This window comes from Cherax quadricarinatus, chromosome 44 (assembly GCF_038502225.1).
Source record: "Cherax quadricarinatus isolate ZL_2023a chromosome 44, ASM3850222v1, whole genome shotgun sequence".
In the NCBI taxonomy this organism is placed as follows: domain Eukaryota; kingdom Metazoa; phylum Arthropoda; class Malacostraca; order Decapoda; family Parastacidae; genus Cherax; species Cherax quadricarinatus.
Window position 1 is genome coordinate 17,461,699 of NC_091335.1, and position 72,089 is coordinate 17,533,787.

Here is a 72,089-nt window from a genome sequence, read left to right on the forward strand (position 1 = left end):
AAAATTAAAGGTGAATACAGGAAAGAGTAAGGTTATGAGGATAACAAAAAGATTAGGTGATGAAAGATTGAATATCAGATTGGAGGGAGAGAGTATGGAGGAGGTGAACGTATTCAGATATTTGGGAGTGGACGTGTCAGCGGATGTGTCTATGAAAGATGAGGTGAATCATAGAATTGATGAGGGAAAAAGAGTGAGTGGTGCACTTAGGAGTCTGTGGAAACAAAGAACTTTGTCCTTGGAGGCATAGAGGGGAATGTATGAGAGTATAGTTTTACCAACGCTCTTATATGGGTGTGAAGCGTGGGTGATGAATGTTGCAGCGAGGAGAAGGCTGGAGGCAGTGGAGATGTCATGTCTGCAAAAATCAAACATTTCCCCTACTTTGAGCTCTATTTCCAGGTTCTTTTTATAGTAAAATCAATCAAAATCACCTCTATTTCTATAAGATGTTTTCCATTCTATCAAATGAGACCAAGAAAACGAGAATACAACCATAAATACTATACGAAAATAGACCACAAAGTCGGCATTTTAATTAAAAAAAAAAACGGTCGGAGTTTTTTTTTCTTATTATGCACTGCGTGCTCCAGGATTTTTTTTATATGGTGCACACTGACCACACAGACCCATTCTCTCACATGTGGGCCTACCAGCTTTCTCCTGCTTGGTTTGAAGCCGCTAGAATTTATGAGTATATATACGTCAAACACGGTACCTCGTAAGACGTATATATACGGCCACAACAGTCAAAGGGTTAAGGGTCTGAAATGGACTAATCTAATTTACATTATTCCTGATGGGAATAAATTCATTCGGTAAAGGCAATCGAACAGACTTCTGGACCGAAGAAAGTTCGATTTTTGAGGTTCCACTGTACTGTGGACCCTCGGTTATCGGCCAACTCGGTGATCGGCTGGTTTTCCGGCTTCCAGTGATCAGCCGTTATTTCAGTGATCGGCCGTTTGGGGTGCATCCATCCACCAGCTGGGGCAGCTTGCTCATCAGTTTAGCTGTCTCTCTCGGTGGGTGAGGAAGCTTCTGCTTGTTATCCACTGTTTTTGGTAGTTTTTTTGAAGTGCAACTGTGAAATAAGTAACCATGGCTCCAAAGAAAGTTCCTGTGGCAAAGAAAGTGAAAAGCACCATGGAATTTAAGTGTGAAGTGACTGAAAAATATGAGAGTGGTGTGCGAGTGCTGGAACTTCCATCTTGGCAAAAAAAGAACAAATCAAGGACGCTAATGTTGCAAAAGGAGCAACTTTTCTAACGAAACAAAGGTCACCAATAATGGAAGAGATGAAAAAGTTGTTATTATTGTGGATTAAGGAAAAAGAATTAGTGGGAGACAGTGTTATGGAATCTATTATGTGAGAAGGCAAGGCAGTTACATAAGGATCTTCTACAGAAAACCCCTGGAACAAAGTGCTGCTGGTAGTGAATTTAGGGCCAGCAAAGGCTGGTTTGACAGATGTAAGAAACATAGTGGCATACACAGTGTTGTAAGGCATGGAGAGGCTGCAAGTTCTGACAAATGTGCGGCTGAAAAGTATGTGCAGGAATTCTAGGGGTACATAAAGGCTGAAGGATTCAAACCCCAACATGTGTTCAATTGTGACGAAACAGGCCTGTTTTGGAAGAAAATGCCAAACAGGACCTACATCACGCAGGAGCAAAAGGCACTGCCAGGGCATAAGCCTATGAAAGACAGGCTTATTCTTTTGTTGTGTGGTAATGCTAGTGGGGATTTTAAAGTGAAGCCTTTATTGGTGTATCACTCAGAGAATCCCAGAGTGTTCAAGAAAAGCAATGTCGTCAAGAATAGTTTGTGTGTGATGTGGAAAGCTAATCATAAGGCATGGGTCAGAAGGCAAATTTTCAAAGAGTGGGTTAATGATGTGTTTGGCCCAAGTGTGAAAAAGTACCTCTTGGAAAAGAAATTGCCACTCAAGTGCCTCCTGGTATTAGACAATGCTCCTGCACATCCTCCAGACTTAGAAGACCAGGTGTTTAGGGACTTCAGTTTCATCACATTGAAGTTCTTGCTTCCTAACACCACTCCTCTCCTCCAGCCCATAGACCAGCAAGTCATTTCTAACTTCAAAAAACTCTACACAAAAGCAATGTTTCAAAAGTATTTTGAAATGACCTTGGACACTCAGTTGACCTGGGAGGGAGTGACTTTCAGGACTTTGAACTCTGCTTGGAGAAAATTGTGGCCAGGTTGTGTCCAAAAAATGGATTTTAAAGGGTATGAAGCTGACCCTGTGGACTCTATTGTGGGGATGGAGGTGAGTAGCGAGGATGTGGAAGGGTTGGTGGAGGACCACAGGGAAGAGCTAACCACTGAAGAGCTGCAAGACCTTCAACTCAAACAGCAACAGACTGCAGCTGAGGAACCTGCTTCAGAGGAGGAAGAGGGAGTGAAGGAGGTGCCTTCTTCAGAGATTAAAGAAATGTGTGCAATGTGGACTAGGGTGCAAGCTTTTGTGGAGAAATACCACCTTGACCAAGAGGAAACAAGCCATATCTGCAACATGTTCAGTGACAAAACCCTGTCCCACTTCAGGGAAATCTTGGAGAGACACCAGAAACAGACCTCTATAGACAGATTTGTTGTGTGACAGGGGTCCAGTGACTCTCAAGCTGGTCCTAGTGGCATTAAAAGACAAAGAAGGGAAGTAACCCTGGAAAAGGACTTGTTACCTGAAGTCCATATGGAGGGGGATTCTCCTTCCAAACACAAACTCCTCCCTCTTTCCTCCTCCCTATCTTCCAGAAGCCAGAATTAGTCTTCAATAAAAGTATGTAATACATGTACTTATATAATTGTCATAATTTTTTTTTTTTGTGAAGATTTTTGTCTGGAACAGATTAACTGTATTTCCATTAATTTTTATGGGAAATATTATTTCGGTTCTCGGCCATTTTGGTTTTGGCCAAGCTTCTGGAACAGATTATGGCCAATAACCGAGGGTCCACTGTATCGCTGACGAAGTAAAATTCGCAATAGTGTAATTTCATCAATTTTTCCATCAAATTTCGTACTTTTTGTTTTATTACCTTCATAAAAGGATTCTCTACAATTTCATTAGAAAACACAGGAATTTTTTTTTTTTGAGAAAATTCTTGGACCCTCAAAGCGTTAACCCTATCACTGTCAGTCCCGTAATATTATGGCTTGCAAGCCAGTGTCGGTCCCGTAATATTATGCCAAAATTCTAGTGGCTTCAAATCTTGCAGGAGAAAGCTGGTAGGCCTACATATATAAGAGAATGGGTGTGAGTGGTCAGTGTATGCAATATAAAAAAAAATCCTGCAGCACGCAGTGCATAATGAGGAAAAAACACTCCGACCGTGTTTTTGGTTTAAAACAGCGACTTAATGGTGCATTTTTGTACAGTATTTATGGTTGTATTCTCGTTTTCTTGGTCTCATTTAATAGAATGGAAGATATATTACAGAAATAGAGATAATTTTGAATGGGTTTTCGGACTAAAAGTACCCTGAAATTGAGCTGAAAGTAGCAGAAATGTTCAATTTTTGCCAATGTTCAAGAGTAAACAAATCACACCACACGTCCAATACACATGAACTGGTTGGTCTAATATGCTTTCACAAATGCACTGATAAGTAGTAGGTTGGTAGACAGCAACCACCCAGGGAGATACTACCATCCTACCAAGTGGGTGTAAAAAGGAAGCTTGTATTTGTTTTACATGATGGTAGGGTTGCTGGTGTCTTTTTTCTGTCTCATAAACATGCAAGATTTCAGGTATATCTTGCTACTTCTACTTACACTTAGGTCACACTACACACACATGTATACGTTTATGTATACACACTCATCTGAGTTTTCTTTGATTTTGTCTTAATAGTTCTTGTTCTTATTGCTTTACCTTTTATATCCATGGGGAAGTAGAATAAGAATCTTTCCTCCATAAGCCATGTGTGTTGTAAAAGTCAACTAAAATGCCGGGAACAATGGGCTAGTAATCCTACTAAGAAGAAAAAGAAGAAAACTGTCAAAGTGGAATGTTTGAATGTGCGTGGATGTTGTGTGAATAAGAAAGAGATGATTGGATGTTATGAATGAGGAGAAGCTGGATGTCCTGGCATTAAGTGAAACAAAGTTTAAAAGGGGTTTCAAATAGAGTTAGAGCTAAAGAATGAGTAGCAATAATGTTGTAGGATAAGTTATGGCAGGAAAAGAAGGAATATAAATGTATAAATTCAAGGATTATGTGGAGTAAAATAAGGGTTGGATGTGAAAAGTGGGTTATAGTAAGCGTTTATGCACCTGGAGACAAGAGAAGTGTAGAGGAGAGAGAGAGATTTTGGGAAATGTTGAGTAAGTGTGTTGGGAGTTTTGAATCTAGTGGGCAAAAATATTGTGAAGGAAGAAGGTAAATTTGGGGTTCCAGGGGTAAATGAAAATGGGGAGTCTTTAATTGAGCTATGTGTAGAAAGAGGTTTGGTAATAAGTAATACATATTTTATGAAAAATAGGATAAATAAGTATACAAGGTACAATATAGCACGTAATGAAAGTAGTTTGTTAGATTATGTATTGGTGGACAAAAGGTTGATGGGTAGGCTTCAGGATGTACATGTTTATAGAGGGGCAACTGATATATCATATTATTATTTAGCTGTAGCTACAGTTATAGTAAGAGGTAGATGGGACAAAAGGAAAATGGCAACAGCAAGTAAGAGAGAGGTAAAAGTGTATATACTAAGGGAGGAGGAAGTTGGGGTGAGATATAAGCAACTATTGGCAGAAAGGTGGGCTAGTGCAAAAATGAGTAGTGGGAGGAGGGGGTTTAAGAGCATTAGAATAGTTTTAAAAATGCAGTATTATAATGTGGGGCAGAAGTTTGTGTTATAGGAGGGTGGGTGCAGGAGGAAAGAGGAGTGACTGGTGGAATGAAGTAAAGGGTGTGATAAAAGAGAAAAAAGGAAGCTTATGAGAGGTTTTTACAAAGCAGAAGTGTTATAAGAAGAGCAGAGTATGTGGAGAGTAAAAGAAAGGTGAAGAGAGTGGTGAGAGTGTAAAAGGAGAGCAGATGATAGAATGGGAGAGGCACTGTCAAGAAATTTTGCAGAAAATAAGAAAAAAATTTGGAGATAAACAAGTGAAGAAAACCTAGGGAACGAATGGATCTGTCAGTTATAAACAGAGTAGGGGTGTTAGTAGATGGGGAGATGGAGGTATTGGGTAGATGGCAGGAATATTTTGAGGAACTTTTAAATGTCGATGAAGAAAGGGAGGCAGTAATTTCATACACTGTCCAGGGAGGTATAACATCTTTTAGGAGTGAAGAAAAGCAGGATGTGAGTGTGGGGGAGGTGCATGAGGCATTACATAGAATGAAAGGGGGTAAAGCAGCTGGAACTGATGGGATCATGACAGAAATGTTAAAAGCAGGGAGGGATATAGTGTTGGAGTGGTTGGTATTTCTGTTTAATAAATGTATGAAAGAGGGGAAGGTACCTAGAGATTGGCAGAGAGCGTGTATAGTTCCTTTACATAAAGGGAAGGGGGACAATAGAGATTGTAAAAATAAGTTTACTAAGTATACCAGGAAAAGTGTACGGTAGGGTTATTATTGAGAGAATCAGAGGAAAGACAGAGAGTAGGATCGTAGATGAGCAAGGAGGCTTTAGAGTGGGTAGAGGATGTGTAGATCAAGTGTTTATATTGAAGCATATATGTGAACAGTATTTAGATAAAGGTAGGGAAGTTTTCATTGCATTTATGGATTTAGAAAAGGTGTGTGATAGAGTGGATGGGGGAGCAATGTGGCAGATGTTGCAAGTGTATGGAACAGGTAGTAAGTTACTAAATGCTATAAAGAGTTTTTATGAGGATAGTGAGGCTCAGGTTAGGGTGTGTAGGAGAGAGGGAGATTACTGCCTGGTAAAAGTAGGTCTTAGTCAGGGATGTATAATGTCACCATGGTTATTTAATATACTTACAGATGGGGTTGTGAAAGAGGTAAATGCTAGGATGTTGGGGAGAGGGGTGGGATTAAAATCAAGTACAAAATGTGAGTTGACAGTTACTTTTTGCTGTGCTTATAGGAGATTCTAAAGAAAAGTTGAAAAGGTTAGTGGACAACTTTGGGAGGGTGTGTAAAGGTAGAAAGTTGAAAGTGAACATTGATAAGAGTAAGGCGATGAGGGTATCAAACAATTTAGATAAAGAAAAATTGGATATCACACTGGAGAGACGGAGTATGAAAGAAGTGAATGTTTTCAGATATTTGGGAGTTGACATGTCAGCGGATGGGTTTATAAAGGATGAGGTTAACCATAACATTGATGAAGGAAAAAAGGTGAGTGGTGCATTGAGGATTATGTGGAGACAAAAAACTATCTGTAGAGGCAAAGAGGGGAATGTATGAAAGTATAGTAGTACCAACACTCTTATATGGGTGTGAAGCTTGGGTTGTAAATGCTGCAGCATGGAGGTGGTTGGAGGCAGTGGAGATGTTCTCTCTAAGGGCAATGTGTGGTGTAAATATTATGCAGAGAATTCAGAGTGTGGAAATTAGAAGGTGTGGAGTTAATAAAAGTATTAGTCAAGAGAGCTGAAGAGGGGTTGTTGAGGTGGTTTGGTCATTTAGAGAGAATGGATCATAGCAGAATGACATGGAGAGTGTATAAATCTGTAGGGGAAGGAAAGCACAGTATGGGTTGTCCTGAAAAAGGTTGGAGGGAAGGGGTAAAGGAGGTTTTGTGGGCAAGGGGCTTGGATTTCCAGCAAGCGTGCATGAGCCTGTTAGATAGGAGTGAATGGAGACAAATAATTTTTGGGACCTGATGAGCTGTTGGAGTGTGAGCAGGGTAATATTTAGTGAAAGGATTCAGGGAAACCAGTTATTTTTATATAGCTGGACTTGAGTACTGGAAATGGGAAGTACAATGCCTGCACTTTAAAGGAGGGGTTTAGGATACTGGCAGCTTGGAGGGATATGTTATACATCTTCACATATGTGTCTAAACTGTTGTATCTGGGCACCTCTCCAAAGACAGTTATCATGTATGAGTGAGGTGAAAGTGTTGAATGATGATGAAAGTACGTATTTTCTTTTTGGGAATTTTCTTTCTTTTTCAGTCACCCTGCCTCAGTGGGAGACGGCCAACTTGTTGAAAAGAAAAAAAAAGTGCTGATATTATCTATGCCATTTTTACAATAATGCAAGTCTGCATAACAGTAAATCTTCTATTTTTTGTGTGAATAAAAATTCAAAATGGAAAGCAAGCTAAATATAAGAGGGGCCTGGAGATGTAACTAATGAACTGAGAAAATGTTATTCTAATGCTAGGAATGTCTGCATTGTTTATTCTGGGCCCTATTTTGAAATTGGCCTTACTTGAATTGCTTATGAAATTGGCCAAATTACCAATTTTTGATCACTTTACCGGGTAGTTGAAATCAGTAAATGGGCGGTTTCTTGTACTCAATCGATAGAACAAATGGAGTTCTAGCGAAATAGCTATGAGTGTGGTCGACCGGAACAATGTAATTGGCTGAAAATAGGGCTCAAAGTGGGCAAAATTGGAGATGTGTAAATATCACCGAGACTACTAAGTTCGCGAGAGTGTAATTACATAAGTTTTCCATTAAATTTCGTACTTTGGGTTTCATTACCATCAGGAAAAGATTCGCTATCATTTCATAAGAACTTTTTTTTTAAATTGTTTGACACCGAGAGCACGTTTGCGAGCAGGGGTCTTAACAGTGGAAGGGTTAAGGCATACTATCACCCCCCAGGATGTGACCCACAACAGTTGGCTAGCACCCAGGTACCTACTTACTGTTAGGTGAACAGGGACAGCAGGTGCAAAAAAACGTGCCCGTTTCCACCTGGCTGGGGATCGAACCACGGGCACTCAGTACACAAGCTGGGTGCGCTACCAACCAAGTCATAGGGCACCTCTAGTTAACTGCTTAAGAAATCCTACTTAACTGAAGATCATTAAATCAGTCTGAAGTATTAGTGAATACTTTTAAAATTGTACTATTGCTCATTTAACCACCTTCTTCTGTACATTTAGTAACTCCTATTTAATAAACTGTGTCTAGTTTTTAAGTAGCATTAAGCACTAGGACTAATTTACCTAAAATGCACTGCATGCTAGTACCTTTCTTTTGTGCCCAAAAATATTTTATTACATGTAAACTATATTAATTGTATACTGCATAAAAGAAATAAAGTATTTATATTTGTTTCTTCCTTTACGGACTCGTCGTACCTTGATGGAAGATGGCAGGTGTTAAAAATAATAATAATACTGTAATAATAAAAAAATGCTATAATGACCATTCTCATTATACTAATACCACCATAGATAGAAAAATAAACAAATGCAGTATAACGTGATCTTTTATTTAGAAACTCACAAACTGATCTCTTTGTGACGTGATAAAGCCCACTGTGTGGGCAAAAACATTGTCAATAACGAATCGCATTATACTGCATTTGTGTTTTTTCCATCGTGTCGGTATTTTATACCATTTATCTCCATCACCACAGATCAGAATCATCTCCCCAAATGCACACACAAACTGAATAATGGAAACTTTGTATGAACACAAGAAAGAAGGAGCACTGCAGCAGGCCTACTGGCCCATGTGAGGCAAGTCCAAGTCCCCTACTGGCTCAAGGTACTAACCCAACCTAATCAGGTCCAGGTCACATCCACTTACACATATTTGAGCACCCTTAATTCTTACTTTTAATTAATTTATAATTTCATCTACTGTATTTAATTATTCTTATTATTATAATAAAAATAAAGGTAAACACTAAACCCAAAAAGGTACCTTCGGTTAATTAAACTTTAAAAAATTAATTCTTTCACTATAACTGAAAAATAACATCTATTTTACAGTAATAAAATTTAGAAGTTTCATAAAAGTATTTGCAGAAATTATTGCTCCCTGGGTTATGTAACAGATAAGCAGTCTTCTAGATTTTATCTTTAGTAAGTGCTATAATATACAGAGGATAATATTCTTGCATGTCATACTTAACAAAGATTTTTGGTGAACTCATGCTATCTACTGTTGTATTGAACAACTCACCAGTGACAGGATTTTTGGGTGGGCGAGTCATGGATGCATTTCCTTGTACCACTTCTCCGATGATTACTTCAGCCAGGAACAGATACTGGTAGCCAAAACTGTCAGGTGGTGAATATTTCAGAGAAAAAGCAGCACTGTGGGAGAGAGATTAAGAATTTTGTAATTTCTCTTATTTCAACACTTTTTGATCAATTCAAGTTTCTTCCATTCTCAGGAAATTCTTAGATTAGGTAAATCAATCAAGAAATATTATGTCCCATAAATTTTAGAAAAGTTAGGATATGTTGCTAGGTTATTTTGGGTACAAAATAAAATAGCTGCCTACCCAATATTTGCCAACCTGATAATTGTATTTAACTATTTTACCAGTCATAAAACTTCAGGTGATCTATGCTATAAAACAAGAAGAACCCTAACAGCAGCAGCAGCCATAGGTCCAGCATCATCCACTGAGGCAACAGCCACAGCTGCCACCACCACCACCTCTTCCTCAAGTATACAGTACAAGTGAAAGATAGGCATAAATAAAGGAAATATGAATTGAGAACTGTGGATATGTAATCAAGAAAAAATGCTAAATAAGAGAATTATATTAGATTAACCCTTTCAGGGTCCGTCCCGTAGATCTACGGCTTTACGTTCAGGGTCCAAATCGTAGATCTACGTCATGAGCTCAGCTCACTCTGATAAACTGTGAGTGGTACACTTGGGCCTAGATATGAGAGAATACATCTATGTGGTATGTGTGCACCACATAAAACAAATCCTGCAGCACACTGTGTATAATGAGAGAAAAAAAACTGAAACCAAGATTTTCGATTAAAACTTTGCAGTGTTTTTTCGTATGTTTTTTATAATTGTATTTGCAATTTCTTGGTCTCATTTGATAGAATGAAAGACATATTACAGAAATAGAGATGATTTTGATTTGTTTTAGCACTGGAAATGGCTTGAAACTGAGCTCAAATTAGCGGAAATGTTAAATTTTTGCCGATGTTCAAGAGTAAACAAACGACCTCACATGTCTAATACACGCCAACTGGTGGGTCTAATATACATTCACAAATGTGGTGATGATATTTATACAATTATTACGATATTGCATAACAGTAAATCTTCTATTTTTTGGTGTGAATAAAAATTCCTTATGTGAATAAAAATTAATATGGAATTCATCTGTAAAGCCTCAAAACATAACTAATGAACAGAGGAAATGTTAGTTTAGTTCCAGGAATGCCTACATTGTTTATTCTGGATGCTATTTTGAAATTGGAATATTTTGAACTTTGTGTTAAATTGGCCAAATTACCAATTTCCGATCACTTTATTTTGTAGTTGGAACAGTTGACTTGGCGATTTCTTGTGCTCAGTCGATAGAAGTAATACTAGTGAAATAGCTAAGAATTTGGTCGACTGGAATGATGTAATTGGCCTAAAATGGGAGTCAAAGTCGGCAAAATCGCCGATTCGTAAATATCGCTGACACATCAAAATTCGCGAGAGCATAATTTCGTCAATTTTCCATCAAATTTCGTACTTTTTGTTTTATTACCTTCACAAAAAGATTCTCTACCATTTCATAAGAAAAAATAAAAATTTTTTTTTTTTGGAAAATTCTTGGACACTGGGGCACCACTTCAGATTTTGGCCTTGGACCCTGAAGGGGTTAACTTAGATTACAGAAAAACATTAGTTTGGTAACAGAGTTGTGAATCAGTGGGTAAAGCTGCCAAGTAGTTGCTGTAGCTGAGATTGGATAGCATTAAAAATACATTGGACAAATATATGAGTGAGAAGAGTTGAGTCTGAGAAGGAACTGCCTAGAAGGCCTACTGCTGTGCATCACTCTTCTTATGTTCATAAATAAGCAAATATTTAACAAAAATAATTTTAATAGTTATTTCCTGTTATTTCCTGAGATTTCCCCTGATAATGAAAATCTCTGTTTTACCCACATTTAGTTTGTTTTCTATTTGTCATCAAAGTCTGAATATGCAACAGAAGAGAGCTAAAGCAGTTTTGTCTTCTGCACACAGAACCCAAATGCTTAAAAATAATAATCAACCCCATGAGCATCCAAAAATAAGGCTAAGCTACTAAAATAAAGAGAAAATATGTTGAAAAACAGACCTGAGAAAAGCCATAATAATAGGGCAAAGGAGATGGCTCAGATAGTCACTGCCTACTACTTAATATCACCGACCAGAAAGATACAGCTTTCAGAAGTGACAAAGCAGCATCCCTAAGGCCATAGCCAAAAGATCACTTAGTAATTCTATCAATGGGATCATATGCAGCACAGAGGTCCAACAAAATTAGCAGCAACACATTTCCAAAACAAGAGCTCAGTACCAAATCGTCATGAACTTTACACAAAGCCATCTCCATTGAATGCAATAGTCTATACACAGACTGTACAAATAGTAAAACATTACTCTGCTGCAGAAAGGGAAACATTTGGTTTAAAAAAACACATGTAATGAATTTATAAAGGACCATATTTTCTGAAACAAGATAAGTCTTCTTGAGCAGTGATCAAACCAAAGCTTCCTTCACTGATTGTAAAAAATATCCACTTTCAAAACAATGATTTATCAGCACATTTATAAAAAAATAGGACATTTATAGGATCCAAAGTACAACATGTCTCAAGACCCGTGATATATCCCAGAAACCCCTCCTCACCAACTGGAGCAAACTGAGGAAAGGTAATCTGTGATATATCATTGGCCAGAACATTCACAGAAAACAATGCACCAACTTGGTGTACTGTTCTCTGTGCAAGTCTCTGTGCTTTGTCTCTATAAAGGCTACACAGGTTTTTCTGTACAGCACTGATGATACATAATACACATACTGAACAGAAATAAAATACAATGCAGTATATAAAATAAAACAAAGTCATTACATACAGTTTAGGAAATAAACAAATCACAGTAATTAAATAAATAAATCATACACTAGTAATTAAATTAACCAATCATTACATACTAAATAATAATAAGCTTTATTTTTACAAGTACGTACATGATACCTAGCTGACAACATGGCCCTGGTTATGCAGAGCACTTTAAGCCATTCCCCCAGAATGCCACCCACAACAGTTAGCTAACACCCAGGTGCCTACTTATTGTTAGGTGAACAGGGGCAGCAGGTGTAAGGAGCCATGGCCAGCATTTCACCTGTGCCAGGGATCGATCCCAGACCTTTAGTATGTGAGCTGAAGATGCTACCAACCAAGCCACAAACCCGTAAATAAATCAATCATCACACCATGCAGTATATAGAAAACCATGCATTAATTCTCACCTGTTTGAGAAGTAGGTACCCTTGCCATATGCATGTCCAACATTTGTGCCATGCAACCTATAATCAAAATTTTCTTTACAGATATCATTTACATGCTCAGATCTTGTTCCATGGAACATTTTCTGAACATTTAGTTCTTCTTTAACACCATATTTAAGAGACAATTCTTGTTTCTTGTTTTCGAAAGCCCGCCACAAAAAGGGGTTCTGAATCCTCTTTACTGTTCTTGCTCGAGCAGAAGGGAGAGTGGCCAGCAACCGAGTCATAATATCACGGTATTCTACGCAGGATGTGTCCAATGCTACCTGAATCACAATATCTGTATCCTTCATAACAGACCATGCAGAAGGCAAATTGTCTTTCTTGACAACTGGGTTTGGTTTTGTGCTTTGCTTTTTAACAGGCCGCCGTCGCACTGATTTTTCCTTGCCAGTTTTCAAATTTTTTTGCTTCATTGCTGCAAAATCCAACTGATATGTAAACAATGAGTTACTGAAAATCAATGGGGAAGAGGGATTTGTACAAAAGTTTTGCTCAATTTCATCTGATTTTACCGAGGAAACTAAATGTGTCATCCCCAAGCTGTTAGTTTCACCATATTTAATCCATTTTTTTTGTTCATCTTGAAAGAACCATTCATACAGAGTTGCCTTGCCACTCTTTGATATGGCTGCTGACTGTGTTGATAATCTACGAATATTCATCATGGTATTTGGAGAACCATCAGTTGTGAGACATTTCAGCATCATAGTTTCAAAAACCGCTTCCCATTGTTTAGTTCCAAGAATCTTTATCATTCCAGTACCACTATTTCCCACTTTTTGTGGATTCAAAATAGTTAATTTTACAGAATCTTTTGTCACATCCTCAAAAGCATCCTCAATTTCTTTTGAGTGAAAATTTCGCATATTATACCAATTACCACGATGCATCACCTGCCACTGACTTGTACATTTAGCATGGAGTCTTACGCATCCACTTTTTTCATACATGCAACGCTTGTCAATAGAGTAAACACAGATCTCTGGAATTTTCACATTTCCATCATGATAATAAGACCAATGGGTAACTTCCTGTCCTGAAATTGTTTGATCTTGTCTATCTGCAGAGCGTGGACTGCTATCTCCTTCACTCTGACGCCGTTTCTGGTGTGGCTTAGTGGCTCTATTTGGTGTTCCATTGCCCTCTGAGTTATACGGATTTTGATCTAAGCTACAGCAGGAACCCTAAAAGAAACAATATCAAAATAAGAATCCTGAAGTAAACTTTTTATTCACAAACAAATCCATATACGGTAGGACCCCTGTATCCACGGGGGATAAGTTTCTTAGACACCAAAACCACGTATAGTAGCAAACCCTATATGTAAGTCCTACACATAGCTATTATAAAGTTTAACTGATAAATTATGCACAGTAAGTGGAGAATTATCACTTTTTCACTGATGGGAAGTACTTCATGGCCTCTCTTAGGCTTTGAAGAACTGTCAGCTTCTTTACTCTTGCACATTGGGGCCATTATTATGCAAAATTAAGAGGTATTTTCGGGCCACAGTAAACCGTAGATAACTGAAACCGTGGATACCGAATCAGTGGATACGGGGGTTCTACTCTGTATGGGTAGTGTGAATACTCAAAATTTATGATTAATGATCAATGCATGTATTAATTCCTATGGGAAAACTTCTTTAATTGATGGATGAGGAAACTATCCAGAAGAGTTCTGATAATGTGTATGAGGATTTAAATAGTCACTGGTCACAAGATAAAAAAAATTCACAGTAAGATGTGATGACTTATCAAACTTCCTTTTATAACTTATCATAAGGACTTGGCAGGGCTTTACATGCATTTAAAGACAACCATCCTTAGGGTGGTCAATAATATCAGCAAAAATTATTAATTTTATAGTCATAACTAAGTAAACAATCAAGTATGACTGTCTCTGGAAGCTAAGACTATGTGATAAAATGCAAGGTTAAAATTAAAATGCTAAAATTATAACATTCTCATGTTATAAAGACTTCATTTTTTATTATGTGTTTCCTTCTACAACATCAGCCATCTCTCACCAAAGCAGTCTCCTCCCCCCCTCCCCACATAAAAAAAAAAGAAACATTCACCATCATTCATTTAACCCCTTCAGGGTCCAAGGCCCAAATCTGAAGTGGTGCCCCAGTGTCCAAGAATTTTCAAAAAAAAAATTTGTTATTTTTTCTTATGAAATGGCAGAGATTCTTTTTGTGAAGGTAATAAAACAAAAAGTACGAAATTTAATGGAAAATTGACGAAATTATGCTCTCACGAATTTTGATGTGTCAGCGATATTTACGAATCGGCGATTTTGCCGACTTTGACTCCCATTTTAGGCCAATTACATTATTCCAGTCAATCAAATTCTTAGCTATTTCACTAGTATTACTTCTATTCTATCGATTGAGCACAAGAAATCGCCAAGTCAACTGTTTCAACTACAAAATAAAGTGATAAGAAATTGTTAATTTGGCCAATTTAACACAAAGTTCAAAATATTCCAATTTCAAAATAGGGTCCAGAATAAACAATGTAGGTATTCCTGGAACTAAACTAACATTTTTTCTGTTCATTAGTTATGCTTTGAGGCTTTACAAATAAATTCCATTTTGATTTTTTATTCACATAATGAATTTTATTCACACCAAAAAACAGAAGATTTACTGTTATGCAATACTGTAATAATTGTATAAATATCATCACCATATTTGTGAATACATATTAGACCCACCAGCTGATGTGTATTAGACCGTGTGAGGTCGTTTGTTTACTCTTGAATATCAGCAAAAATTTAACATTTCCGTTACTTTGAGCTCAGTTTCAAGCCATTTCCAGTGCTAAAACCAATCAAAATCATCTCTATTTCTGTAATATGTCTTCCATTCTATCAAATGAGACCAAGAAATCGCAAATAAAACTATAAAAAACATACGAAAAAACACTGCAAAGTCGCTGTTTTAATCGAAAAATCATGATTTCAGTTTTTTTCTCTCATTATACACAGTGTGCTGCAGGATTTGTTTTATGTGGTGCACACATACCACATAGATGTATTCTTTCATATCTAGGCCCAAATGTACCACTCACAGTTTATCAGAGTGAGCTGAGCTCATGACGTAGATCTATGGTTTGGACCCTGAACGTAAAGCCGTAGATCTACAGGATGGACCCTGAAAGGGTTAATAGCCATTGTGCCAGAAGCATGTAGACATAACATTTCAAATGACCCTCTAAACTGCAACATCCACACCCATCCTTCAGGCCTTCAGAATAGACACAGTACTTCCCACCTCCAGGACTCAAATCCAGCTGACTGGTTTTCCTTCATCCCTTCATAAATAGTGTGTTACCTTGCTCATAATTTAATAACATGTCAAACCCTAAAAGACACGTCTCCACTGACTCCAATAGGGCATTATGGGCAGCCTCAAAATTAACTTATTATTACTGGACAGCTTTACAATTAAGTTTACAAAAAACAAACAATATACTGTAACCTCCTTCATCCTTCCAAGATGTGACAAGGATTAACCACAGAATGAGTGGGACTCAAACTCATGGCAAGTGAGTCATAAAACTCCAGGCCAGTGCATAAGGCACTGGGCCAGCTGGCTACAATAAGACGAATCTTTTTGTAGCCAGCTGGCCCCAGTGCCTTACACACTGGTCTGGAGTTTTATGACTCACTTGCCATGAGTTCGAGGAATCTTACTGTAGATGAATCTTATTGTAGCCAGCTGGCCCAGTGGCTTATGCAGTGGCCTGGAGTTTTATGACTCACCTGCCATGAGTTCGATCCTCACCTGTACCAATGTTTGTTTGCAATCGTGTTATCATGATTTTGTGATTCGTGAAAAGGATGTAAAGGAGGTTTTGAGTGGTAGGAGCTTGAGCATCCTGAAGCTTGTTTGACACAAATGGAGACAAGTCCTTTTCAAAGCAGATGTGCTGTTGGAGTGCGAAGAAAGTAACATTTATGAAAGATTCAGAACAACTCAGTCTTACTCAAGTCTTGGGGGCAGGAAGTAGTGGCTGCACTCAGAAATGATCAAATATGAATCCTTTCAGTTTTAGCTCTGGGTTAATAGTACAACAACTACAAAAACATATTCTTGCTCTTTATCTACAAGAAAATAATTACTTAGAGAAGCAAACTGCTTCTCAGTGCATGATGTAGGTAGGTTTACTTCAGGAAACTCACGTTAAGAAAATTTTATTAAAAATTTATACCTTACATAAACAAAGACACATAAAAATGTAATGCACAAATCCCAATTTGAACTGTATATATAAAAGAAGTTTTGTCAATATCAAAGTTAAGAAAAAAGATAAGTAAAGTGATTTGAAATTTTTTTGTGACCCTTATTTTCCTATAAAAATGGAATATGTGCAAGTGTTAACTGTATTAAGAAATTAAGATAAATTCTTACCAGTCCTCTTCTACCACTGTTCTTTCTTCCTCTACCGCTCATTTTCTTTGAAGACCTGTAAATGTGATGAAAATACTTCATTATAAAAATTTTTATTACAATCTGATTAAATGAACAATTAGAGGTACTGTATACTCAGTTTGAGGTTCCTCATGCAATTATTATTACAATAAAAAAGAAGCACTAAACCCACCAGGGTCATACAGCACTGCATTCCTCATTAAAAAAGTTTACAGTTGACAATAAGATACTATAAGGACTCCAATGGAAATAAGTCACTTCGACTTTTTTTTTTTTAAGGGGGGGGTTATCCTAGGTAATTTACACATATGTTGCTATGTATGATAATTTTACTTATACGTATGTACTTGTACCTAAATGAACATATTTACTGGCATGTCCCTCACAGGGTAACTGGATTAAGTAGTTAACACATCCCTTTTCAATATCTGTATTTTTCTTCCAAGGTTTTTGTTTATAACTTGCCAGTGCCTGAGCTAATTAGGTTTAAATTTTTAATATAGGTGTAATCTAACACAGGAAAGCTTTAAGTAACTACAGCATTAACATATGCAGGTGTCTGCTAGTCAAATTTTTAAAAATCAGTGCTGCTAACTTGAGAAACTCTCTCCTGATCAGCTCAAACTTTTAACACTGATTTATCCTACTTAACCCTTTGACTGTCGCGGTCGTATATATACGTCATGGGAGATACCGTGTTTGACGTATCTATACGCATAAATTCTAGTGGCTTCAAATCAAGCAGGAGAGGGCTGGTAGGCCTAAACGAGAGAGAATGGGTCTCAGTGGTCGGTGTGCACCCTGTGAAAAAAATCTGGGACTCAGCGGCGCATTGTGGGAATGCCATCTTGGTAGTCCATTTTCACCATGCCTCGCGGTAAGAAGTTCCTCACTCCTCGGCGGATTGGAGGTCTTTTGTTCCCAAGTGATAGCTCAAACAGTGATGATAGTGTCAGTGAAAGTGAATTCCCTGGTTTTGAAGCGGGTGTGACCGAGAAAATTACCCAGGATAACATAATTAGTGATGAAAACTCAGATAACCCACAACCTTCCACCTCTGGTGTTGGGCCGGCTCGTTCATGTTCACCTGTACCAGGATGAAAGAGGAAACTATTTGCCCGTGTACAAGACTCAGATGTGAGCAGTGCAAGTGATAGTGACAGTGATTTCAAGGTTATTGAAAGCAGTTCTAGTTGCGACAGTGAGGGTGAATATTCCCCAGTGAAGCGGCAGTATATACGACGTCGCATGCGGTCTGGTAGTGTGCCATATGCTTTTCCAAGAGGAAGGAGTACATCTCGGAGCACATCCCGTGGCCCTACACCACGTCCTGATAGTGAAGATGACGATATTGTTACGATGGGTATAAATGATGTGAGTGAGGCAGCAGGCGGTGGTGGTGATAGTGATGGTGGCATGAGTCATGTGACACCAGCAGTGGGCCACATTATTACCCGCTGACTCTGACACAACTACAACCAGTCTCACCCGACCCCACACTCCCACAACCACAACCTGCACAACCACAACCACATTACAATATCCAGAACGCACCAGCTGACCGCATCAGGGATTGGTAGCAAGATGACGAGTTTGTTTCCAATCCCCATGACTTTGATGGAGGACAAAGTGGAATACGGCCATCATGTACACTTGGGAACAATCCCACTGAACTGGAATGCTTTCAGTTGTTCTTCGATGAACCCCTGATGGACATTATTGTTAGGGAAAGCAATACATACCATGCTAATTTTACTGTAAAAAACCTTAAGACGCCTATAACAATCGGTGCCATTTACCGGATACCCCACACAAACATCCCAAATTTCAGTGAGAAACTAAAGGCACTAATAACAAACAGACAAATGAATAAGCACCACCTTCTCTTAGCTGGAGACTTCAACATCAACCTTGGCCTACTAGATGATCAGCCTGTAACTGATTTCATCAACAATATGAACAACACACTTCTCATACCAACAATAACTAAACCAACCAGGCTCACTGAAACAAGTGCAACCATAATAGACCACATATGGACCAATATACTAGCCCCCCTTAAATCAGGGATAATCACAGATAGCACTACAGACCACTACCCTACCTTCCTCTTGACAAACATTAGTAAACCACCACTTGAATACAACAAAGTTTCATTTAGACTCCATGATGAGGCCTCAATAAGGAAGTTCACAGCTGACCTAGAGACTGTTGACTGGCCTACAGAATTCTCCAAGGCCAATGGTATTAATGACTGGACAGACATTTTTCTTAACAAATTACTTAGACTATACAACAAACATTGTCCTATAAAAACGAAACAGATCACAAACAAACGGCTTGGTTGCCCATGGCTAACCAGCACCATTCTGAAATCCATTGATAAGAAACACCAATATGAAAAGCAATATAGACAGGGCTTAATACACAAAGATATTCTTAAACACTATTCATCAGTCCTCACCAAAGTAATAAAGAAAGCCAAACAACTATACTACTCCAGTAGATTCACTGACACAAGAGGAGATATAAAAAAGACCTGGAAAACACTCTCTCAGAATGAGGTGTACTTAGTCCCACCCTTTTCAACATTTTGATTAATGCCTTACTTAATGCCATGCCTAGCCAGCCCCATCATTATATGGTTAGTTTTGCTGATGACATAATGATTCACACTACCAGATTCTCCAACACCCAAAACATTCTTAATCATGTACTAGCCTCGTGTCAGGACCTGGGGTTAATAATCTCATGGGATAAAACAAAGATACTCAACAGGCGTCCTCCTCGGCAGAGAGGCACAGTTCGTCAGATCCAGTTGCATGATGGGTCTCTTCTAGAATATGTAAGCAGATACAGGTATCTAGGCTTTGAGGTTCCACTACTTGGACCTGTTGTAACGAGACTTTGTCGCCAATACAAAGAAAGGCTGAGAGCACTTAGAGTTGTGACAGGTTTTCATCCCAGGTATGGTGCTAATGTTAAAATTGTGAAAATGATGTATCTTGCTTATATTAGATCATTGGTTGATTATGCGGCGCCACTACTTGCACTCGTGTCTGACTGGAAGCTTGGAGGGCTGGAAAAACTGCAAAACGAAGCAATGAGGATCATCCTAGGATGCCCTCGTACTGCCAAAATTTTAAATATGCGGAAAGAACTTAATATTCCAAGCATTAGAGATCGTGTTACTGAAAGAAATATCCTTATTGGGGTCAATATGCTTAGGCTAGCCCATTCAAACCCCTGCACAGAAGCCCTCCAAACTTTCCTCAGCACTGGTGAACATCCTTCCAGATGGATCGAAAAAACTGGAACCGACCTCCACATGAACCCAGCTACATGATCTATATCAAGTTAGACAACAGAGACATTTCCCTGCTCCATGGGATATTACCCCATTCCAAACTACCATTCCTCCATTTCCCCCCAAAACTCTTCTTAAATCACAACCAAAGCTTTGTCTTGAAGCCAAACATGATGCCTTAAGCTGTATTGATAACTTAGTCACACAGAACACTCTTTCACAAATTATTTACGTCGATGGTTCTGTTCACCAGTCCACTGGTGCAGCTGGTAGTGCTGCTGTTGTCACACAGAGTGATGGCTCTCATAAAGAAATTGGAGCACGCATCAATAACTGGGCCTCTACCCTTCAAACAGAACTGTTTGCCATACTCCTTGCACTCAAATGTGGTGTCCATGTATCAAAGGTTGACTCTTTAACTGTAACTGATTCTCTGTCATCCATAAATGCTCTCAACTCATTAAGAATAAATTGTGGCATGCTTGTGTCAGAAGCCAGACATAGATATGGTAAGATTGTGGACAGTGGAGTCAGAGTGCACATGCTGTGGATTCCATCTCACATTGGTCTTCAGATGCATGATAGAACTGATAAATTGGCTAAGCTGTATGCTTTCAAAGAGGGGGTAGATTACAATCTTGGGTTGTCAGTTAGCAGTTTGAGAACAATAATACGAAAAGAACTTCAAATGAACTTTATTGGCCTAAGACTTAGGGAGATTGACACAAGTCAGTTCATCTATCATCATTCCATCATGCAGGAGGAGCCACATGTCTATGGTGCATCCAACAAGATAAGCAGACTCTTGGATGTCACTACTGCCCGGCTCCGGCTGGGTTACAAGTATCTATGGCAGGTTAAATCACCACCACCAGATGTAGACCAAACGAAATGTAAACTTTGCCAGATGGACTACTGTCACACATTGCGTCATTATGTACTGGAGTGTGATCAAATTAATGAATTTAGAAACAACTCACTCAGAAATGTTCAAGAAATGGCAAAGTATTTTATCCACAGTGGTATATTGCAGACCATTCTGGAGAAATACCCTGACTTTGCTAGCTGTAAATAAAGCATTACCACATGTGTGCATGTGTGTGTGTGTGTGTGTGTGTGTGTGTGTGTGTGTGTGTGTGTGTGTGTGTGTGTGTGTGTGTGTGTGTGTGTGTGTGTGTGTGTGTGTGTGTGCGCGCGTGTGGGTGTGTGCGTGTGGGTGTGTGTGTGTGGGTGTGTGTGTGTGCATGTGGGTGTGTGTGCATGTGTGGGTGTGTGTGTGTGTGCATGTGTGGGTGTGTGTGTGCATGTGTGTGTGTGTGTGTGGGTGTGTGTGTGTGTGTGTGTGTGTGTGGGTGTGTGTGTGGGTGTGTGTGGGTGTGTGTGAGGGTGTGTGAGGGTGTGTGTGAGGGTGTGTGTGAGGGTGTGTGTGAGGGTGTGTGTGAGGGTGTGTGTGTGGGTGTGGGTGTGTGTGAGGGTGTGTGTGTGGGTGTTGGTGTGTGTGTGTGGGTGTTGGTGTGTGTGTGTGGGTGTTGGTGTGTGTGTGTGTGGGTGTGTGTGTGTGTGTACTCACCTAGTTGAGGTTGCGGGGGTCGAGTCCGAGCTCCTGGCCCCGCCTCTTCACTGATCGCTACTAGGTCACTCTCCCTGAGCCGTGAGCTTTATCATACCTCTGCTTAAAGCTATGTATGGATCCTGCCTCCACTACATCGCTTCCCAAACTATTCCACTTACTGACTACTCTGTGGCTGAAGAAATACTTCCTAACATCCCTGTGATTCATCTGTGTCTTCAGCTTCCAACTGTGTCCCCTTGTTACTGTGTCCAATCTCTGGAACATCCTGTCTTTGTCCACCTTGTCAATTCCTCTCAGTATTTTGTATGTCGTTATCATGTCCCCCCTATCTCTCCTGTCCTCCAGTGTCGTCAGGTTGATTTCCCTTAACCTCTCCTCGTAGGACATACCTCTTAGCTCTGGGACTAGTCTTGTTGCAAACCTTTGCACTTCCTCTAGTTTCTTCACGTGCTTGGCTAGGTGTGGGTTCCAAACTGGTGCCGCATACTCCAATATGGGCCTAACATACACGGTGTACAGGGTCCTGAATGATTCCTTATTAAGATGTCGGAATGCTGTTCTGAGGTTTGCTAGGCGCCCATATGCTGCAGCAGTTATTTGGTTGATGTGCGCTTCAGGAGATGTGCCTGGTGTTATACTCACCCCAAGATCTTTTTCCTTGAGTGAGGTTTGTAGTCTCTGACCCCCTAGACTGTACTCCGTCTGCGGCCTTCTTTGCCCTTCCCCAATCTTCATGACTTTGCACTTGGTGGGATTGAACTCCAGGAGCCAATTGCTGGACCAGGTCTGCAGCCTGTCCAGATCCCTTTGTAGTTCTGCCTGGTCTTCGATCGAGTGAATTCTTCTCATCAACTTCACGTTATCTGCAAACAGGGACACCTCAGAGTCTATTCCTTCCGTCATGTCGTTCAAAAATACCAGAAACAGCACTGGTCCTAGGACTGACCCCTGCGGGACCCCGCTGGTCACAGGTGCCCACTCTGACACCTCGCCACGTACCATGACTCGCTGCTGTCTTCCTGACAAGTATTCCCTGATCCACTGTAGTGCCTTCTGCACTAATCTCTTGTGAGGAACTGTGTCAAAGGCCTTCTTGCAGTCCAAGAAGATGCAATCAACCCACCCCTCTCTCTCTTGTCTTACTTCTGTTATTTTATCATAAAACTCCAGAAGGTTTGTGACACAGGATTTGCCTTCCGTGAATCCGTGCTGGTTGGCATTTATACTCCTGTTCCGTTCCAGGTGCTCCACCACTCTCCTCCTGATAATCTTCTCCATAATTTTGCATACTATACACATCAATGACACAGGTCTATAGTTTAGTGCCTCTTTTCTGTCTCCTTTTTTGAAAATGGGAACTACATTTGCCGTCTTCCATACCTCAGGTAGTTGCCCAGTTTCCAGGGATGTGTTGAAGATTGTGGTAAGTGGTACGCACAACATATCTGCTCCCTCTCTAAGGACCCACGGAGAGATGTTGTCCGGTCCCATTGCCTTTGAGGTATCGATGTCCCTTAGCAGTTTCTTCACCTCCTCCTCATCTGTATGTATGTCGTCCAACACTTGTTGGTGTATTCCTTGCTGGTGTCCCCATCTGGTCTGTCCCCCCAGAGTCCTTCCTGTGTCTACTGTAAATACTTCCTTAAATCTCGTGTTGAGCTCCTCACATACCTCTTGATCGTTTCTTCTGAGTTCTCCACCTTCTTTCCTCAGCCTTATCACCTGGTCCTTGACTGTTGTCTTCCTCCTAATGTGGCTATACAGCAGTTTCGGGTCAGATTTGACTTTCGATGCTATGTCGTTTTCATACTGTCGCTGGGCCTCCCTCCTTATCTGCGCATACTCGTTTCTGGCTCTTCTACTAATCTCCTTGTTTTCCTGGGTCCTATGCCTCCTGTACCTTTTCCATTCTCTGTTGCACTTAGTTTTTGCCTCCCTACACCTTCGGGTAAACCAAGGACTCGTTTTGGTCTTCCTATTATTTCTGTTTCCCTTGGGAACAAAACTTTCCTCTGCCTCCTTGCACTTTGTTGCCACATATTCTATCATCTCGTTTACTGATTTTCCTACCATTTCTCTGTCCCACTGAACCTCCTGCAGGAAGTTTCTCATACCTGTGTAGTCCCCCCTTTTATAGTTTGGCCTGTCCCCTTCAGTTCCTGTTACCTTCTCCACTTGTAACTCTACTATATAGTCAAAACTCAGAACCACATGATCGCTAGCTCCAAGGGGCCTCTCGTAAGTGATGTCCTCAATGTCTGAACTGCTCAGGGTGAACACAAGATCCAGTCTTGCTGGCTCATCCTCCCCTCTCTCTCTGGTTGTGTCCCTGACATGTTGATGCATGAGGTTTTCAAGTACCACATCCATCATCTTGGCTCTCCATGTTTCGGGACCCCCATGTGGCTCCAGGTTTTCCCAGTCGATCTCCCTGTGGTTGAAATCGCCCATTACCAGTAACTTTGCTCCGCTCGAGTGAGCTCTTCTTGTGTGTGTGTGTGTATGTGTGTGTATGTGTACTCACCTATTTGTACTCACCTATTTGTGGTTGCAGGGGTCGAGTCCTAGCTCCTGGCCCCGCGTCTTCACCGGTTGCTACTAGACCCTCTCTCTCCCCGCTCCATGAGCTTTATCAAACCTCGTCTTAAAACTGTGTATGGTTCCTGCCTCCACTACGTCATTTTCTAGGCTATTCCACTGCCTTACAACTCTATGACTGAAGAAATACTTCCTACTATCTCTCTGACTCATTTGTGTCTTCAACTTCCAATTGTGGCCTCTTGTTTCTGTGTCCCCTCCCTGGAACATCCTGTCCTTGTCCACCTTGTCTATTCCACGCAGTATTTTATATGTCGTTATCATGTCTCCCCTGACCCTCCTGTCCTCCAGTGTCGTCAGGCCGATTTCCCTTAATCTTTCTTCATAGGACATTCCCCTTAGCTCTGGAACTAACCTTGTTGCAAACCTTTGTACTTTCTCTAGTTTCTTGACGTGCTTTATCAAGTGCGGGTTCCAAACAGGTGCTGCATACTCCAGTATGGGCCTGACATACACGGTGTACAGTGTCTTGAATGATTCCTTACTAAGGTGTCGGAATGCTGTTCTCAGGTTTGCCAGGCGCCCATATGCTGCAGCAGTTATCTGATTGATGTGTGCTTCCGGAGACATGCTCGGTGTTATACTCACCCCAAGATCTTTCTCCTTGAGTGAGGTTTGCAGTCTTTGGCCACCTAGCCTATACTCTGTCTGTGGTCTTCTGTGCCCTTCCCCTATCTTCATGACTTTGCATTTGGCAGGATTAAATTCGAGAAGCCATTTGCTGGACCAGGTGTCCAGTCTGTCCAGGTCTCTTTGAAGTCCTGCCTGGTCCTCATCAGATTTAATTCTCCTCATTAACTTCACATCATCTGCAAACAGGGACACTTCTGAGTCTAACCCTTCCGTCATGTCGTTCACATATACCAAAAATAGCACTGGTCCTAGGACCGACCCCTGTGGGACCCCGCTCGTCACAGGTGCCCACTGTGATACATCATTACGTACCATGACTCGTTGTTGCCTCCCTGTCAGGTATTCTCTGATCCATTGCAGTGCCCTTCCTGTTATATGCGCCTGATGCTCTAGCTTCTGCACTAATCTCTTGTGAGGAACTGTGTCAAAGGCCTTCTTGCAGTCCAAGAAGATGCAATCAACCCACCCCTCTCTCTCTTGTCTTACTTCTGTTATTTTATCATAAAACTCCAGAAGGTTTGTGACACAGGATTTGCCTTCCGTGAATCCGTGCTGGTTGGCATTTATACTCCTGTTCCGTTCCAGGTGCTCCACCACTCTCCTCCTGATAATCTTCTCCATAATTTTGCATACTATACACGTCAATGACACAGGTCTATAGTTTAGTGCCTCTTTTCTGTCTCCTTTTTTGAAAATGGGAACTACATTTGCTGTCTTCCATACCTCAGGTAGTTGCCCAGTTTCCAGGGATGTGTTGAAGATTGTGGTAAGTGGTACGCACAACATATCTGCTCCCTCTCTAAGGACCCATGGAGAGATGTTGTCCGGTCCCATTGCCTTTGAGGTATCGATGTCCCTTAGCAGTTTCTTCACCTCCTCCTCATCTGTATGTATGTCGTCCAACACTTGTTGGTGTATTCCTTGTTGGTGTCCCCATCTGGTCTGTCCCCCCAGAGTGTATGTGTGTATGTGCGTGTGCGTGTGCGTGTGCGTGCGTGTGTGTGTGTGTGTGTGTGTGTGTGTGTGTGTGTGTGTGTGTGTGTGTGTGTGTGTGTGTGTGTGTGTGTGTGTGTGTGTGTGTGTGTGTGTGTGCCCCCACTTCTAAGTATTCATACTGCTAATGAATACCGGTAGATACCAGTAATTCAAAGCTTACCAATACTTGTAACACTTATCGATTCTACTTCTAAAATTCAGAAAGTAGCTAGGTTGTAAAATTTAGCTTGTCTCAGCTTAAGTGTCTGACGTTATCCCTCACTACCGCTTTACACCTTGCACTGTCCTCTATGCTATTTCTACTCTAATTCTGGTAATGGCTTGCAGGAGTGAGTGACCAGTATCTAACAGTAATGCAGGACCAGATTCAATCTTGCAATATGCAACCTCAATAGGTGGAATACTTGCGCTGACAGCGGTGTGATGACAAGTTGCCAGAAGCTGATGACGTAGTGGTCGTACATAGGCCTTCTCTCACTATTTTGTAACTCCTTCACCCGTGATGTTTATAATCATATATGCTCATGCATCCCGCGTTCCTCAAGTGATTTCACTTTTCACTTATTACAGAATACACTTCACATTCGGTGTTACACTTTATATGTATAATGGCATACAAACTGGTGTGACGTCACTGCTTCAGTAGACCTACTGCCACCTTCCCTTGTTGTATATTTTATTTTTTCTTTCTCCTTTTGCCTATTAACTTTTTCACTCTCACATTACGGTGCCCCACATTTCGCTTGTTAACCCTTTCAGGGTCCGTCCCGTAGATCTACGGCTTTATGTTCAGGGTCCAAACCGTAGATCTACGCCATGAGCTCAGCTCACTCTGATAAACTGTGAGTGGTACATTTGGGCCTAGATATGAGAGAATACATCTATGTGGTATGTGTGCACCACATAAAACAGATCCTGCAGCACACTGTGTATAATGAGAGAAAAAAAATGAAATCATGATTTTTCGATTAAAACAGCAACTTTGCAGTGTTTTTTCGTATGTTTTTTATAGTTGTATTTGCGATTTCTTGGTCTCATTTGATAGAATGGAAGACATATTACAGAAATAGAGATGATTCTGATTGGTTTTAGCACTGGAAATGGCTTGAAACTGAGCTCAAAGTAGCAGAAATGTTAAATTTTTGCCGATATTCAAGAGTAAACAAACGACCTCACACATCTAATACACGTCAGCTGGTGGGTCTAATATACATTCACAAATATGGTGATGATATTTATACAATTATTACAATATTGCATAACAGTAAATCTTCTATTTTTTGGTGTGAATAAAAATTCATTATGTGAATAAAAAATCAAAATGGAATTTATTTGTAAAGCCTCAAAACATAACTAATGAACAGAGGAAATGTTAGTTTAGTGCCAGGAATGCCTACATTCTTCATTCTGGACCCTATTTTGAAATTGGAATATTTTGAACTTTGTGTTAAATTGGCCAAATTAACAATTTCCGATCACTTTATTTTGTAGTTGAAACAGTTGAATTGGCGATTTCTTGTGCTCAATCGATAGAATAGAAGTAATACTAGCGAAATAGCTAAGAATTTGGTTGATTGGAATAATGTAATTGGCCTAAAATGGGAGTCAAAGTCGGCAAAATCGCCGATTCGTAAATATCGCTGAGACATCAAAATTCGCGAGAGCATAATTTCGTCAATTTTCCACCAAATTTCGTACTTTTTGTTTTATTACCTTCACAAAAAGATTCTCTACAATTTCATAAGAAAAAATAACAAATTTTTTTTTTGAAAATTCTTGGACACTGGTGCGTGACTCCAGATTTGGGCCTTGGACCCTGAAAGGGTTAACCAAACGCTGGTAATTCTTGATCACCCGTTTCCACACTCACTTTGATATTTTTATGTTTGTATCTGTGTGGCAACAGTGCCTAGTAGATCCACAACGGTTTGGCACTTTTAAAAGAAAATACTGAATTTAGGTTTCCCCTCGAATTTTTTCAACTAATAACTATAGTTATCACTCGTAGGTTTGTTCACTGACTTTGTCACTACCACTGATTACTGCTAGGGGTTGTTGCACCCCTCAAAAACACGAAGGTTCTCGGAGCCTTGTGTACCCACGTCTGCACCCACCATGTATGTGTGTGTGTGTGTGGGTGTGTGTGTGTGTGGGTGTGTGTGTGTGTGTGGGTGTGTGGGTGTGTGTGTGTGTGTGGGTGTGTGTGTGTGTGGGTGTGTGTGTGTGTGGGTGTGTGTGTGTGGGTGTGTGTGTGTGGGTGTGCGTCCTTGTGTGTATGCATATATTTGTACGCTCGTGTGCACATGTCCGTGCGTGCGCCCTCGTGTGTGTATGTGTGCGCGCGCGCGCTAGTGTGGGTGTATGATCCACTTAATATTTGTATTTATAACTCATTACAATTGTGACCAGGTGTGGACGTATCAGTGGTTCATTACTTTGTAATTTGCTCATGACTGTAACCATGTATAGGAGTGAAGCTGATTCATTACCTCTGTAACTTGCCATGATTGTGACCAGATCTACCTGGAGTTCATTACCTTTGTAACTAGTTCAGCTATCATAACTTTGGGGTCCAGTCACTGGACCCATTATGTACCTTTGTAATCTTTTGACTACCGCCCACAGGATGGGTATGGGGTGCATAATAAAGATATTAAACTAAAGCGAGTGAGTGAGTGAGTGAGTGTGTGTGTGTGTGTGTGTGTGTGAGTGTGAGTGTGTGTGTGTGTGTGTGTGTGTGAGTGTGTGTGTGTGTGTGTGTGTGTGTGTGTGTGTGTGTGTGTGTGTGTGTGTGTGTGTGTGTGTGTGTGTGTGTGTGTGTGTGTGTGTGTGTGTGTGTGTGTGTGACTCAACAATCAATATTTGCACCAATAACTCATGAAGGGGTTCAGGGAAACCGGCAGGCCGGACTTGAGTCCTGGAGATGGGAAGTACAGTGCCTGCACTCTGAAGGAGGGGTGTTAATGTTGCAGTTTAAAAACTGTAGTGTAAAGCACCCTTCTGGCAAGATATTGATAGAGTGAATGATGGTGAAAGTTTTTCTTTTTCGGGCCACCCTGCCTTGGTGGGAATCGGCCAGTGTGATGATAATAAATAACTCATTACAGTTGTGACCGGGTGTGGAAGTGTGAATTGCTCATTACTCTATAATTTATTCATGATTGTAGCATGTATAAACGTAAGTAACCATTCTACAGAATTCATTACCTTTGTAACTTGTGAGCTCATTACCTTTGTACCTAGTTCAGCTATCAAAACTTTGGGGGCCCAGTCCCTGGACTCATTACATACCTCTGTAATCTGTAAATGCCTTTGTAACTTGTCATGATTGTGACCAGACCTACCTGGAGTTCATTACCTTTGTAAATTGTGAGTTCATTACCTTTGTAAATTGTGAGTTCATTACCTCTGTAACTTGCTCAGCTATCAAAACTTTGGAGTCCAGTCCCTGGACCAATTACATACCTCTGTAATCTTTTGACTACCGCCCACAGGATGGGGGTGGGGTGCATAATAAACATATTAAACTAAACATATCTTGGTAAGGGGCATATTTTATATACTGACAACTAGTACACAAGCCCTATACTCAGTGATTTCTTGTGAGTGAACATGACAGATGTGTGTGGCACAGTGCGTAGAAATCATAAACATATGCCTAGGTTCGATGCTGGCAGTCATAGAGGTGAAGTGCAGGTGTTTGCTGCCAATGACATCATGGCAATTCGGTGGCATGACAAACGTGATGTCACACTGCTAACATCAGTTCACCAACACGAAATGGTAGACACTGGCAAGCAGAATAGAGAGACCAATGAACCCATTGTAAAACCTGCAGCTGTGATGGATTACAACCTCAATATGTGCTTAGTGGACAAATGTGACATGCAGAGTGGGTTTGCTGACTGTGTTCGCAAGAGTTATAAGTGGTACATAAAACTGTTTTTCCATCTTCTTGACATTTCCATGCTGAATGCTTATAATATGTATAAGTTGAAGACCAAGGAGAAACCCAAATATGGTGAATTTTGTTTGTCAGTCATCAGACAAATAATATTCAAGTACCAAGAAACAACACCTGCAATATACCAGCGCCCACGAAATTATCAACACATGTCCTCTCGTCTGAGGCCTGGTGATCGCTTCCCCATACCACTGCCTGCTACTACTGCCAAGAAAAATGCTCAGAAGAGGTGTTTTGTCTGTGGACATACCACAAAACGCCCACAAAAACGCAGAGACACTCGTTTTGTGTGAGGAGTGTAAGACACCATTGTGCTTATACCCATGTTTCAAAGAATTCTACAAGCTGCAGCACTTCTAGAAAAGTGTCCAGTGATTGTACATATGTACAATCGTAATAAACATTTGTTTACATTGTTTGTTTGTGTAAACAAGTTTTAGCAACATTATAATGATACGAGCGTTTTTGCTATAATTGTGTTACATTCAACGAGTGTATATTTGAACATTGCACAATAATTTGGTCTCACAGGCCACAAAAGTTATGTGAAAAAATAAAATAGTGAAAAAAACAAGAAACCATCGAATACAAGTAAATCAAAGTTTACCGGGTGAGCGGCAGTCGCCGCTGTTGCCGCTCGCAGATCAATTTCAGCAAACTTCAGGACTCTATATCTCGGTAAGTACTGACGGGAAAAATTTTTTTGGGGGGACTAAAACAATCAGAAAAATAATCTTAACATTTTCATAAGAAAAAATAATATTTTTTTTTTTCCGAATATTTTGCAACACCAGGAGACACTTCAGGATTGGGCCCTTCGACAGTCAAAGGGTTAAAAAACAAAGATTGTAAGTGTTATTGGAGTATATAAGTGCCACTTTGCATATTTTACTTTGAAAATGGTGTGATATTTTTTCATGAAACAATCTGAGTAGGCCTTTTCTGAACAGCTTCAATCTTTAATGGCTGACACATCTTATGGACAGAATTGAACCTAATTAAACTATTGTCAAACTGCAGCATATTTTTGTTTTACACTTCGTAAAATTCAATTTAAACGGTTCTGCTTCTCGGCAGGGAAACAATTTCAGTGCCGCAAGCTGGATGAATGACTTACTGAGTGACCTGATTTACTGATTTTCTGAATGACTTGACTGATTTACTGAATGACTGACCTTATTTACTCCCTGGCCAACTTGACTGACTGACTTACTGACTTGACTGAACTGATTTACTGAATGACTGGTCTGATTCACTGAATCACTGGACTGATTTACTGACTTGACTGACCAACTTGACTGATTTAACTGAATAACTTTACTGACTGACTTGAATGAATGACCTACTGAACTGAATGATTGTACTGACTTGATTGACTGACCTACTGACTCACTTGACTGGACTACCATCCACCTCAGCCCAGATGGGCTTCAGCATGCCTCTTCACTCCCTCCTTTACAATCATTGAGAAACACCAGCAACCACAATTTAAGGTAAGAAATATTATCTCTGTTACATTTTTAGCCTTAAGCAACAGAAAAAACATACACTGTAACAATAATGAACAACAACTGCATTATTATTTTTATTTTTTTGTAAGATGGAGACCTTAAAAAGAAGAAAAAAAAAAAAGGCTTTTTTTTTGGGTCCCAGGAACGTAACCTTATTTTTCCTATAAGTTTTTCAGTTCCTTTAACCCTTTCACTGCTGGTGCCGTAGTACTACGGCTTACAAGCCAGTGTTGGTGCTGTAGTACTATGCCAAAATTCTAGCGGCTTAAAATCTAGCGGGAGAAAGCTGGTAGGCCTACATGTGAGAGAATGGGTCTGCGTGATCAGTGTGCGCAGTATAAAAAAAACCAGGGAGCCAGTGGTGCATTGTGAGAACACTATTTCAGTAGTCCTTGTTGAGCATGCCTAGCGGTAAGAAATATTTGACTCCCCGGTGAATCTGAGACTCTTCCCAAATGATAGTTCTAACACAGATGGAAGTGTCAGTGAAGATGAATTTCATGGTTTTGAGAAGTTTGTGACCAAAAGCAATGCCCAGGATAGCAGAAATAGTGCTGAAAACCCAGACAACAATCAATCTAGGCTAACCTAAAAAAATCAGACAAAGTGACTTATTTCCATGTGGGTGATGGGGAAGACAGCATGCTTGTTGGGGAAGACAGTGTGGGTAATGGGTGGTGGTGGTTGTGTAATGCACCATTGTGACATCAGCCATGCTGCTCTCAGCACATCCACAACAAAGGCCACCCACACACAACAACAACCTTACACAAGCTGTAGCAGTTCTAGGAACGTGTCCAGTGACTATATATGTGTATATATATTATAGAACAATAGTAATAAACAACTTTTCTTTTATTGTTGGTTTGTGTAAACAGGTTTTGTAAACACTGTAATGATAATAATATTTGTGCAATTATTGTGTTGCATACAAAAAGTGGATATATATACATTACACATTATATTGGTCTCACAAGCCACAAAAGTTACTTGAAAAAATATTAAAAAGAAAGGAAAAAATAGAATAAAAGTAAAAATAATATTACTGAATTAGCGGCAGTCGCCGATGTTTCCATAAGTGGTTAACTTTCTGTCAACTTCATACCTCTATATCTCAGTAAGTACTGATCGCAATTTTTTTTTTTAAACACTCAGAAAAATATTCTGAAGATTTTAATAAGAATTTTTTTTTTTCGAATATTTTTCGACACTGAGATTGAGTTTAGGATCACAGGTGTCAACAGTGAAAGGGTTAACATGGATTCGTCTAACACTGCATTTTCAGGAACCTAACTACTGTCTTAACCAACAGTCTACTGTACTTAATAAACTTGAATTGTGGACTCCAAGCAAGAACTAAGAATGCCACTTCTTATCTGCTTCAAACTGTCAGTGATGGTGAGCTTTGCTTAACCCTTTGACTGTTTTGGTCATATATATATATGTCTTACGAGCCACCGTGTCTGACATATACATACTCATAAATTCTAGCGGCTTCAAATCAAGCAGGAGAAAGCTGGTAGGCCCACATGTAATAGAATGGGTCTGTGTGGTCAGTGTGCACCATATAAAAAAAATCCTGCAGCACGCAGTGCATAATGAGAGGAAAAAAAAAAAACCTGTTTTTTAATTAAAATGCCAACTTTGTGGTCTATTTTCGTATAGTATTTATGGTTGTATTCTCGTTTTCCTGGTCTCATTTGATAGAATGGAAAACATATTATAGAAATAGAGGTGATTTTGACTGGTTTTACTATGAAAAGAACCTTGAAATGGAGCTCCAAGTAGGGGAAATGTTTGATTTTTGCCAATGTTCAAAAGTAAACAAATGATGTCATTGTCCAATAAATGTCCAACTAACCATTCTAATATGCAGTCATGAATGGGTTGACATTATTTGTACAATTATTACAATATTACAGTAGTCTGCATAACAGTAAATCTTCTATTTTTTGTTTGAATAAAAATTCAAAATAGAAAGCAAGAGTAATATCAGAGGGGCCTGGAGACATAACTGATGAACAAAGAAAAAGTTATTTTAGAGCCAGGACCTATTTTGAAATTGGCATATTTTTTAACCCATAAACAGTCCAAGCAGATCTACGTTCACAGTGTAGTGCTACAAAAGTAGATCTACGTTTTTTTTACATATTTTCAAATATAACAAAAAAAAAAGTAGATCAAAGTTTTTTTACACATTTTCAAATGTAAAAAAGCAAAAAGAAGATCTACTTTTTTTACATACTTTCAAATGTTGAAAAAATGTATATACATGTATACGTTTGGACCGTTTACGGGTTAATTTGTGTGAAATTGGCAATATTGCAAATTTCTGACCACGTTATTGGGTAGTTGAAATTGGTAAATGGGGAGTTTCTTGTACTCAATCGATAGAACAAATGGAGTTCTAAAGAAATAGGTATGAGTTTCGTCAGCTGGAACAATGGAATTAGCCGAAAATAGGGCTCAAAGTTGGCAAAATCGCAGATTCATAAATATCGCCAAGGTCGCTAACTTCGCGAGAACGTAAGTTTTCCATCAAATTTCATTCTTTTGGTGTCATTACCATTGGGAAAAGATTCTCTACCCCTTTCAGGGTCGAGAGGCCCTCTCCTAAATTTGCTCTCAGGGTCAAAAAATTTTCAGAAAAAAATTTTTCTTATGAAAAGATTGAGAATCTTTTCCCAATCACGATGACACCAAAAGTTTGAAATTTGATGAAAAACTTATGGAATTATGCTGTCGTGAAGTTAGCAGTCTCAACGTTGTTTACACATCGGCGATTTCACCCACTTTGAGCCCTATTTGCAGCCTATTCCAGTGTACTAGTCGACAAAAATCATAACTATTTCACTAGAACTCCATTTTTTCTATCGATTGAGTACATGAAACCACCCATTTACTGATTTCGACTATCCAATAAAGTGGTCAGAAATTGGGAATTTTGCCAATTATGCACAAATTTCAAAAGATGCCAATTTCCAAATAGGGTCCAGAATAAACAAGACAGACATTCCTGGAACTAAAATAACATTTCTTCTGTTCATTAGTCACGTCCTTAGGCCCCTCTTACATTTCTTTTGCTTTCCGCTTTGAATTTTTATTCTCACAAAAATAGAAGATTTACTGCTATGCAGACTACTGCATTAGTGTAAAAATGGTATAAATAATATCAGCACACTCCAGGTAAACTCCAGGTAAACACTTGTGAAAGAATATTAGACTCACCAGTTGATGTGTATTGGACGCGTGGCATGATTTGTTTACTTTTGACCTTTTGCAAAAATCGAACATTTCTGCTACTTTGAGCTCAATTTCAAGGTACTTTTCCTTGTGAAACCAATCAAAATCATCTCAGTTTCTGCAATATGTCTTCCGTTCTATAAAATGAGACCAGAAAAACTAGAATACAACCATAAATGCCATACGAAAATACAGTGGACCCCCGCATAACGATTTTAATCCGTGCAAGAGGGGTAATTGTTATGCGAAATAATCGGTATGTGAATGAATTTTCCCCATAAGAAATAATGGAAATCAAATTAATCCATGCAAGACACCCAAAAGTATGAAAAAAAAATTTTTACCACATGAAATATACATTTTCCCACACACAAAGAGAAGGATACATGCACAATAGTAGAGTAGTACATGCACAGTATATATTGTGCATGTACTAGTCTACTAAATGAAGAATAAATGACACTTACCTTTATTGAAGATGCAGCAATGACTGATGAGACACTGTGTCCTGGGAGTGCCTTTTCCTCCTGAGTACTGTAGGTCCTGTTTGGCATTTTCTTCCAGAACAGGCCTTATCACACTGTGTATGCCACTACGATTCTTAAATCCTCAAACCAACCTTTGCTGGCTTTAAATTCACCAATATGAGCACTAGTTCCAGGTATTTTTCCCTGTTCACCTGGGTGTTAGTCGACTTGTGTGGGTTGCATCCTGGGAGACAAGATTAAGGACCCCAATGGAAATAAGTTAGACAGTCTTCGATGACACTGACTTTTTTGGGTTATCCTGGGTGGCAAATCCTCTGGGGTTAATTGTTTCTTGGTATTCTCAATAAGCCACACCAACAACAGTGCTACAGCAGCAGCAGCAGCTGACGGTGGTACAGCAGCAACAGACGATGCTACAGCAGCAGCAGACGATGCTACAGCAGCAGCAGACGATGCTACAGCAGCAGCAGACGATGCTACAGCAGCAGCAGCAGCTGACGGTGGTACAGCAGCAACAGACGATGCTACAGCAGCAGCAGACGATGCTACAGCAGCAGCAGCAGCTGACGGTGGTACAGCAGCAACAGACGACGCTACAGCAGCAACAGACGATGTTACAGCAGCAGCAGACGATGCTACAGCAGCAGCAGCAGCTGACAGTGCAGCAGCAGCAGCTGACAGTGCAGCAGCAGCTGACAGTGCAGCAGCAGCAGCAGCAGCAGCAGCAGCTGTACCACCAATAGTAGCGATGGTTGATTGGGGTTTATTATACTACAACCTGGCCAGCTCGGAGACACGCACTCCACTTTCATACTTATCAATGATCTTTTTCTTCATCTCTATTGTAATTCTCACCCTTATTTCTGTAGGGTTGGCACTAGAAGCTTTCTTGGGGCCCATGGTCACTTATTTTCCAGAAAAAGCACCGAAAACACTGTAATAATACGAAATATTCCGATTGTATGCTTGGATGTTACCGCGGAGGCTGGCTGGTAAACAATGCCACCGGCGGAACATGTGAGCGTGGCTCAGGCCGCACATTGGACGCGTCTCGGACGAAAATCGGTGAGCGGGTTTTTAAGCGGTATGCGAGGCAAAATTTTTGCGATTAAAGCAAGCGGTATGCGGATTAATCGCTATGTGATGCCATCGGTATGCGGGGGTCCACTGTACAGTGCAAAGTCGCTGTTTTAAACCAAAAACATGATCAAAGTTTTTTTTTCTCATTCCGCACTGTGCTGCAGGATTTTTTTATACTGTGCACACTGACCACAAAGATCCATTCTTTCATATGTAGGCCTACCATGTCATAATGGTCCAGTAGTTGTGAGAGGCAGGAGGGACGTGTTCTAAACCCATGCTGCCCTGGGTTGTACAACTGTTGGGTATCCAAGTGGTTGGTGATCTTGCTTCTTAGATGCTTTCAAAGATTTTAAGATGTGGGACGTTAGTCCTACCAGCTTTCTCATGCTATATTTGAAGGCGCTAAAATTTACGCATACTAGTAGTCAATAACCCTGGTGCGTAAGACGTACTAGTACATCAGAAACCCTGAAAGGGCTATCATTTCACAGGATTTTTTTTTTTTTTTCCAAAAATTTTTCTACACCAGAAGACACTTCAGGATTTGGGGTTTCGACAGTCAAGGGGTTAAGGTAAGAAATACTATTAATTCTGTTGAATTTGTAATCTTATGCAGTAAAAACAACATAATACATCACAACAATGAACTACAATTACATATTCACTTTTAGTTTTGGAAGATCTGTTGGTCTAAAAAAAAGTTGTTTGACTTCATGGGGGCTCCCAGGAATGTAACTATTTTTCCCATAAGTTCTTCAATTTCTTTAACACAGTTTTGCCTAACATGGCATTTTCAGGAACGTAACTACACCAGAAATGTTATAAATGGTGCAAAGGTGACATTAAAACAATATCAAAGATGGTTGACACAAACCCACTACCATTATAATATGCTACTCACTTAGCGACGAATTCATTTAACTTCGTGGTCTTAGGAATGGAACTCTGTCATTAACCCTTAAACGGTCCAAACGTATATATACGTTCACGCGCGTAGCGCCCCAAACGTATACGTATATACATGTACGTTTTATTTTTCATTCGTTCAAAATTAGCGCGATAGGCCTGAGTCGCCTAGATATGAGAGAATGGGTGTGCGCACTCAGTGTGCGCAGTATACAAAAAATCTGGGATGCCTGGGTACCACATGGTAGGACCAGTTACATTCAGCTCCATCCTGGGTCAACATCATGGCACATCCTCATGATTCACTCACACCTCGTCGTATTAACACTCTACTATTCGAGGAAAGTAATAGAGATCATGAGTTTAGTGGATCTGACACCAATGGGGCCAGTAATATTCAAGGAATTAGTGAAAATATCAACGATAACCCAGATGACCCCCAGCCCATCACCTCTGGGGTAGCGACACCTGTCCTAGGGCCAAGCACCTCTGGGGTAGCCAGTGTGGACACATCAGACCCTAGGCCAAGCACTTCTGGGGTGGCCAGTGTGGCCACAGAAGACCCTGGGCCAAGCACCTCTGGAGTGGCAAGTGTTACCCATAGGCAACTTTGCAAGAGGAAACTATCATTTTCCCGGTGTTTTAGTAGTGATAGTGAAAGTGATGTAAGTGATGATGAGATTGATTTTATGCCAATTGAGGATTCGTCTAGTGATAGTGACGTTCATTATTCACCAGTGAAACGTACTTTTAGGCATCGTTATCTACGTTCAGGCAGTGTGCCATATGCAATCCCCAAAAGTCGTGGCAGGTCACGATCCAAAACCCCGGCCACTGATAGTGAAAGTGATCACAAAGGGGAGTATGTGGGGATGGAGGAAGTAGTGGTGGGTGGCATGGTGCCTGGACCACATGGCGCAGTGGGTGGACAGACAAAGGACCGCCCGGCACCCCCTCAACCATGTGCTGCCTCCACTCCTCTCCCTCCTCCTCCTGCCTCCCCTCGTCCCATGCCACAGGTCCACCCTGCACGATGTGATCGTGAATGGAACTGGACACAAAGTATATTCATGCCACAGCCTTGTGATTTTGATGCTAGTGGAAGTGGTATCCAGCCAGAATGTCCCATAACGAATGAGTCTACAGAGTTAGACTATTTCCAGTTGTACTTTGACGAGCCTATAATGAACTTGATAGTGACTCAGACAAACATTTATTACCAATATGTCATGAATAACACAACAGAGGTTGGAGAATCATCACGGCTGCACAGGTGGAAAGACACAACAGTGGCTGAAATGTATTTATTCGTTGCCACTGTCATGCTTATGCCACATATCTATAAGAACAATATACGTAATTAGTGGTCTACAGACCACTTCATCAGTACTCCAGTTTTCCGTGACCTCCTTCCCTGCAACAGATTCACTCTGTTGCTATGAATGTTGCACTTCGCAGACAGAAATACGCCAGACAGAAATGACCTTCTATACAAAATCCGGGAAGTGTTTATGTATTTGAAGCAGAAATTCAGTGTATACTTTTATCCCTTCAAGAACATTGTTGTTGATGAGTCCTTGATTCTGTTCAAGGGACGCCTGTCATTCAAGCAATATATACCGAGCAAACATAATCGCTTTGGTATAAAACTTTTTGTTATGTGTGACTGTGAGAGTGGTCTTCTTGTGTTGGATGTAATTGTATACACAGGGAAAAACACACCCGATGATGGCAGAAGGATGTTGGGCATTTCCAGTGATGTTGTTCGCAGGATGATGGAACCATACCTTGGCAAGGGCCATACATTGTACATAGACAACTGGTATACAAGCCCTATGCTTGCTGATTTCCTACGTGTGAACAATACTGATATATGTGGAACAGTGAGAAGGAATAGGAAACATATGCCAAGGTTCACTGGAGGCAGTGTTGAAAGTGAAGTGCAAGCGTTTCATGCTAATGACATCATGGCACTGACGTGGCATGACAAACGAGACGTGACATTGCTATCAACCATCCACAGAAACGAGATGGTACAAACAGACAGACTGAGCAAGTTCAACAACGAACCTATTGTGAAGCCACTTGCTGTCGTGGACTATACAAACAACATGCAACTAGTTGACAAGTGTGACATGATGATAGGGTTTGTTGACTGTGTGCGTAGGAGTCGCAAGTGGTATATAAAACTGTTTTTTCACCTTGTAGACATTGCAGTGCTCAATGCATTCAATATGTACGAAGTAAAGACTGGAAAACGACAACGTTTTGCAGATTTCTCTCTGAATCTTGTCAAACAGATAGCAAGAAAGTATGGTACCACACCTGTACCTTCCCCTCAACAGCAACCTGTCACACCACAACCTGTCCCCCAACCACAGCCAGTGGGGGAAGTGCCAGACCGAATCACTCCTAACTGTCACTATCTGGTACCAATACCACCTACCCAAAAGAAGAAGAATGCCCAGAAAAAGTGTACTGTGTGTGCTACCACCAAAAAACGACCCCAACAGCGGAAGGACACACGATTCATGTGTCACCAGTGTGGGGTGGCACTCTGTATGAATCCATGCTTCATGGAGTATCATACAATTGTGGAGTTCTAGAAACATAAGTGGGACATGTAAATACTTGTATATAGTTGTAGATAATAATGTGTGATTCAGCCAGGTGTGCAAAATCACGTGTCAGTGTGTACATGTGTGTTTATGACAATATGATAAAAATTTTGTATGTAATATTGGCGTATAAACAAAAATTGGCATTGATATCAAATGACTTACTATGAAGCATAATTATCATATCATGAAAACCAAGAAAATTAAAAAAAAAATGGAAGAAAACGGTAAATATGTTGAATTTCTGCAAGCAGAAGTGCTCCATGTTGCCGTCAGGTGATCGCCAAGTGCCAACTTCGCAGCCTCATACCTCGGTAAGTACTGACCCTAAATTTTTTTCTAATGCTAAAACACTTAAAAAAAAAGTGCTCTTTTTTTCTATATAATTTTTTTTTTTTTTCAAAATATTCAGGGCGCTGCGCGAGTGAACGTATATATACGTTTGGACCGTTTAAGGGTTAAGTGAGGAGAGGGTGTATAATCATTTATCTCTCTCGACTGCATTCTAGGGAGTACAGGTTAAGGAACTTTAAGCATTCTCAGTAAGTGAGATGTTTTATCACTGTTATGTGTGCCGTGAAGGTTCTCTGTACATTTTCTAGGTCAGCAATTTCACCTGCCTTGAAAGGTGCTGTTAGTGTACAGCAATATTCCAGTCTAGACAGAAAAAGCGACCTGAAGAGTCTCATCATAGACTTGGCATCTCTGGTTTTGAAGGTTCTCATTATCCATCCTGTCATTTTTTTAGCAGATGCAATTGATACCATGTTATGGTCCTTGAAGGCGAGATCCTCTGACATTATCATTCCCAAGTCTTTTACACTAGTTTTTCACTCTATTGTGTAGTTGGAATTTGTTTTATACTCCAATACAGTTTTAATTTCCTCACGTTTTCCATATCGGAGTAATTAAAATTTCTCATCATGACCTTCATGTTTTCTGCGGCCCATTTAAAGATTTGGTTGATGTCCGCCTAGAGTCTTGCAGTGTCTTCAATGGAGGACACTGTCATGCAAATTCAGGTGTCATCTGCAAAGGAAGACACGATGCTATGGCTTACATCCCTGTCTATGTCAGATATAAGGATGAGGAACAGGATGGGAGCGAGTACTGTGCCTTGTGGAATAGAACTTTTCACTGCTTCAAGTGTGATGCCTATGTGTTCTGTTACAGTTTTCCAGACATGTCTTGGGTCAACATAAGAGTTTAGAGCTTTGAAAATATGGAGTAAGCAGTAGAAAGTATATATGGCATTAATATTTAGGTAGGATTCTGAATTTAACTAAGGACACACCTGTGATATGTTGCCTAAAATTTATTAAGTTGATTCAGGTACAGTAGGGTCCTGTTGTACGGCATTTCGCCTTGTGGCATTCTACTAATACGGACATTTCAAATTATAACCAAAACTCACTATACGGCTCCCCCCACCTGACTTTTCAATATGGTCACTGCGCCCCACCCGGTTTGTTTACATTCTCTGTGAGCTCCGTGAGCACTGCATCTCTTCCTTATGTCTGGAAACTTTCCAAAATTTCAAGCGTTTTAGTTATTTCATATTTATATATACTCTTGACAATTATACTTATGTGTACTTGTACCTAAATAAACTTATGCACTGTGCTAGCGTGCAGGTATACATTAAAATCACTAAGAGTGTCGTATTAGTCTTGAGGATGCCATATTAATAATGATAATAATAGGATAGATGGGCTAATGAGAGCATAGGAAATGGGGTCGAAGAGGTATGGGGTAAGTTTAAAAATGTAGTGTTAGAGTGTTCAGCAGAAGTTTGTGGTTACAGGAAAGTGGGTGCAGGAGGGAAGAGGAGCGATTGGTGGAATGATGATGTAAAGAGAGTAGTAAGGGAGAAAAAGTTAGCATATGAGAAGTTTTTATGAAGTAGAAGTGATGCAAGGAGGGAAGAGTATATGGAGAAAAAGAAAGAGGTTAAGAGAGTGGTGAAGCAATGTAAAAAGAGAGCAAATGAGAGTGGGTGAGATGTTATCAACAAATTTTGTTGAAAATAAGAAAAAGTTTTGGAGTGAGATTAACAAGTTAAGAAAGCCTAGAGAACAAATGGATTTGTCAGTTAAAAATAGGAGAGGAGAGTTATTAAATGGAGAGTTAGAGGTATTGGGAAGATGGAGGGAATATTTTGAGGAATTGTTAAATGTTGATGAAGATAGGGAAGCTGTGATTTCGTGTATAAGGCAAGGAGGAATAACATCTTGTAGGAGTGAGGAAGAGCCAGTTGTGAGTGTGGGGGAAGTTCGTGAGGCAGTAGGTAAAATGAAAGGGGGTAAGGCAGCCGGGATTGATGGGATAAAGATAGAAATGTTAAAAGCAGGTGGGGATATAGTTTTGGAGTGGTTGGTGCAATTATTTAATAAATGTATGGAAGAGGGTAAGGTACCTAGGGATTGGCAGAGAGCATGCATAGTTCCTTTGTATAAAGGCAAAGGGGATAAAAGAGAGTGCAAAAATTATAGGGGGATAAGTCTGTTGAGCATACCTGGTAAAGTGTATGGTAGAGTTATAATTGAAAGAATTAAGAGTAAGACGGGGAATAGGATAGCAGATGAACAAGGAGGCTTTAGGAAAGGTAGGGGGTGTGTGGACCAGGTGTTTACAGTGAAACATATAAGTGAACAGTATTTAGATAAGGCTAAAGAGGTCTTTGTGGCATTTATGGATTTGGAAAAGGCGTATGACAGGGTGGATAGGGGGGTAATGTGGCAGATGTTGCAAGTGTATGGTGTAGGAGGTAGGTTACTGAAAGCAGTGAAAAGTTTTTACGAGGATAGTGAGGCTCAAGTTAGAGTATGTAGGAAAGAGGGAAATTTTTTCCCAGTAAAAGTAGGCCTTAGACAAGGATGTGTGATGTCACCGTGGTTGTTTAATATATTTATAGATGGGGTTGTAAGAGAAGTAAATGCGAGGGTCTTGGCAAGAGGCGTGGAGTTAAAAGATAAAGAATCACACACAAAGTGGGAGTTGTCACAGCTGCTCTTTGCTGATGACACTGTGCTCTTGGGAGATTCTGAAGAGAAGTTGCAGAGATTGGTGGATGAATTTGGTAGGGTGTGCAAAAGAAGAAAATTAAAGATGAATACAGGAAAGAGTAAGGTTATGAGGATAACAAAAAGATTAGGTGATGAAAGATTGAATATCAGATTGGAGGGAGAGAGTATGGAGGAGGTGAACGCATTCAGATATTTGGGAGTGGACGTGTCAGCGGATGGGTCTATGAAAGATGAGGTGAATCATAGAATTGATGAGGGAAAAAGAGTGAGTGGTGCACTTAGGAGTCTGTGGAGACAAAGAACTTTGTCCTTGGAGGCAAAGAAGGGAATGTATGAGAGTATAGTTTTACCAACGCTCTTATATGGGTGTGAAGCGTGGGTGATGAATGTTGCATCGAGGAGAAGGCTGGAGGCAGTGGAGATGTCATGTCTGAGGGCAATGTGTGGTGTGAATATAATGCAGAGAATTCGTAGTTTGGAAGTTAGGAGGAGGTGCGGGATTACCAAAACTGTTGTCCACAGGGCTGAGGAAGGGTTGTTGAGGTGGTTCGGACATGTAGAGAGAATGGAGCGAAACAGAATGACGTCAAGAGTGTATCAGTCTGTAGTGGAAGGAAGGCGGGGTAGGGGTCGGCCTAGGAAAGGTTGGAGGGAGGGGGTAAAGGAGGTTTTGTGTGCGAGGGGCTTGGACTTCCAGCAGGTATGCGTGAGCATGTTTGATAGGAGTGAATGGAGACAAATGGTTTTTAATACTTGACGTGCTGTTGGAGTGTGAGCAAAGTAACATTTATGAAGGGATTCAGGGAAACCGGCAGGCCGGACTTGAGTCCTGGAGATGGGAAGTACAGTGCCTGCACTCTGAAGGAGGGGTGTTAATGTTGCAGTTTAAAAACTGTAGTGTAAAGCACCCTTCTGGCAAGACAGTGATGGAGTGAATGATGGTGAAAGTTTTTCTTTTTTGGGCCACCCTGCCTTGGTGGGAATCGGCCAGTGTGATAATAATAAAATAATAATAATATGCAATAATAATCGCTCTGATGAGCATTAAATGTCGTATATTATGTTAATATAAACATTTTCATTAATCCATCTATTATATTTTTTCGAAATTATATAATAAACATGCTACGTAACATATAAACATGATATATACACCCCACAGTAGAATAAATTAACATTAATGTAAGATGTTGTGGGTACGAACCAAAACCAGATGCATTCATCTGCTTGTTTACATAACTCTGTGTCTCTCACCTCTCTCAATTGCTTGTTCTCATTCATTCATTCATTCATTCTCATTCTCTCTCTCACTCTCTCTCTCACTCTCTCTCTCTCCCTCTCTCATTCTCTCTCTCTCTCATTCTCTCTCTCTCTCTCTCTGTCTCATTCTCTCTCTCTCTCTCTCATTCTCTCTCTCTCTCTCTCTCTCTCTCTCTCTCTCTCTCTCTCTCTCTCTCTCTCTCTCTCTCTCTCTCTCTCTCTCTCTATTTTTTTTTTTTTTTTTTTTTTTTTTTTACACAGGGTTTGACAAGGTTAAGGATCCCTAGCTTTATTGACAGCTATTTACAGGTTAAGGATTCCTAACTTTATTGGCAAGCTAAGAGCTGTTACCTACATCAGCTCATTTGAAAGCATTTTTTTTTGTTATGAGACATACAAGTAGGGAACAGGATGAAGTTGGAGCCATCTGTGGGCCAGCATTTTCATTTGATCAACTGACTTTATCTCGTTGACATCATTATGCTGTACGAATGTGTTCCATACTCGAGTCATCCTGGGTATGTATGATCTCAGATGGAGTGATGTTCTGGAGAAGGGTACAGCCAGAGTGAAGTTGCTGCTTTCTGCCCGTCTTGTGGCATAAAAGCTTGTTTCACGCTGTCCTCGAAGTGGATCCAAGTGTGGTATTTTGACAATATTGGCCTTGTACATAACAGTAAGGCCACCCACATCCCTCCTATGTTGAAGGCTCTGCTGAAATGACAGATCTATCCAGGATGGGTCCAGGCGAGAGATGAGACGTCTTACTCTGTTCTCTACTCTGTCAAGCAGTCGCAGATGAGAGGGGGGGGCAGGCAAACCAAGAAAGTGGAGCATACTCAAGGTGTGAGCGTACTTGTGCCTCGTACAGGATCTTGCAACCCCTACTGTCAAGCAGATGCGAGATACGGCGAAGTGCTGTAAGCTTCCTGGCTGCCTTGTTTGCAAGATTTACAACATGGTTCTTCATGGTTAGTTTGGAGTCAAATTTCACCCCAAGGATATCAACTTCTTCTCCAGGTGCCAACATCGTCCCATTCATCCTTACTACTGCACCAGCATTACCATCATGGTGCCTAGAGACGATCATCATTTGCGTTTTCTCAGGTGCAAATGTTACTTGCCATCTATTTCCCCAAGCTGATATAGCTCTCAGCTGGTGATTGATGTAGCTTAGAGCACCTGGCATTTCTTCTCTTGGATAAGTGAATATCAGTGTACAGTCGTCTGCATATGCATGTGATTCTGGGATGAGATGAAGAAGGTCGTTGAAGTAGACATTCCATAACAGTGGACCCAGCACACTTCCTTGTGGAACGCTTGCCCCAATAGGATGCCTTGCTGATTCCGTTCCATTGAGGACTACACTTAGAGATCTACCATGAAGGTAATCACTGAGGAGACATAGCGTAGAGCCTGCAATTCCCAGTGCTTGAAGTTTTGCTAAGAGGCCCTGGTGCCACACCCGGTCGAAAGTGCCAGCAATGTCCAGTGCTACCACACAGCTGACTTTGGATTCATCCAGTGACTGGTGCCACTTAGTGGAGAGGTTTAATAATAGATCAGCAGCAGAGTAACCTTTCCTGAAGCCATATTGACTATCACAAAGTAGTGAGTGGTAGTCAAAAAAATCTGTCATTTGTCTTGAGATTATTGTCTCAAGGATCTTACCAGTGATTGATAGGAGTGACACTGGTCTGTAGTTGCTGATTTCTGCTCTGCTCTTCTTTTTGTGAACAGGGACTACATTTGCCTCTTTCCATGGAGAGGGCCATTTACACTGTACTAGGCAGTGCTGAAAGATGCGAGTTAGAGGTGCTGCTAGCTGGTCTGCACATCTTCTCAACAATCTTGGGCTCAACTTGTCTGGGCCCACAGCCTTTTCTTGGTCAAGTGATTTAAGAAGGAAATGCACCTCCTCCTGCCTTATTGTCACCATTGACAGTTTTGACACAGTTCTTGCAGCTAGCCAAGGAAGGTCCCTTGCTGGATCAGGAACTTGCATTTTGGTAGCAAAGTGTTCAGCAAAGAGGTCCGCCTTCTCTTGACTACTAGTAGAGGTGGTCCCATCCTGTCTCTCTTATTTGTTTTTAAGGCAAGTAATGAGTGTAGTACCGTATATGCATTTTATCGCTCTAGGCCGCTTTAAATGTCATGGTATAAATAATATCAGTGTGGGTGGGGTGGCCTGGCCAGGCTGGCTACCATACCTCCCACACATGACTTCCTACATTAAGACTACAAATATTTTAAGGTAAGTAATGAATGTACTGTATATGCATTTTATCGCTCTGAGGCACTTTAAATGTCGTAGTATATTACGTGTGGGTGGGGCAGCCTGGTTGGCTACCATACCTCCCATGCCTGACTTCCTACAGATAAATACTACTCACCTCACACCCTACATTAAGACTACAAATAGTTTAACCCTTTGATTGTTTCGGCCGTATATATACGTCTTACGAGCCAGTGTTTCGGACGTATATATACTTAATAATCCTAGTGGCTTCAAATCAATCAGGAGAAAGCTGTTAGGCCCATGTATGAGAGAATGGGTCTGTGTGGTCAGTGTGCACTGCATAAAAAAAATCCTGCAGCACGCAGTGCATAACGAGAGAAAAAAACTCCGGCCATGTTTTTGGATTAAAACGCCAACTTTGAGGTGTATTTTCCTATAGTATTTATGGTTGTATTCTCACTTTCTTGGTCTCATTTGATAGAATGGGAAACATATTACAGAAATAGAGGTGATTTTGATTAGTTTCACGATGAAAACGACCTTGTAATTGAGCTCAAAGAAGCGGAAATGTTCGATTTTTCCCAGACATTTTTCTTAACAAATTACTTAGACTACAACAAACATTGTCCTATAAAAATGAAACAGATCACAAACAAACGGCTTGGTTGCCCATGGGTAACCAGCACCATTCTGAAATCCATTGATAAGAAACACCAATATGAAAAGCAATATAGACAGGGCTTAATACACAAAGTTATTCTTAAACACTATTCATCAGTCCTCACCAAAGTAATAAAGAAAGCCAAACAACTATACTACTCCAGTAGATTCACTGACACAAGAGGAGATATGAAAAAGACCTGGAAAACACTCTCTCAGATTCTAGGGACCCACAAACTGAAAAAAAACAAGAATATTGCCCTAACTAACCCTAACCCAAACGGAAACCAAGCCTGTGCACATACTATGCACTTGGTATCTGCTGGCATGGGAAATCTGGAAAAACAGATGGGACATGCAACTATGACCACCCTAGAAAATGTCATGCCCATATGAAAACAGGAAAATGCAAACTCCCTTCCTGTAAGCTTTTTCACCCTGAAATGTGTACCTCTTCAGTACAGGAAAGACTGTGCTATAACTTAAATTGCCAGGCATACCATCTAAAGGGGACAAAAAGATACAAAACATCCAGGCCATGGGAAAACCTGGGTAGCCACAGCCACTCAAGAGGGAGAGGTTTTTTAGTGCCAGGAAGGAAAAAAAACTGGCAGGAAATGGCAGAAATCGTACACCAAATCCAGTCATTCCTGGAGTGGAACCACAGTCGATGGCCTCCACTCCAAACCAACAGATACAGATACTAATGCCGGAAAAAAAATCCCCCCCCAGTACCAACAATACCACCAGTCCGATAACATTCTTCTTTGCAAATATACAGGGTCTAAAGCCAGCAACAAACAACAAAATACCTTTCATCCGTGGACTGCTTGCAGAGGCAAAGGCAATGTTCGCGGCTTTCACTGAGACCCACATAAAGGATCACTTGGACAACGAAATATGGATCCCAGGTTACAACCTATACAGATGTGACAGAGTGAACAGGCAAAAGGGGGGGGTTGGCCTGTACATTGCAGAGTCACTTGTTTGCACAGAACTGCTTAATGCCTCAAATGACGTAGTGGAAGTTTTAGCAGTAAAGGTCGAGAACCAAAACCTAGTCATTGTGGTAGTCTACAAGCCTCCGGATGCAACATCCCAGCAATTCCAGGAACAGCTGTTAAAAATTGACCACTGTCTGGAAAATCTTCCAGCTCCTGCACCCAACATCTTGCTCCTGGGGGATTTCAACTTAAGGCACCTAAAATGGAGGAATATAGCAAATAATATTGTTGCAGTAATAACACCAGGAGGCAGCTCTGATGAAAACTCACACTCACACGAGCTTTTAAATCTCTGCACAAAATTCAATTTAAACCAGCAAATAATAGAGCCTACTAGACTGGAGAATACACTAGACCTCATCTTCACTAACAATGATGATCTGATAAGAAATGTCACCATATCAAAAACAATATACTCAGATCACAACATAATTGAGGTTCAGACATGTATGCGTGGAGCCCCAGACCGACAAAATGAGACTAGTCACGAGGGAGCATTCACCAAATTCAACTTCAATAACAAAAACATAAAGTGGGACCAAGTAAACCAAGTCCTAACCGATATAAGCTGGGAAGATATACTAAGCAACACAGACCCAAACTTATGCCTAGAACAGATTAACTCGGTGACACTCGATGTATGCACAAGGCTTATTCCTCTAAGAAAAAGGAGGAGTAGATGTAAAATAGAAAGAGACAGGCGCTCCCTTTACAGGCGACGGCGGAAAAGAATAACAGAGCGGCTAAAAGAGGTCAATATATCTGAAATGCGCAGGGAGACACTGGTCAGAGAAATAGCAAGCATCGAACTTAAGCTAAAAGAATCCTTTAGGAGTCAGGAATCGCGGGAAGAACTAAAAGCCATAAATGAAATCGAAAGAAACCCAAAGTATTTCTTCTCCTATGCCAAATCAAAATCGAGAACAACGTCCAGTATTGGGCCCCTACTTAAACAAGATGGGTCCTACACAGATGACAGCAAGGAAATGAGTGAGCTACTCAAGTCCCAATATGACTCAGTTTTTAGCAAGCCGCTAACCAGACTGAGAGTCGAAGATCAAAATGAATTTTTTATGAGAGAGCCACAAAATTTTATTAACACAAGCCTATCCGATGTTATCCTGACGCCAAATGACTTCGAAAAGGCGATAAATGACATGCCCATGCACTCTGCCCCAGGGCCAGACTCATGGAACTCTGTGTTCATCAAGAACTGCAAGAAGCCCCTATCACGAGCCTTTTCCATCCTATGGAGAGGGAGCATGGACACGGGGGTCGTCCCTCAGTTACTAAAAACAACAGACATAGCCCCACTCCACAAAGGGGGCAGTAAAGCAACAGCAAAGAACTACAGACCAATAGCACTAACATCCCATATCATAAAAATCTTTGAAAGGGTCCTAAGAAGCAAGATCACCACCCATCTAGAAACCCATCAGTTACACAACCCAGGGCAACATGGGTTTAGAACAGGTCGCTCCTGTCTGTCTCAACTACTGGATCACTACGACAAGGTCCTAAATGCACTAGAAGACAAAAAGAATGCAGATGTAATATATACAGACTTTGCAAAAGCCTTCGACAAGTGTGACCATGGCGTAATAGCGCACAAAATGCGCGCTAAAGGAATAACAGGAAAAGTCGGTCGATGGATCTATAATTTCCTCACTAACAGAACACAGAGAGTAGTCGTCAACAGAGTAAAGTCCGAGGCAGCTACGGTGAAAAGCTCTGTTCCACAAGGCACAGTACTAGCTCCCATCTTGTTCCTCATCCTCATATCCGACATAGACAAGGATGTCAGCCACAGCACCGTGTCTTCCTTTGCAGATGACACCCGAATCTGCATGACAGTGTCTTCCATTGCAGACACTGCAAGGCTCCAGGCGGACATCAACCAAATCTTTCAGTGGGCTGCAGAAAACAATATGAAGTTCAACGATGAGAAATTTCAATTACTCAGATATGGTAAACATGAGGAAATTAAATCTTCATCAGAGTACAAAACAAATTCTGGCCACAAAATAGAGCGAAACACCAACGTCAAAGACCTGGGAGTGATTATGTCGGAGGATCTCACCTTCAAGGGCCATAACATTGTATCAATCGCATCTGCTAGAAAAATGACAGGATGGATAATGAGAACCTTCAAAACTAGGGAGGCCAAGCCCATGATGACACTCTTCAGGTCACTTGTTCTATCTAGGCTGGAATATTGCTGCACTCTAACAGCACCTTTCAAGGCAGGTGAAATTGCCGACCTAGAAAATGTACAGAGAACTTTCACGGCGCGCATAACGGAGATAAAACACCTCAATTACTGGGAGCGCTTGAGGTTTCTAAACCTGTATTCCCTGGAACGCAGGAGGGAGAGATACATGATTATATACACCTGGAAAATCCTAGAGGGACTAGTACCGAACTTGCACACGAAAATCACTCACTACGAAAGCAAAAGACTTGGCAGACGATGCACCATCCCCCCAATGAAAAGCAGGGGTGTCACTAGCACGTTAAGAGACCATACAATAAGTGTCAGGGGCCCGAGACTGTTCAACTGCCTCCCAGCACACATAAGGGGGATTACCAACAGACCCCTGGCAGTCTTCAAGCTGGCACTGGACAAGCACCTAAAGTCAGTTCCTGATCAGCCGGGCTGTGGCTCGTACGTTGGTTTGCGTGCAGCCAGCAGCAACAGCCTGGTTGATCAGGCGCTGATCCACCAGGAGGCCTGGTCACAGACCGGGCCGCGGGGGCGTTGACCCCCGAAACTCTCTCCAGGTAAACTCCAGGTAATGAAACACCACTGCATCCCACTTACACAGCTAACAAGATAAACGACTTCTTCTCAACCATAGGTTCTAATCTCGCCAATAAAATCCCACGCACCAATGCCCATGCCGGGGACTACCTAGATGGGAATTTCCCAAATTCCTTCTATCTTGCTCCAACTGAGCCCATGGAAGTCACCGAGATTATAAAGTCACTTAAAAATAACTCAGGGAATCTGTCTCATGTCCCACCATTATTGTACAAGAGAGCGGCCCATGTCCTCTCGCATGCTATCTCATTGCTTTTTAACAAGTCACTAGAAACTAGCACCTTCCCGAAACTACTCAAGACGGCAAGGGTTACACCAATACATAAAGGTGGTGACCCTACAGATTTAAACAACTATAGGCCAATATCAAACTTACTATTGCTATCCAAAATCTTTGAGAAACTCGTGCACAAGAGACTATATTCATTTATAACAGCACAAAATTCAGGAAAAATAAAGCACTAACGATGCAATCATAAAAATGCTAGATCTGCTTTACACAGCATTGGAAAATAAGGAATATCCACTAGGAATTTTTATTGACCTAAGAAAAGCTTTTGACACAGTAGACCACAGCATTCTACTCCACAAACTTGACCATTATGGTATAAGAGGCCATGCACTTGCATATTTCAAATCTTACCTTACTAACAGGTATCAGTATGTCACCATAAAAGACACAGCATCAACAACACGGCCACTTGATACTGGAGTTCCGCAGGGAAGTGTCCTTGGTCCCCTGCTCTTCCTCATATACATCAATGATCTTCCAAACGTATCTCAACACCTGAACCCCATTCTCTTTGCTGACGACACGACTTATGTCATCTCTCACCCTAATCTTGCCACCCTCAACACCATTGTTAATGAGGAGCTGATCAAAATATCGACTTGGATGACAGCCAATAAACTTACGCTTAACACTGACAAAACCTACTACATTATGTTTGGTAGCAGAGCAGGAGATGCGCAAATTAACATTAAGATCGACAACACTCTAATTGCCAGGCATAATGAGGGCAAATTCCTAGGCCTATACCTCGACAACAACCTGAACTTCAGCACCCATATCCAACACATAACCAAAAAAGTATCCAAAACGGTTGGGATCCTCTCCAAGATACGATACTAAATTCAAATTTTCAAATTCAAAGTTTATTCTCTATAAAGATTACAATGTTGAATTTACAGAATTTGGTTGTTGTGTGGTTTACATGTAGTTAAATAATGATTAAAGAGTGTACCACTAGAACGCCTAGCATGGCTAGGCATTTCAGGCAGACTTAATTTGTAATATTTTAAAATAAAGAATTAACCCTTTGACTGTCGCGGCCGTATATATACAGTGGACCCCCAGTTAACGATTTTAATCCGTGCAAGAGGGCTCATCGTTATGCGAAATAATCGTTATGCGAATGAATTTTCCCCATAAGAAATAATGGAAATAAAATTAATCCGTGCAAGACGCCCAAAAGTATGAAAAAATTTTTTTTTTACCACATGAAATGTTAATTTTAATACACACAAACTGAAAAAGGCATGCACAATTACATGACACTTACTTTTATTGAAGATCTGGTGATGATTGATGGGATGGGAGGAGGGGAGAGCATTATCTTCTTACTGTTTAGAAGGGGAATCCCCTTCCATTAGGACTTGAGGTAGCAAGTCCTTTTCTGGGGTTACTTCCCTTCTTCTTTTAATGCCACTAGGACCAGCTTGAGAGTCACTGGACCTCTGTCGCACAACAAATCTGTCCATAGAGCTCTGTACCTCCCGTTCCTTCAAGACTTTCCTAAAATGGGCCATAACATTGTCATTGAAATAGTCACCAGCACGGCTTGCAACAGCTGTGTCAGGGTGATTTTCATCTATAAAGGTTTGCAGTTCAACCCACTGTGCACACATTTCCTTAATCTTTGAAGTAGGCACAATGGATTCCACAACTGGCATAGGCTTCTCAGGGTTAGCCCCAAACCCTTCAAAATCTTTCTTAATTTCCATACTAATTCTCACCCTTTTTACCACAGGGTTGGCACTAGAAGCTTTCTTGGGGCCCATGGTCACTTATTTTCCAGAAACAGCACCGAAAACACTGTAATAATACGAAATATTCCGAGTGTATGCTTGGATGTTACAGCGGAGGCTGGCTGGTAAACAATGGGACGGCCGGCACATGTGAGGGCACATTGGACGCGTCTCGGACGAAAATCGGTAAGCGGGTTTTTAATCGGTATGCGCGGCAAAAATTTTGCGATAAAAGTAATCGTTATGCGGAAAAATCGCTATGTAATGCCATCGTTATGCGGGGGTCCACTGTACGTTTGTGAGGTACCGTGTTTGACGTATATATACTCATAAATTCTAGCGGCTTCAAATCAGGCAGGAGAAAGCTAGTAGGCCCACATGTGAGAGAATGGGTCTGTGTGGTCAGTGTGCACCACATAAAAAAAATCCTGGAGCACGCAGTGCATAATGAGAAAAAAAAACTCCGACCGTTTTTTTTAATTAAAATGCCGACTTTGTGGTCTATTTTCGTATAGTATTTGTGGTTGTATTCTCGTTTTCATGGTCTCATTTGATAGAATGGAAACTATATTATAGAAATGGAGGTGATTTTGATTAATTTTACTATAAAAAGAACCTGGAAATGGAGCACAAAGTACAGGAAATGTTTGATTTTTGCCGATGTTCAAATGTAAACAAATGATGTCATTGTCCAATAAATGTCCAAATAGCCATTCTAATACGCAGTCATGAATGGGTTGATGTAATTTTTACAATTATTACAGTATTGCAGTAGTCTGCATAACAGTAAATCTTCTATTTTTTGTTTGAATAAAATTTCAAAATAAAAAGCAAGAGTAATATCACAGGGACCTGGAGACATGACTGATGAACAAAGAAAATCTTATTTTAGAGCCAGGAATGTCTGCATTGTTCATTCTGGACCTTATTTTGAAATTGTCGTATTTTTTAATTTTCGTGAAATTGGCCAAATTGCAAATTTCTGACCATGTTATTGGGTAGTTGAAATCGGTAAATGGGCAGTTTCTTGTGCTCAATCGATAGAAAAAATAGAGTTCTGAAGAAATAGTTATGAGTTTGGTTGACTGGAATAACGGAATTAGCCGAAAATAGGGCTCAAAGTGGGCGAAATTGCCGATTTTTAAATATCGCCGAAGTCGCTAACTTCGCGAGAGCGTAATTCCGTCAGTTTTCCATCAAATTTCGTTTTTTTGGTGTCTTTACAATCGGGAAAAGATTCTCTATCATTTCATAAGAAAAAATAATTTTTTTTTTTCGAATATTTTGCGACACCAGGAGCAACTTCAGGATTGGGCCCTTCGACAGTCAAAGGGTTAAACTATGAGGTAAGTTGGTATTATGGCTAAGTGACTAAATACTAGTTTGTGAGTTTAGCAATGTGAATGCTTTCATTTTGGCACAGTACATAGTTTCAGTATTGGAGTATCATAGGATTCATTATTTTAAGATTGAGATTAATATTTCTGTTTATGGTCAAATGGGTGAGTGAGTGTAAGTGTGAACCACCAGGTGGTATTCGTGCAGTTAGTTGATGGGGTTTATCAGGGAGATAAGATGTTTTCTAATGGTAGTTTTGAAGGTGATGAATGTGTCTGCAGTTCTAGAGTTCTCAGGTAGGGTGTTCCAGATTTTAGGGCCTTTGACATACATTGAATTTTTGTAAAGGTTTAGTCGGACATGAGGAATGTCATAGAGATGTTTGTGTCTGGTGTTATGCCTGTGGGTTCTGTCACAACTATCAAGAAAGCATTTTAGGTCAAGGTTGATATTGGAGTTTAAGGTCCTGTAGATGTAGATTGCACAGTAGTAAGTGTGGATGTACTGAACAGGGAGTAAGTTTAGATCTATGAAGAGTGGGGGGGTGTTGCCAGGGATGGGATTTAGTGATTTTTCTTACTGCAGCTTTTTGTTGGGTTATTATTGGCTTTAGGTGTGTTGCTGCAGTTGATCCCCAAGCACAAATAGCATAGGTGAGGTATGGATAAATAATTGAGTGGTATAGTGTGAGAAGGGCATTTTGCGGCACGTAGTATCGTATCTTGGAGAGGATCCCAACTGTTTTGGATACTTTTTTGGTTATGTGTTGGATATGGGTGTTGAAATTCAGGTTGTTGTCAAGGTATAGGCCTAGGAATTTGCCCTCATTATGTCTGGTAATTAGAGTGTTGTCGATCTTAATGTTAATTTGTGCATCTCCTGCTCTGCTACCAAACATAATATAGTAGGTTTTGTCAGTGTTAAGCGTAAGTTTATTGGCTGTCATCCAAGTCAATATTTTGATCAGCTCCTCGTTAACAATGGTGTTGAGGGTGGCAAGATTAGGGTGAGAGATGACATAAGTTGTGTTGTCAGCAAAGAGAATGGGTTTCAGGTGTTGGGATACGTTTGGAAGATCATTGATGTATATGAGGAAGAGCAGGGGACCAAGGACACTTCCCTGCGGAACTCCAGTATCAAGTGGCCGTGTTGTTGATGCTGTGTCTTTAATGGTAACATACTGATACCTATTAGTAAGGTAAGATTTGAAATAAGCAAGCACATGGCCTCTTATACCGTAATGGTGAAGTTTGTGGAGTAGGATGTCGTGGTCTACTGTGTCAAAGCTTTTCTTAGGGTCAATAAAAATTCCTAGTGGATATTCCTTATTTTCCAATGCTGTGTAAAGCAGATCTAGCATTTTTATGATTGCATCATTAGTGCTTTTATTTTTCCTAAATACTACGTGCCGCAAACTGCCCTTCTCACACTATACCAATCACTTATATATCCATACCTCACCTATGCTATCTGTGCTTGGGGTTCAACTGCAGCAACACACCTAAAGCCAATAATAACCCAACAAAAAGCCGCAGTAAGAATAATCACTAAATCCCATCCCTTGCAACACCCCCCCCCCCACTCTTCATAGATCTAAACTTACTCCCTGTTCAGTACATCCACACTTACTACTGTGCAATCTACATCTACAGGACCTTAAATTCCAATAGTAACCTTGACCTAAAGCGCTTTCTTGATAGTTGCGACAGAACCCACAGGCACAACACCAGACACAAACATCTCTATGACATTCCCCGTGTCCGACTAAACCTTTACAAAAATTCAATGTACTATGTCAAAGGCCCTAAAATCTGGAACACCCTACCTGAAAATTCTAAAACTGCAGACACATTCATCACCTTCAAAACTACCATCAGAAAACATCTTATCTCCCTGATACACCCTGTCAACTAATTACACGAATACCACCTGGTGGTTAACACTTACACTCACTCACCCATTTGACCATAAGATAAGATAAGATTTCATTCAGATTTTTAACCCCGGAGGGTTAGCCACCCAGGATAACCCAAGAAAGTCAGTGCGTCATCGAGGACTGTCTAACTTATTTCCATTGGGGTCCTTAAACTTGTCCCCCAGGATGCGACCCACACCAGTCGACTAACACCCAGGTACCTATTTGCTGCTAGGTGAACAGGACAACAGGTGTAAGGAAACGTGTCAAATGTTTCCACCCGCCGGGAATCGAACCCGGGCCCTCCGTGTGTGAAGCAGGAGCTTTAGCCACCAGGCCACCGGGCCACCTAAACAGAATAAACAGAAATATCAATCTCAATCTCAAAATAATGAATCTTAACTAGTCATAAGTTGGCCTATGATACTCCAATACTGAAACTATGTATAGTGCCAAAACAAAAGCATTCACATTGCTAAACTCACAAACTAGTATTTAGTCACTTAGCCATAATACCAACTTACCTCATAATTTTGTAATATTTTAAACTTAAGATTTAATTTAAGTCTGCCCGAAATGCCTAGCCATGCTAGGTGTTCTAGTGGTACACTCTGTAATTATTATTTTACTACATGTAAACCACACAATAACCAAATTCCGTAAACTCAGCATTGTAATCCTTATAGAGAATAAACTTTGAATAATGGGTCTAAGGACTGGGCCACAAAGTTTTGATAACTGAACAAGTTACAGTGGTAATGAACTATTTACATGTTTATATCTGGTCACAATCATAATGAGTCTTTGGCACACATATTACAGACATAAAAGCTAAATTACATATATTTAACCTAGGATAACCCAATAAAATCAGTCATCTTTATAATGTAGAGTCAGAAGGTCATGGTATAAGATGAATTGCCATCAGCAAGAGGTACTGATGATGTGGAATTTGGTAAGTGTATTGTAAGGATATTGAGAAGAGGGCCCAGAATGCTACCCTGGGGGACACACCTAGTTTAATTGGTAGTAAAGTTGAAAAAATGTCATTTATGACTATGTACTGCTGTCTGTTAAGTAGGTTTTAAAGTAGCACTATCACTACTATTACTACTGCCACTACTGTTACTATTATACTACTTCTCTCATTATACTTCTCCCGACCCCCCCCCCCTCTATATATATAAACGCTTCCTTCCCTTCGTTACCTTTGCAACTTGGTCATGATTATGACCAGATCTAGTTCATTACCTTTCTTGCTCAGCTATCAAAACTTTGGAGTCCAGTCCCTGGACCAATTATGTTCCTCTGTAATCTTTTGACTACCGCCCACAGGATGGGTATGGGGTGCATAATAAACATATTAAACTAACTAACTAACTTCCCTTCTTGCTTCTGTGTAAATAGTTAATGGTCTAAGTCAGACTGAAACATGTCTTAAGTTTGTCTCCTATGTGAGAGTTATTTGTGCAAGGGTCTTTACTGGCCCAACATCTTTCTGCCAATTCTGTTAAGGCCAGGAACTAATGCAATTACAGAACTAAGGGAAGGGAGAACAACTTTGCAGCACCTACAGTCAGTGGTTAGGCTTCAAAGACATTTTTTTATATACAGCCACAAGAGTGGAATAGACTGCCTGCATATGTCAAAGTCTGTCATAGCATGAGCCAGTTAAAGAAGAGAACCAAAATGTACCTCATGAATAAGGCTACAGAAAGGGAGGAGAGTGATTTCTTGTATGAAAACTAATTTTTACCTCTGCCCTAGTCTTTTATTGTAACTGTTTTTACATAGTTAATATACTTACCTGTTTACAACTTTTAAATATAAATAATAATTATCACAAGGACTCCAATGGAAATAAGTCACTCTGACTTTTTTTTGTTATCCCAGGTTCTCTACACATGCTGCTATGTATGATAATCTATGTGACTGTATTTGTATATACCTGAATAAACTAACTTAACTGGAACTTCCTTCCGCTATCTTGTATCAAACGTGATTATATTCCATTCTCCAGGTGTTGTGTAACCACAATAGGTTAAGCGCTTCCCCAAAAACAAAATTATCTGATAAAGGAGTAACAATCCGATAAACGGCAGGAAGTGCGAGATATTTTGTGTACAGCCTACCATTCCTTGCATCAAACTGATTGTCTTTGTACAGTTGCTCTATGATCCCTACGAGTTTAGCACTTTCCCCACTGAATGCAAAAAAAGTAATGACAATCACTCAACTCCAATGGAAATAAGTCACTGACTTTTTTGGTTTATCCTAGGTAATTTACACATTTTGTTATGATGTGTGTAAATTGTATTTATGTGTAACTGTACCTATAAATATACTTACGTAACACGTAATAAACAGGGCACTACACCAAACTACATCTACAGTTACAGGCTGGAGACACCTCCCGAGAAAACTGCATCTAACAAGAACACTTACTCGGTGTTGAAAACACAACTAATAAGTGTGTGTGTGTGGAGTGTAGTGCTAATCTGGTGCAGATAACACTGACTCTGGACGTTCTGTGGGGAATAATGGACGCGTATCATACGCTCCAGCATCCACTCATCACTTAAATGTTATATATTTTTTTTTATTATTTTCTATGCATTGAGTATATACACCTAAGTAAACACAGTATAATGATCCGACTTCATTCATACGATAAAAGAAAGGACCTAATTAAATCAGCAATTACAATGAAAAATGGAGTGCACATAAATGAGTGTCTAACAAAAAAACGTCAAAACCTTCTGTTCAGGCTGAGAAAACTTAAACAGGAAAACAAAATAAATCAGTGTTTCACGCGAGATGGGAAAATACTAGTAAGGAAAACATCAACAGGACAACAATATACCATCTCAAACGAACATGATTTCTCTACCTTCCTTTCCCCTCATGGAAGGTTCCTTGATGTTGGTGAGGGGCTCTTGATTTAGGGAATTGGATCTGTGCTCCAGTTCCCCGAATTAAGCCTGAATGCCTTCCACATCCCCCCTCCCCTGGGCGCTGTATAATCCTACGGGTTTAGCGCTTCCCCCTTGATTATAATAATAATAATAATCTACCTTCCTTAGAAAAGCTGACATTTCTGTAACAGATTAGATAAGTGCCCTTAATACATATATACGTGTGGTGCATATAGTGTATGTTACTATTATATTGTGCATTATTATTTTTATTATTTTTCATCACTAGCTAATGCCAACTACCTCCAATACTCTATACTTCTTTCTTACTGCTATTAATTGCTCATAATTTTAAATTACAAGTCAAATCTTACTCCAAATTAATAATATTCATTATTCTTACCTGTCCATTTAATTTTGTTTATCACTACTTGTTTTTTAGTCACTTTTCATTGTGTATGCAATTAGTGTATATTCCAATTACTTTTTTGCAAGTACCAAAACTATCTTTTGCTAGCTAGTACCAACTACCTCATTTTTTTTACTTTTTATTGTGCAATAAACTGCTCAATTTATTTAATATTACAAATCAGATCTTACTCCTAAACCAATATTATTTCATAGTGACCATCTGTCCATTTAACTTAGTTTACCATTACTTAATTTTAGTCCCTTATATATTTTCTCCTTTATTTTAGCTTTATATAACTACCCTAGTTTATATATTCACAATTGTTAAAATAATCAAGGTGCTATTCTCAGGTGCTAAAGTAGAATAAGTTCACAATTTTGCCATTATATTCCAAAGCTCATTTATTTGATTACCACTTTATTGTTCACCACACCTTATATTAGTCCCTTTTATATTATAATTTTATACTATAATTCTAACTTTAAAGAATTAGCCGGGCTGTGGCTCGTACGTTGGTTTGCGTGCAGCCAGCAGCAACAGCCTGGTTGATCAGGCTCTGATCCACCAGGAGGCCTGGTCACAGACCGGGCCGCGGGGGCGTTGACCCCCGGAACTCTCTCCAGGTAAACTCCAGGTAATAGTACTACCTACTATCATATTCCCAAGCTCCATTATTTGATCATCACTTTATTTGTATTAGTCCCTTTTATATTGTCTCCTTTATTTTAGCTTAAAAAAAAAAAAAACTACCTTAGCTCATTATTTTACATTTGTTAAATAATTCAGGTGCTATTTTTTAGCTTAAGACTATTTACTTTGTTTTATATTTAATTCTAACTATAGATTCACTACAAATCTTATGATTACAAGCATTGATCCTGATACCAACCTCTTATTTAATGACTTAAATTAATCAAACAGTTACTGTAATTACTACACTGCAGAACAATCAAAGGCACTTCTCAGTGCCAACAACAACATAACTATCTTTAACTACAATATCAGATCTTGAAGCAAGCATTACGATGACCTCATAGCATTACTAAATTCCTTACATGCCAATATGTCCATCATTACACTAACTGAAACCTGGCTAAAGCCTGATACTACAGATGTCTATGTCATTCCTGGTTACACAGCCATACACAACTGTAGGCCAGACCAACAAGGGGGTGGCACAGCCATATACTACTCAGACCAACTAGAATGTATCACTAATACTTGCACAAGAGATGAACATGGGGAATATATAATAGCCAAATTCAAATCCAAATACCTACAAAAATCTCTCGCATTGATAAACATCTACAGAGTTCCACAGTCAAACATTAGCCAATTTAGTCAAAACCTAGGAAGTATGATAACTGATGCACGCATGAACAAAGATCACTTGCTACTCTCAGGTGACTTCAATATAAATCTCCTGCAAGACCAGGACCCACACATTACTGAATTCACAAACACAATGAGTAACTGTATGTTGCTACCAACAGTAACAAAACCTACAAGAGTTACAGAGACTAGTGTTTCCCTACTTGACCACATCTGGACCAACACCATATCCCCTTTAAAATCAGGCATAATTACAGATAATACCACAGACCACTACCCTACTTTCCTCATAACAACTCTTGGTAAACTACCCCAAGACACTACTAGTCACCTTCAGACTTCACAATGAGGCAGCCATTAATAACTTCACAACAGCAGTAGCAAACATTGACTGGCACACTGAGCTAGAAATCTATACAGATATTGACGAATGTTTTAATAATTTTCTAAAAAAGACCCAATACCTCTATAACAAGCACTGCCCTAAAAAAACTAAACAGATGACAGCTAAGAGACTGAACAGTCCCTGGCTAACACCCAGCATTCTCAAATCCATAAATACAAAACACCAATATGAAAAACAGTACAGAATGGGTCACATAACCAGAGACCAAACAAAACGTTACTCGTCAATCCTAACCAGCCTGATAAGAAGGGCAAAAAAATTGTATTATGAGAACAGATTATCCAACTTACGAGGTGATATAAAAAAGACCTGGAAAACCCTATCAGAAATTCTGGGAACAAAAAAGATATCACGAAATAGCGAAATAAAATTAGCAAAATCAGATGAACCCCAACTCCCACCAACAGAAACAGCAAACAGACTCAATGATTTCTTCTCCACTATAGGACAAAACCTTGCCAATAAAATCCCAAGCTCAGATACCCCACCAAATGACTACCTCACCGGCAACTACCCGAACATACTGTTCCTAGCTCCGACTAACCCATACGAAGTCTCCCTTATTATCAACGCACTAAAAAACAAGGCAGGAGATTTAAATACCTTACCACCCTTTATATACAAAAAAGTGTCACAAGTGCTATCACCAATCATTGCAACACTCTTTAACAAATCCATTGAATCCTCCACCTTCCCTACAGTACTCAAAATAGCAAGGGTCACCCCGATCCACAAAGGAGGAGACCAGAGTTGAATAACTATAGGCCAATATCCAACTTACACCCTCTCTCAAAAATCTTCGAAAAATTAATTCATAAACGAATCTACTCCTACCTTATCTCCCAAAACATACTCAACCCCTGCCAATTTGGATTCAGGCCTAATAAAAATACTAATGATGCTATTATACACATGCTAGAACATATATACACTGCAATAGAGAAAAAAAGAAGTCCCACTGGGGATCTTCATTGACTTACGTAAAGCTTTTGATACAGTTGACCATGACTTGCTCCACGTAAAATTGTCACACTATGGTATAAGAGGGCACTACCTCAAGTCATACCTCAGCAACAGAAGCCAATTCAATTCAATTCAATTCAAATTCAATTCAAAGTTTATTCTCTATAAGGATTACAATGCTGAGTTTACAGAAATTTGGTTATTGTTTGGTTTACATGTAGTAAAACTGTGATTACAGAGTGTACCACTAGAACGCTTAGCATGGCTAGGCATTTCGGGCATACTTAGTTTTATTCTTAATTGTAAAATATTACAAATTATGAGGTAAGTTGGTATTATGGCTAAGTGACTAAATACTAGTTTGTGAGTTTAGCAATGTGAATGCTTTTGTTTTGGCACAGTATGTAGTTTCAGTATTGGAGTATCACAGGATTCATTATTTTAAGACTGAGATTAATATTTCTGTTTATGGTCAAATGAGTGAGCGAGTGTAAGTGTGAACCACCAGGTGGTATTCGTGTAGTTAGTTGACGGGGTGTATCAGGGAGATAAGATGTTTTCTAATGGTAGTTTTGAAGGTGATGAATGTGTCTGCAGTTCTAGAGTTCTCAGGTAGGGTATTCCAGATTTTAGGGCCTTTGACATACATTGAATTTTTGTAAAGGTTTAGTCGGACACGGGGAATGTCGTAGAGATGTTTGTTTCTGGTGTTATGCCTGTGGGTTCTGTCACAACTATCAAGAAAGCGTTTTAGGTCAAGGTTGATATTAGAGTTTAAGGCCCTGTAGATATAGATTGCACAGTAGTAAGTGTGGATGTACTGAACTGGGAGTAAGTTTAGATCTTTGAAGAGTGGGGGGGTGTGCTGCCAGGGATGGGATTTAGTGATTATTCTTTCTGCAGCTTTTTGTTGGGTTATTATTGGCTTTAGGTGTGTTGCTGCAGTTGATCCCCAAGCACAAATAGCATAGGTGAGGTATGGATAAATAAGTGAGTGGTATAGTGTGAGAAGGGCATTTTGCGGCACGTAGTATCGTATCTTGGAGAGGATCCCAACCGTTTTGGATACTTTTTTGGCTATATGCTGGATATGGGTGCTGAAATTCAGGTTGTTGTCAAGGTATAAGCCTAGGAATTTTCCCCCATTATTTATGGTAATTAGAGTGTTGTCAATCTTAATGTTAATTTGTGCATCTCCTGCTCTGCTACCAAACATAATATAGTAAGTTTTGTCAGTGTTAAGCGTAAGTTTATTGGCTGTCATCCAAGTCGATATTTGTGTACGCAAATGGGGCAAACTCTTCTGCACAACCAATTACAGTTGGTGTCCCACAGGGAAGTGTCCTTGGCCCTCTTCTCTTTCTCCTATACATAAATGACCTACCAAATGCTTCGCAATTACTCAAACCCACACTATTTGCAGATGACACTACATACGTCTTCTCCCACCCGAGCCCAGTCACGCTAGCCAATACTGTAAATACCGAATTACAGAAAATATCTACCTGGATCAGGACTAACAAACTTACACTAAACATTGACAAAACCTACTTCATTCAGTTTGGTAACAGAGCTACAGATGTCCCTCTTAACATAATGATAAACGGATCACCTATCACAAAGCTAACAGAGGGAAAATTCTTAGGAATCCACCTTGATAATAGACTCAAATTTCATATACATATACAACAAATTTCTAAGAAAATTTCCAAGACTGTAGGCATACTATCGAAGATACGGTACTATGCTCCACAGTCAGCCCTCCTGGCCCTATATCACTCTTTTATTTACCCCTATCTCACCTATGGAATTTGTGCATGGGGCTCAACAACAATTAACCATCTCAGACCACTAATTACCCAACAAAAGGCTGCAGTTAGAATGATAACAAATTCTCACTACAGGCAGCACACTCCACCAATATTCAATACACTAAACCTACTCACCATACAAAACATCCATACTTATTACTGCACCTATTACATACATAGAACACTTAACTCTGATATTAACCCTCCCCTCAAACATCTCCTTGCCAACCTCAACAGAACACATGACCATAACACAAGGCACAGATCACTCTTTGATGTTCCTCGTGTCCATCTCACACTATGCAAAAACTCAATGGTTTCAAACGGTTTCGTTGTGCACTACCTAGCAGGTTATTAATAGAATATTCAAGAGGTTGCTAGTAGAATTGCAGTAAATCAACCATTCAAATCATTACGAAGCTGTGTGTAGTCTGTGGTCAGTCAAACAAACGGGCTTCCACATGCATAAATTGTCATTTTTGTGGAAATTGGTGTCACGCCCCTTGTGCAGATATCCAAGAACTAGCTACAAGCAGTATTAAAACAGGGAAGTGTTTTTGGGTATGCCCAAATGAGATAAATCTGTGGACTAAAATCACAAGGGTATTAAAAGAGGTCAACATCAAAGCTGCTTTCATAGAAAACCTGGAAGCTTTCTACAACAGATGGGAACATAAAAAGTCTGGGCTGAATGGTACTGCCCTTGATACTGGCCATGTAGTCAGAAACTGTAAGGCTGGAGATGATGTCCTGGTAGTCAGTAAATGGGGGGCTGATAGTGCTGTCCTGGGAGACAGTAATGGTGAAGCTGGAGGTGCTGTCCTGGGAGACAGTAATGGTGAAGCTGGAGGTGCTGTCCTGGGAGACAGTAATGGTGAAGCTGGAGATGCTGTCCTGGGAGACAGTAATGGGGAAGCTGGAGATGCTGTCCTGGGAGACAGTAATGGTGAAGCTGGAGATTTTGTCCAGGTAGTCGGGAATTATACGCAGGAAGGAATACATATAAATGACCTCATAGGGGACAGGAGCCATAGTAGGGAAACAAGTGTAGTCAAAGATAAGATAAAACCAATATTGCAAACTAGAAATACCGCAGGAAATAGCAAACAAGAGGACTCCACTAGCAATAGTGAGGATATATTACCAAAAACAACTGGTGGGAGCTCCATTGTTGGTGCTAGGGAGGATAGAAGTAAGACAGGGAAACATGCACCAACAGGGAATACAGTCACAGAAACCCAAGGCAAACGGAAACCAAGCCTGTGCACATACTATGCACTCGGTATCTGCTGGCATGGGAAATCTGGAAAAACAGATGGGACGTGCAACTATGACCACCCTAGAAAATGCCATGCCCATATAACAACAGGAAAATGCAAACTCCCTTCCTGTAAGCTTTTTCACCCTGAACTGTGTACCTCTTCAGTACAGGAAAGACTGTGTTATAACTTAAATTGCCAGGCATACCATCTAAAGGGGACAAAAAGATACAAAACATCCAGGCCATGGGAAAACCTGGGTAGCCACAGCCACTCAAGAGGGAGAGGTTTTTTAGTGCCAGGAAGGAAAAAAAAACTGGCAGGAAATGGCAGAAATCGTACACCAAATCCAGTCATTCCTGGAGTGGAACCACAGTCGATGGCCTCCACTCCAAACCAACAGATACAGATACTAATGCCGGAAAAAAAAATCCCCCCCCCAGTACCAACAATACCACCAGTCCGATAACATTCTTCTTTGCAAATATACAGGGTCTAAAGCCAGCAACAAACAACAAAATACCTTTCATCCGTGGACTGCTTGCAGAGGCAAAGGCAATGTTCGCGTCTTTCACTGAGACCCACATAAAGGATCACTTGGACAACGAAATATGGATCCCAGGTTACAACCTATACAGATGTGACAGAGTGAACAGGCAAAAGGGGGGGTTTGGCTTGTACATTGCAGTCACTTCTTTGCACAGAACTGCTAAATTCCTCAAATGATGTAGTGGAAGTTTTAGCAGTAAAGGTCGAGAACCAAAACCTAGTCATTGTTGTAGTCTACAAGCCTCCGGATGCAACATCCCAGCAATTCCAGGAACAGCTGTTAAAAATTGACCACTGTCTGGAAAACCTTCCAGCTCCTGCACCCAACATCTTGCTCCTGGGGGATTTCAACTTAAGGCACCTAAAATGGAGGAATATAGCAAATAATATTGTTGCAGTAATAACACCAGGAGGCAGCTCTGATGAAAACTCACACTCACGCGAGCTTTTAAATCTCTGCACAAAATTCAATTTAAACCAGCAAATAATAGAGCCTACTAGACTGGAGAATACACTAGACCTCATCTTCACTAACAATGATGATCTGATAAGAAATGTCACCATATCAAAAACAATATACTCAGATCACAACATAATTGAGGTTCAGACATGTATGCGTGGAGCCCCAGACCGACATAGTGAGATTAGTCACGAGGGAGCATTCACCAAATTCAACTTCAATAACAAAAACATAAAGTGGGACCAAGTAAACCAAGTCCTAACCGATATAAGCTGGGAAGATATACTAAGCAACACAGACCCCAACTTATGCCTAGAACAGATTAACTTGGTGGCACTTGATGTATGCACAAGGCTTATTCCTCTAAGAAAAAGGAGGAGTAGATGTAAAATAGAAAGAGACAGGCGCTCCCTTTACAGGCGACGGAAAAGAATAACAGAGCGGCTAAAAGAGGTCAATATATCTGAAATACGTAGGGAGACACTGGTCAGAACCATCGACGTAAATAATTTGTGAAAGATTGTTCTGTGTGACTAAGTTATCAATACAGCTTAAAGCATCATGTTTGGCTTCAAGACGAAGCTTTGGTTGTGATTTAAGAAGAGTTTTGGGGGGAAATGGAGGAATGGTAGTTTGGAATGGGGTAATATCCCATGGAGCAGGGAAATGTCTCTGTTGTTCACCAGTCCACTGGTGCAGCTGGTAGTGCTGCTGTTGTCACACAGAGTGATGGCTCTCATAAAGAAATTGGAGCACGCATCAATAACTGGGCCTCTACCCTTCAAACAGAACTGTTTGCCATACTCCTTGCACTCAAATGTGTCCATGTATCTAAGGTTGACACTTTAATTGTAACTGATTCTCTGTCATCCATAAATGCTCTCAACTCATTAAGTATAAATTGTGGCATGCTTTTGTTAGAAGCCAGACATAGATATGGTAAGATTGTGGACAGTGGAGTCAGAGTGCACATGCTGTGGATTCCATCTCACATTGGTCTTCAGATGCATGATAGAACTGATAAATTGGGTAAGCTGTATGCTTTCAAAGAGGGGGTAGATTACAATCTTGGGTTGTCATTTAGCAGTTTGAGAACAATAATACGAAAAGAACTTCAAATGAACTTTATTGACTTAAGACTTAGGGAGATTGACACAAGTCAGTCCATCTATCATCATTCCATCATGCAGGAGGAGCCACATGTCTATGGTGCATCCAACAAGATAAGTAGACTCTTGGATGTCACTACTGCCCGGCTCCGGCTGGGTTACAAGTATCTTTGGCAGGTTAAATCACCACCACCAGATGTAGACCAAACGAAATGTAAACTTTGCCAGATGGACTATTGTCACACATTGCGTCATTATGTACTGGAGTGTGATCAAATTAATGAATTTAGAAACAACTCACTCAGAAGTGTTCAAGAAATGGCTAAGTATTTTATCCACAGTGGTATATTGCAGACCATTCTGGAGAAATACCCTGACTTTGCTAGCTGTAAATAAAGCATTACCACATGTGTGCATGTGTGTGTGTGTGTGTGTGTGTGTGTGTGTGTGTGTGTGTGTGTGTGTGTGTGTGTGTGTGTGTGTGTGTGTGTGTGTGGGTGTGTGTGAGGGTGTGTGTGTGTGTGTGTGTGTGTGTGTGTGTGTGTGTGTGTGTGTGTGTGTACTCACCTATTTGTACTCACCTATTTGTGGTTGCAGGGGTCGAGTCCTAGCTCCTGGCCCCGCCTCTTCACCGGTTGCTACTAGACCCTATCTCTCCCCGCTCCATGAGCTTTATCAAACCTCGTCTTAAAACTGTGTATGGTTCCTGCCTCCACTACGTCATTTTCTAGGCTATTCCACTGCCTTACAACTCTATGACTGAAGAAATACTTCCTACTATCTCTCTGACTCATTTGTGTCTTCAACTTCCAATTGTGGCCTCTTGTTTCTGTGTCCCCTCCCTGGAACATCCTGTCCTTGTCCACCTTGTCTATTCCACGCAGTATTTTATATGTCGTTATCATGTCTCCCCTGACCCTCCTGTCCTCCAGTGTCGTCAGGCCGATTTCCCTTAATCTTTCTTCATAGGACATTCCCCTTAGCTCTGGAACTAACCTTGTTGCAAACCTTTGTACTTTCTCTAGTTTCTTGACGTGCTTTATCAAGTGCGGGTTCCAAACAGGTGCTGCATACTCCAGTATGGGCCTGACATACACGGTGTACAGTGTCTTGAATGATTCCTTACTAAGGTGTCGGAATGCTGTTCTCAGGTTTGCCAGGCGCCCATATGCTGCAGCAGTTATCTGATTGATGTGTGTGTGTGTGTGTGTGTGTGTGTGTGTGCGTGCGTGTGTGTGGGTGTGTGTGAGGGTGTGTGTGCGGGTGTGTGTGAGGGTGTGTGTGTGTGTGTGCGTGTGTGTGTGTGTGCGTGTGTGGGTGTGTGTGTGCGTGTGTGGGTGTGTGTGCGCGTGTGTGGGTGTGGGTGTGTGTGTGTGGGTGTGTGTGAGGGTGTGTGTGTGGGTGTGTGTGAGGGTGTGTGTGTGTGGGTGTTGGTGTGTGTGTGTGTGGGTGTGTGTGTGTGGGTGTGCGTCCTTGTGTGTATGCATATATTTGTACGCTCGTGTGCACATGTCCGTGCGTGCGCCCTCGTGTGTGTATGTGCGTGCGCGCACTAGTGTGGGTGTATGATCCACTTAATATTTGTATTTATAACTCATTACAATTGTGACCAGGTGTGGACGTATCAGTGGTTCATTACTTTGTAATTTGTTCATGACTGTAACCATGTATAGGAGTGAAGCTGATTCATTACCTCTGTAACTTGCCATGATTAGTGACCAGATCTACCTGGAGTTCATTACCTTTGTAACTAGTTCAGCTATCATAACTTTGGGGTCCAGTCACTGGACCCATTATGTACCTTTGTAATCTTTTGACTGCCGCCCACAGGATGGGTATGGGGTGCATAAAGATATTAAACTAAAGTGTGTGTGTGTGTGTGTGTGTGTGTGTGTGTGTGTGTGTGTGTGTGTGTGTGTGTGTGTGTGTGTGTGTGTGTGTGTGTGTGTGTGTGTGTGTGTGTGTGTGACTCAACAATCAATATTTGCACCAATAACTCATTACAGTTGTGACCGGGTGTGGAAGTGTGAATTGCTCATTACTCTATAATTTGTTCATGATTGTAGCCAAAGTATAAACGTAAGTAACCATTCTACAGAATTCATTACCTTTGTAACTTGTGAGCTCATTACCTTTGTACCTAGTTCAGCTATCAAAACTTTGGGGGCCCAGTCCCTGGACCCATTACGTACCTCTGTAATCTGTAAATACCTTTGTAACTTGTCATGATTGTGACCAGACTTACCTGGAGTTCATTACCTTTGTAAATTGTGAGTTCATTACCTTTGTAAATTGTGAGTTCATTACCTTTGTAAATTGTGAGTTCATTACCTCTGTAACTTGCTCAGCTATCAAAACTTTGGAGTCCAGTCCCTGGACCAATTATGTACCTCTGTAATCTTTTGACTACCGCCCACAGGATGGGTATGGGGTGCATAATAAACATATTAAACTAAAAGACACTGGTCAGAGAAATAGCAAGCATCGAACTTAAGCTAAAGGAATCTTATAGGAGTCAGGAATCGCGGGAAGAACTAAAAGCCACAAATGAAATCGAAAGAAACCCAAAGTATTTCTTCTCCTATGCCAAATCAAAGTCGAGAACAACGTCCAGTATTGGGCCCCTACTTAAACAAGATGGGTCCTACACAGATGACAGCAAGGAAATGAGTGAACTACTCAAGTCCCAATATGACTCAGTTTTTAGCAAGCCGCTAACCAGACTGAGAGTCGAAGATCAAAATGAATTTTTTATGAGAGCCACAGAATTTGGTTAACACAAGCCTATCCGATGTTATCCTGACCCCAAATGACTTCGAACAGGCGATAAATGACATGCCCATGCACTCTGCCCCAGGGCCAGACTCATGGAACTCCGTGTTCATCAAGAACTGCAAGAAGCCCCTATCACGAGCCTTTTCCATCCTATGGAGAGGGAGCATGGACACGGGGGTCGTCCCACAGTTACTAAAAACAACAGACATAGCCCCACTCCACAAAGGGGGCAGTAAAGCAACAGCAAAGAACTACAGACCGATAGCACTAACATCCCATATCATAAAAATCTTTCAAAGGGTCCTAAGAAGCAAGATCACCACCCATCTAGAAACCCATCAGTTACACAACCATTGTCCTCTTCGCTTTCAGGCTGAGTGGACGCACTGCGCAAACAGCTCCTGCTTTCTCTGGTGCGCAACTTCCTGTTTTCACCAAGATGGCTGCCAGCTACCGCAGGAGGAGCAACACCGTGTGTGTTGACCTTGTTAAAGGGGCAATCTACCCTACGAATGCCTCAGTTTTATTACCAACGATTATACGGGACACGTATGGCATTGAAACTGAAGAATTACACGGAATAGCACTTAATGGCTCATCACGAATCTTCATAAAGTTCTGCACAGTGGAGGCATATGAAAGGACGGTGACTCAGTACCAGGAGAAGAACATCACCGTATCATCTGGTCTGGAGGTACGCCTGCGGGATGCCTCAAAATACTACACCTGGGTGAGGATCTGCAACGTTCCTTTCGAGGCAGACGATGTGGATATCAGAGAGACATTTCAAAGATATGGTGAGGTGCATGCTATAACTTTAGTTCGATGGACGGAGGGAATCTATGAAGGATTGCCGGCTGGATCTTACACCGTCAAGATGTCTTTAAGAAGACCTATTCCATCGTATGTTGTCCTGGAGGATTTTAGGACACAGATGTATGTGACCTACGTGGGACAATGCAAGACGTGTCGCCTGTGCGGCGCTTTTGACCACATGGCGGCTGGATGTGGTAAAGCAGCAGCACCGCGGCCTTGGGAACGGCAAGTGGTCACAGAGCCTCAGGCGGCACCTCTGCAGAAGACTTTGAGTGCAGCAGGCAAAGGTAATTGGGCGGACGAAGTGGAGGGCGTGGAAGAGAATTGTGTGACGCTACCAGTGGCTTCGGATGCTCCCCCGCAAATGGGCCCGGGAGTTGAGCAGCAGCCTGTGGGGGTGGGAGAGACCGGTGATCCACAGGAGTTATCTACGCCCCTACAGGAGATGATTAAGTCTTTCCTGGACGTGCCTGCGGAGGAGAACCCATCTATAGACAGGAGAATTCTAATGGATGAGAAGGACTTGATTGAGCAGATTCCAGGGCCTCTAGGGTCAGAGCCTGGCATGTTGCAGTTGCTACAGGTGGAAGCTGAGGTGCACAAGGGGAATGGAAATACTGATATGGAAATTGAGGGTACATCTAGAAAGAGGGCTGGAGGCTCGTCGGATGAGGAGGTTATAACACCAGCTCAGCGTTCAGGGAAGAAGACGTGGGCGGGAGTGATTAAGAAGGGGCAGGGTAGTGCACAGGGGGGGGAGGGGGTCCAGGCGGGAAAGAGTGCACGGGAGAAAACAGAAGCAGCAAAAAGTGGAACAGAAAGGACACAGAGACATAGAGGAAAGCCACCCTTTCTGAATCTTTAAGTGTCTAACGATAAACGCGAATGGCCTAAGAGCTGACGGTAAACGAGTATGGTTGGAGGATGTTTTGCGGCGTTTTAACATTGATGTGTGTTTTATTCAAGAACACAATTTTAAGTATGGCAGAGAGTTGAGGCTGAACGGTTTTAGGATGTATGTTGGTAGTTCAGGGAAATTAAAGGGTGGGGTGGCAGTGGCAGTGAGGGAGTCCAGCCCATTCCACGTGCTCAAGTGGGAAGAGGGAGGGGAGGGGAGGGTGGTGAGGGTGGAGGGGATATGGGGTGAGATTAGAGTATGTTTTCTGGGGATATATATGCCGGCAGA

At 40.8% G+C, this 72,089-nt stretch overlaps 2 protein-coding genes across 4 annotated transcripts; one reads left to right on the forward strand and one right to left on the reverse strand.

The window, feature by feature from the left end:
• Positions 1-382: 382 nt before the first annotated feature.
• LOC128697410 (protein mono-ADP-ribosyltransferase PARP11) lies at positions 383-59,159 on the reverse strand. 3 transcript variants are annotated; one of them, XM_053789033.2, is made up of 4 exons: positions 58,987-59,159; positions 16,865-16,919; positions 12,403-13,628; positions 383-9,227 (listed from the first exon to the last, which is right to left on the reverse strand). In XM_053789033.2, the coding sequence occupies exons 2-4, from the start codon at positions 16,904-16,906 to the stop codon at positions 8,978-8,980; spliced, it is 1,518 nt and encodes a 505-aa protein (XP_053645008.1). In that variant the 5' UTR covers positions 16,907-16,919; positions 58,987-59,159; the 3' UTR covers positions 383-8,977. The 3 variants fall into 3 exon arrangements, with proteins under 3 accessions (XP_053645008.1, XP_053645007.1, XP_053645009.1); XM_053789032.2 differs by lacking the exon at positions 58,987-59,159 and adding an exon at positions 58,542-58,843; XM_053789034.2 differs by lacking the exon at positions 58,987-59,159 and adding an exon at positions 58,446-58,560.
• LOC138853941 (piggyBac transposable element-derived protein 4-like) lies at positions 37,472-41,015 on the forward strand. The gene is made up of 4 exons (XM_070093859.1): positions 37,472-37,733; positions 38,646-39,648; positions 40,060-40,119; positions 40,979-41,015. The coding sequence occupies exons 1-4, from the start codon at positions 37,472-37,474 to the stop codon at positions 41,013-41,015; spliced, it is 1,362 nt and encodes a 453-aa protein (XP_069949960.1).
• Positions 59,160-72,089: the final 12,930 nt, after the last annotated feature.

Bases quoted from the DNA above. Each gene is read 5' to 3' on its own strand.
- LOC138853941 (XM_070093859.1), top strand. From the start codon at position 37,472: ATGGCACATCCTCATGATTCACTCACACCTCGTCGTATTAACACTCTA. The intron at 37,734-38,645 runs GTGTGGCCACAG...TGCACTTCGCAG, and splicing joins AAGCACTTCTGGGGTGGCCA to ACAGAAATACGCCAGACAGA. The intron at 39,649-40,059 runs TGCCCAGAAAAA...TTCTGCAAGCAG, and splicing joins CCTACCCAAAAGAAGAAGAA to AAGTGCTCCATGTTGCCGTC.
- LOC128697410 (XM_053789032.2), bottom strand. From the start codon at position 58,663: ATGCTGGAGCGTATGATACGCGTCCATTATTCCCCACAGAACGTCCAG. The intron at 13,629-16,864 runs GTAAGAATTTAT...TGTTTCTTTTAG, and splicing joins ACAGTGGTAGAAGAGGACTG to GGTTCCTGCTGTAGCTTAGA. The intron at 9,228-12,402 runs GTGAGAATTAAT...TCTCTCCCACAG, and splicing joins GGTACCTACTTCTCAAACAG to TGCTGCTTTTTCTCTGAAAT.